The sequence below is a fragment of the Trematomus bernacchii genome, unplaced genomic scaffold (genome assembly GCF_902827165.1).
Source record: "Trematomus bernacchii unplaced genomic scaffold, fTreBer1.1, whole genome shotgun sequence".
In the NCBI taxonomy this organism is placed as follows: domain Eukaryota; kingdom Metazoa; phylum Chordata; class Actinopteri; order Perciformes; family Nototheniidae; genus Trematomus; species Trematomus bernacchii.
Genome location: NW_022987621.1, coordinates 1450771 through 1522859, shown reverse-complemented (window position 1 = coordinate 1522859; position 72089 = coordinate 1450771). Strand labels below are relative to the sequence as shown.

At 42.3% G+C, this 72089-nt stretch overlaps 3 protein-coding genes across 3 annotated transcripts; 1 reads left to right on the top strand and 2 right to left on the bottom strand.

Moving 5' to 3' along the window:
• The first annotated feature begins 52796 nt into the window (after positions 1-52796).
• On the top strand, positions 52797-56890 carry LOC117484294 (mRNA decay activator protein ZFP36L1). The gene is made up of 2 exons (XM_034132764.1): positions 52797-53180; positions 53718-56890. The coding sequence occupies exons 1-2, from the start codon at positions 53127-53129 to the stop codon at positions 54927-54929; spliced, it is 1266 nt and encodes a 421-aa protein (XP_033988655.1). The 5' UTR covers positions 52797-53126; the 3' UTR covers positions 54930-56890.
• A 5047-nt stretch (positions 56891-61937) lies between these two features.
• On the bottom strand, positions 61938-63689 carry LOC117484317 (general transcription factor II-I repeat domain-containing protein 2B-like). The gene has a single exon (XM_034132793.1). The coding sequence runs from the start codon at positions 63687-63689 to the stop codon at positions 61938-61940; it is 1752 nt and encodes a 583-aa protein (XP_033988684.1).
• Positions 63690-70399: 6710 nt separating this feature from the next.
• On the bottom strand, positions 70400-71624 carry LOC117484329. The gene is made up of 2 exons (XM_034132807.1): positions 71124-71624; positions 70400-70900 (listed from the first exon to the last, which is right to left on the bottom strand). Exons 1-2 carry the CDS (start codon positions 71562-71564, stop codon positions 70520-70522), a joined length of 822 nt encoding a protein of 273 aa, XP_033988698.1. The 5' UTR covers positions 71565-71624; the 3' UTR covers positions 70400-70519.
• Positions 71625-72089: the final 465 nt, after the last annotated feature.

The window sequence follows — 72089 nt, the reverse complement described above, 5'->3', positions numbered from 1 at the left end:
AGTTTAATGTGGTTCTAGTAACACAGTTACGTGGACCCCACAACAACAGCACCCCTGACATGTGTGTGTGAGAGTATTTTGCTAAAGGGTGAGACTACTCCTCTGAAGGCCCCCTGACTGGACCCCATTTAATCAGAAAAACCTGACTGTGTTCGGCAGCACACATTCAGAGATACACTGATCTACAGAAAAGCCAATTGAACCATCAAATGCCAATACCAAATATCAATAAAACAGGCAATTGTTAAATACTGAATTATTAGGGAAATTAAGTCAAGGGGAAAATCCATTGAAGAAGTACCTGTGTGTTGGAGATTGAAGATCTCTGAGGAGCTGGCTCACTCGTACTGGGGATCTCAGCCTCAGAAGACTCGGTGGCAGTAGCTTGCTCTCCAACCTGAAGAATAATTCAACAGTATTAATATATTGTTTCAATGCAACAACACTAAACATAAACAGAAAACCTACTCAAAATGTGTAAGGAGGTATAGTTTAAAGTTTCGGTTAGTCATACTTATTCTTATTTTAATATGTTAAGTTGTCTCTGATGTCTGCTATAAAGGTGTTGCCTCATGTAACTCAAACAGTTAAAAAGAGGTGTAGGTGAAGTCTGGGAGCATGAATTGACCTCTCACCAACAGTTGGTATGACTGGTACAAAGCAAACTGAGCTAACGTTAGAGCACACATGTCAAACATGATGTTTCCTTCAGTTTATGGTCAGAAAAACAGAAAGAAGTGTAGTTTAATGTGGTTCTTGTAACACAGTTACGTGGACCCCACAACAACAGTACCCCTGACATGTGTGTGTGAGAGTATTTTGCTAAAGGGTGAGACTACTCCTCTGAAGGCCCCCTGACTGGACCCCATTTAATCAGAAAAACCTGACTGTGTTCGGCAGCACACATTCAGAGATACACTGATCTACAGAAAAGCCAATTGAACCATCAAATGCCAATACCAAATATCAATAAAACAGGCAATTGTTAAATACTGAATTATTAGGGAAATTAAGTCAAGGGGAAAATCCATTGAAGAAGTACCTGTGTGTTGGAGATTGAAGATCTCTGAGGAGCTGGCTCACTAGTACTGGGGATCTCAGCCTCAGAAGACTCGGTGGCAGTAGCTTGCTCTCCAACCTGAAGAATAATTCAACAGTATTAATATATTGTTTCAATGCAACAACAATAAACAGAAACAGAAAACCTACTCAAAATGAGTAAGGAGGTATTGGATAATGTTTATATGACTCACAATCATTCTTTATTTTGATATGTGTAAGTTGGCTCTAATATCTGCTATAAATGTGTTGCCTCATGTAACTCAAACAGTTAAAAGAGGTGTAGGTGAAGTCTGGGAGCATGAATTGACCTCTCACCAACAGTTGGTATGACTGGTACAAAGCAAACTGAGCTAGCGTTAGAGCACACATGTCAAACATGATGTTTCCTTCAGTTTATGGTCAGAAAAACAGAAAGAAGTGTAGTTTAATGTGGTTCTAGTAACACAGTTACGTGGACCCCACAACAACAGCACCCCTGACATGTGTGTGTGAGAATATTCTGCTAAAGGCCCACTGACTGGACCCCATTTAATCAGAAAAACCTGACTGTGTTCAGCAGCACAAATTCAGAGATACACTGATCTACAGAAAAGCCAATTGAACCATCAATTGAACCATCAATACCAAATATCAATAAAACAGGCAATTGTTAAATACTGAATTATTAGGGAAATTAAGTCAAGGGGAAAATCCATTGAAGAAGTACCTGTGTGTTGGAGATTGAAGATCTCTGAGGAGCTGGCTCACTCGTACTGGGGATCTTAGCCTCAGAAGACTCGGTGGCAGTAGCTTGCTCTCCAACCTGAAGAATAATTCAACAGTATTAATATATTGTTTCAATGCAACAACACTAAACATAAACAGAAAACCTACTCAAAATGAGTAAGGAGGTATAGTTTAAAGTTTCGGTGAGTCATACTTATTCATATTTTAATATGTTAAGTTGTCTCTGATGTCTGCTATAAATGTGTTGCCTCATGTAACTCAAACAGTTAAAAAGAGGTGTAGGTGAAGTCTGGGAGCATGAATTGACCTCTCACGTACAGTTGGTATGACTGGTACAAAGCAAACTGAGCTAGCGTTAGAGCACACATGTCAAACATGATGTTTCCTTCAGTTTATGGACAGAAAAATAGAAAGAAGTGTAGTTTAATGTGGTTCTAGTAACACAGTTACGTGGACCCCACAACAACAGCACCCCTGACATGTGTGTGTGAGAGTATTCTGCTAAAGGCCCCCTGACTGGACCCCATTTAATCAGAAAAACCTGACTGTGTTCGGCAGCACAAATTCAGAGATACACTGATCTACAGAAAAGCCAATTGAACCATCAAATGCCAATACCAAATATCAATAAAACAGGCAATTGTTAAATACTGAATTATTAGGGAAATTATGTCAAGGGGAAAATCCATTGAAGAAGTACCTGTGTGTTGGAGATTGAAGATCTCTGAGGAGCTGGCTCACTCGTACTGGGGATCTCAGCCTCAGAAGACTCGGTGGCAGTAGCTTGCTCTCCAACCTGAAGAATAATTCAACAGTATTAATATATTGTTTCAATGCAACAACACTAAACAGAAACAGAAAACCTACTCAAAATGTGTAAGGAGGTATTGGATAATGTTTATATGACTCACAATCATTCTTTATTTTGATATGTGTAAGTTGGCTCTAATATCTGCTATAAATGTGTTGCCTCATGTAACTCAAACAGTTAAAAAGAGGTGTAGGTGAAGTCTGGGAGCATGAATTGACCTCTCACCAACAGTTAGACAACTACATCTAGGACACTGTGGGCAGGATGATGCTGCTGGGTTCCCTTTAGTACACTTGAGCCTTAATAGGTTCTAGCTCAGTTTTAAGCCTTAGTAAAATGAAATAGAAACCCATCCATGTCACTGAAACTAAACTGGGAAAAGAGGACAGCATGGCTGAACACTGCCCCGGAAAAAACTAAACAGTAACATATTGTAAATACATTTAGCAAAACGCTCTACCTTACTTAAGGTTCCAGTGTGATAACAAATGTTAACACTACTTGGATGTCAATAAGATAGATGGATAGAAAGATTGATCCAAACAGGGAAATCACAGTGTTGCAGTAGAAGTAGTTTTTTAAATATAAAGTTAAAACATTTAAAGGAAAAACCATTATTCTTTTATTGATTAACTCACTATTGACTAGTAGTTGAAAATCCCTGTGTCATTAAATGCTCTCTGGTCTAAAAATAACTTTCACTTCTAACTTCATGCACAATCTTTCCTACATGCTATTTTTGGATTCATGATACATTTGAAACAAAGTTTAGAGAAAAAAAAGAAAATCTTCCAGAGTCACATTTGTCACACAGCTGATAGATTGAAGCAGACTAAGCAGGTGTTTCAACGCTAGGTGCTGCTGCTGATGTTAGCAAATTAGCTACGTTAGCTAGCTAGCTAGCATAGACTTATAGCTAGTGTAGCACACTATAACAGTTTTTTACTGAGTTACTTCATGTTTATTGCTACATTTTAAAGCATGCAAACACAGTTTCATAGTCTGAATGTAAGCTATCTGGTTAATGTTTAGTAAAATATGTGCATTTAAAAGTAAAAATGTATAGTCATAACTTACCCTTTCATTAGCAACACTCTCACTGCCAGTGAAGTGCAAAATGAGATCCACATGGTTCTCTCCATTCTCTCCTCATATGGAGCGCTTGTTTTAAACAGTCAGCACATCCTGTAAGGGTGGTCATGCTATCACAATGAGAATTCCTCTCTCCGCCCATCAGGAATGTCCCAATATCTAAATCAAGGTGACCCAATCTGACCATATCATTAAGACAAGGCTATTTATTAAGAACATTTAGATTTGTATTATTTTATATATATATACAGGGATGCAAACTCATCAAGTATGAAACATGTGAAAAGTACAATATCTGAGTACTTCTATGTTTACTCAAGCACAAGATCTGAGTACTCTTAGAAGATAATTTATTAGCATTTTGCTAACTGTTAGCTTGTCTATGACGTTTTCAATGTTAAGTTAGCATTTATGCTAACGGTTAGCTTGTCTAAGCCGTTTTCAATGTAAAGTTAGCATGTATGCTAACGTTTAGCTTGTCTATGGCATTTTCAATGTTAAGTTAGCATTTATGCTAACAGCAGCTGTAGTCTGTATTGCACTGTAATCTCTCAAATCTTTTTATATTTATGTCATTTACCTAATTAATGATTAATGATTCATGGCTTGTTATTGTGACAACACGAGTCAAACTCACCAAAAATGTATACATTTGTGTTTTTCATTCTGTATTTCATTAAAGACACTAAGCTAAGGAGCTAAGTGCTACCAGCTAATCAAACAGCTAAAGATGTTGGAAGATGGCTGCTTGCACATGCGCAGTTCAGCAAAGTGTGTGTGGAGAATGGAATGTGTGTGTGGGATGCAGTACCTGCCTTGGCCAGTAGTGGCCGATACTGAGTTACCTCCCGTTAGCACACTTATACACACTAAGTCGGTAAAAGTGATTTTTGGGGACAACCCTGAAAACTTCACAGGGCATAGTTCTGACCTTCATTTTAAAGAATATGAGTTAAAATTTCTGGGGTCCAGGGTTTTGGACCCCACACAAAAATTGGACCCCACGGCGTGACTGGGCTGTCTGATGCATGGCCACACAATGTAATAATAACACACACACACACACACACACACACACACACACACACACACACACACACACACACACACACACACACACACACACACACACACACACACACACACACACACACACACACACACACACACACACACACACAGTATTATTGTATGAGAGAGGTTCCAGGTTGAATTGAGGCGAATATTTGTAATGTTCAGAGGTTGTTGTGTTTAATATTCATGAGAATATTTGTCATTGTTCAAATGATAATAAACAAACATATAAAGCATATTTGTCCACTCATATGTTGATAAGAGTATTAAAAACTTGAAAGATATCCCTCTAAGGTACATTTAGAACAGATAAAAAATGTGCGATTAATTTGCGATTAATCGCGATTAACTATGGACAATCATGCGATTAATCACGATTAAATATTTTAATCGACTGACAGCCCTAATTAAAATATGTATGCTTTTGTTTGTGTATTTCAGAAGTTACGTCGCCGCCTTAGACCATGTGTTTGGATGCTCGACCGAGCTACCGAGTGGTGGAATGTGATTGTTCCATCTTTCACAGACACTCAGTGGGTGGAGAACTTCAGGATGTCTGAGGAAACCTACGTCTACCAGGGGTAGCAGTGGCACAAGGTGCAGAGGAGGGCAGGGACATACGAGAGGGTCTGATGCGCTACCTAAATACCTAGAATGTATAATGTAATACCTAAATATTCATTGTATTGTATTGAACATAAATACATCTTTTCTTTTTCACATACATGTATTTGTCAAATTATTTAAACCAAAAAAATGTTATCAGAATTGACTATTTAGTAAATATTTGAATTTCAAGCACCAGTACTGCCCCCATAATAATAATAATCTAATAAATTAAGCAAATATCAAAGCAAACTATAAACATAAATACAAAAGTGTAAAACACAACAGAACTATATTCATAAATGCAAGTGTAAAAAATTGTTAACATGGATGGAGGCTAAACTATCCACAGCATAAAATAATATGATTATGATGGTTTGTCTGAAAGACACAGCCTCAAGGTTCAAGGTTTTTTATTTTGTCATACGAACATAGCTACAGTGTAGTTATGACAATGAACATCTTAGGTCACAGGCTCCTCCAACAGTGCAACACAATAACCCAGATCAACAGAAATATAGTGCAAGTAAATATTAAGCGCTGTGCACCGCTCTCTTTGTATAGGTGTTTTCTTTTGTTCTCTTCTCTTTGAAATATATAAGCAATGTGTTTGAGTCTAGCACAACGAGGGTATTACAATTGAGTAATTTTACTACATGTATTTATCATGTATTCTTAATACCATTACAAAATATGTAATGTTATGTTTTAGAGGAGGACCTCAAGCTAGCAAACTCAATTTCAAACAGTATGCAGAGTTGTCCTGCTAAAGAGTTAAAATGTATTATTTAACCAAGTATTTATTCTCTTATTTGCTTTAATTGCAACAGATGATAAAGGTTTCACTGTGATAAGTATTCTCTTAAATCCATAAACCCCTGTACAGTGCTTTGTGGACGATGGTGTTTATGATATTTCTGACTGCAGAGGGACGCCTAGATGATGCCATCTTTCTGTGTGATCGCTGGTGGGTGCAATTATTTATCAACAAGCAATAAGATAAGACATGGCATTGATTCTGCTGGGCCAGTTGCCGTTCCTGCAGGGCCAGATCCTCTCCTCCTCGGTTTGTGCTGTTGATGCAGAGGACGTTGTTCGGAACTGTTCCTCCTCGCTAGTCCCAATGTAATCATCTAGAACAGAAACATGACTTGTAAATTCCACAAACTACTGCAGCACAATACTATAAATAGCAACAACAACTATAGAAAAGACAAACTGAACGTAAACAATGGCACATATGGTGTTAGCAAACAATAGCTCTCGCTAATGCTATCTGCCTAGCTAGCCTTCGGGGCTCCATAAAAGCATGGGTTGTCGAACATAAATGTAAGGATATTATAGACTTATTTGTTAGAAGTGAGCTTTAGAACAGATAGGGACACAACGCTTTCAAGCAAATAACAGAGCGTTAGCAAAAACGTACCATGCAGGGACTCCAGTAACGCCGTTGGAGAGTCCAGTGTCTGTGTAGAGACCTCCTGAAAGACTTTGATATTGCGAGTTGTCCCGTCGAGCACCCGCTGGACCTTATCATCTGCAATATAATGGAGGAACGTCGTCACTTCCTCGACCGACCATGGTGTGCTTTTCTTTGCCATTGTTGTAGCTCCTCTGTTAACAAAAATGCTGTTTGTAAAAATGGATTATCTCGCACGCAGATTGTGACGATTCTCTCCGACCAATCAGCAGCCGAGAGCGTTGACGTCACAAACTCAGCCCGGTTGTCTTGGCCCTAGCCCCACGATTTTATGAGGCCAGAAAAACTGTGAATTAGGACCCGCCGGCCGGTACTAGGCCAAGTGGAAACGCAACCACAAACGGGCCGCTGACGTCACAGCCCTCTTAAACCGGGCTGCGCGCTGTAGTGGAAACGCGCCATTAACTCTCTGTTATAATTCCTCATTGCACCAGCAGCAGGACATTATCAGTTTTTTTGTTAAAGAGCAAAACTGCATACATTTTTTGCTTAAAACCCATTATTTGTGTCATGGCTAAATTATATTATGTTCTGTTCAATAAAGATTTGCCTAAAATCCCTTACTGTCACTTAAACCCTCACAAATGCCCCTTTCACACCGGCGCTTTTCCAGCTCCAGCTCCGGCTCGGAGCTGGAGCTGGAAAAGCGCCGGTTTTTCCTGTTCACACCGCAGCGGCGCTGCGTCATAGCTCCGAAATGCGGTTCACTTCCAGCTCCAAAAAATTGTCGGTCTAGAGGCAAGAGCTTCGGAGCTATGACGCGGCGTCGCTTACGTCTCTCTTACGTCGAGGCGTGCAGGAAACTAAACCCACCTCCCCTGAACATGGGTCGACTGAAGAGTCTCGTCATGCCTGCCTACAAGCAGTAGCGCTGAGCAAAGTGACTAGAAGGCAACCACACACTTATAAAACAAAACACACTTCATAAAGTCAGGCAACACTAACCAGGCTTCGTGTGATTCTGTTTATTTGTACCTTACTTTGACCATCCGTTCGCTGTTATTGATCATTGTGGAGAGCAGGCAGACGTTTAGTTTGTTATTATAGCTGCTATCGGATGGAATCAATACATGGGCTGCACAGGTTGTCATGTCCGACTATCACAAGTAGAATCATAATGAAAAATACGCCGGTAAAAAGTGCCTGTAGAAAACGGCTTAGCAAGTAGTCAGTTTAGCTTCGGTTGCTATGCTAACATCACCCATGTTATACCAGAGACACTTTCATAACAGCGTTGTGATGCCAAACAGCGTCAATTCAGACTGACACACATTCACTTAAGGGGAACTGGGGATATGTATCAGCTGCTTGTGTGACAGTCAGACAGTGAATACTTTAGAGCCGTGTGAGCTAACCCGGAGCTAACGGGAGAATAAACTCCCGTGGAAGAGCAGCCAGCACTGCAGCGGTCGGTAAATGCCGCTGAAACACATTAATAAACAATGAACCACGGCACTCTGGAGAAAAGTATAAGGTTGGAGAAGTCGTTATTTAATTTAATCTGGCTTCGTATGATTAAAAGCAACACGATCATCGACCCGACGCAGTCCCCCGTTGTTGTTGTTGTGAGCGCCGTTGGGGAGAAAATCAGTGATGTAAACGGTGACGTCATGACGCAGCAGCGGCAGCTCTGGGCGGTGTGAACAGAGCGGGAGCTGAAAAGGGAAACCGGAGCTGAACCAGAAAAGCTCTAGCTAGGAGCTAGAGAGGGAAAAGCGCTGGTGTGAAAGCCGCAAAAGAGAGTTGTTTGTTTTTCTTCCTCATCAGAAGACTTGTTGTCCAGCGAACACATGCGCACACACACAAACACATGCACACACGCACACGCACACGCACACACACACACACACACACACACACACACGCTGACAAACAATCACATATGCATGCAGAAGCCAGGGAGCGTGGTAAAATAAGGGTGAATCGGCCAGGGGTGTAGAGCTATTTGTTTAAGCACCAGATTGGCAAAAAAGGAGATGTAGTGCTTAGTGCTGTCGGAGTGCACCGGAACGAAAGACACTATCATAATATCTTCTGAAAACAAATGCCCACACACACACACACAAACATACACACATACACACACACACGCCCTGGCGACCGGACATCTTCTTCATAAAACTAATAATCGGGCAGTTCGATGTGTCTAACCATCTCGTGCGCACGAGAAAGTATATTGTGTGCACAAGATACTTTTTTTTTCCATGAACCTTTAGGGGCTCCGTACTTTCACACTCTGACATTAATAAAAAATATGAGGGTAAACACTGTCATTTACAGATAAAGACTGTCGGCATAAACTCATTTTACAGCAGATCTAACTTAAATATTGATGATGTTAGTTGAGGAAAGAATAGATAGAACACATTAATCTAACCTGGCCAAAGATACTAAGGCAGACACATTTCGGAATGCTCCACATAGTATGGTTTTCAATACTTCTACAAAAACTCCCCATAATGAGGAACATTGAAAATATTGGTTTCACAGCACATGTCATATGGTTGCAATACATGACATTCAAGATTCAGAGGTCTATTTTCATATATATACACTACGGTGTAATAAATAAAACGTGGCCTCGTTTTATTAAATTGAGGCCACGAATTACATCTCGTGCGCACAAATGAATAAAACGTGGCCTCGTTTTATTCATTTTTCTCTCTATGATCCCTCCAGGGCTCCGTACTCAACAGTGCAATTTATAAGACATAAAAATGACATATTCAAATAAAAAACAAATATAATGTGATTAGGTCTATATGTTATGCATTTTACTGCCGTCCTCATTTCCTTCCTCCCTTTGTTTCCTTTCCTCTCGTTCTTAATTATTTTCATCTTATCTCCCTGTTTCTTCTTTTGATTTAATTTCCTCTCTTCTTTTTTTCTCAATCTTTTCTGGACTTCTCTTCTCTTGCTACCTTTTATTCCATCTTTCTTTCATCTCCTTTCCTTCTTTTCTCTTTCTTTCCTTCATCTCCTTTCCTTTCATTGACTCTTATTCCTGTGTGTCTCCTTTACTCCTCTCTCCTACTTTCCTTTTTTTTTTTAAACTAGATGAAGGACAAAGAGAAAGCAATGCAATCATATTCTCTGCTGATTCCCGTGTGTGACCCCGTGGTCACGGGAGCGAGCTGGGAGCAGGGGATTGTGGGATATGCGATGGCTGAGCAGCTGTGATGGGGTCAGGGGTCGGCAGCCCTGGCGACGGCCTGTTGCCGGGGCAGAGGCGGCAGCGCGGTGGTTGCCAGGCAGGGCGGCTTTGTGGTGCTTCTGATGGAGCATGGAGGTGGGAAAACTGGGGGAAGGGACCGGGAGAAAGAAAAGAAATAAAGAAAAAGAGATGAACAAAGACAGAGGGTTAGAAAGCAAGAGGAAGGGTGGGAAAATGAGAAAAGAAAGAAAATGAAGCCATGTTCTAAAGCCATAGAGTTAGACTATGGGAGAAACGTGGAGGGAAGAGGGAGAATTACAAAATATGTTTACACATTTGAACTTTGCTGGCTGTGTTCCCAACATATCAGGGAAGGATGGAAGAAGAATAGAACCATAGGCCTCATTACATAAAACAGAAAACCTTCTCATCCTGTCTTAACTTAAACGAGTCATCCCATTAAGGATGCAATACCTCAACTCTCGCTGTGCCTTATCCTATCTCACCCCCACCCCCCCCCGTCTTCTCCTGACTTAAAGCCTCTAACTGTACCTGTAAAATGGTCCAAGAAACTAAAAGTGTCATCTTACAGGTCAGGTTACCTTTTAATCATTATATGTCAGTGTTCATGGTGTTCCCAATCTTCATCAGCATTGTCTTACAGACCTGAGAGCAGTGCTGCTGCTTTCTTTTGACCTGAGGAGGGTCTATGGCAGCCAGGGACTTGAAAAATCCCAAAGACAGTTCTGTAATAGCTCAATTATTTTTCTGAGGTAAGATTGGCTTTTTGGAATTACAATCCTTAAAGCCATCCTAAAACGAGATAGATAGAATTTAGACCTGGGAATCTTCTGTGACAACGCCTGAGGACCCTTAATGATCTGACCAATGAAACTGAATTAGTTTTAACCCACTAACACACAAAAGAGCACTGACTGACAGAAGTGGTCAACACGTACATTCAAAAAACAAAAAACACGCACATTCACACAGACTCAGGAAGTAATGATTGCATACTTCTTCAATACACTCTGTTCTTAAGGGACCAGAGAGTGTGTGTTACTGTGTGTGTGTGTGTGTGTGTGTGTGTGTGTGTGTGTGTGTGTGTGTGTGTGTGTGTGTGTGTGTGTGTGTGTGTGTGTGTGTGTGTGTGTGTGTGTGTGTGTGTGTGTGTGTGTGTGCCTTTCAAAGACGTAGTGTTGCCTCTGCGAGTGAGTTAGTTTATAACTTGAAATCATCCAAATAAATACTGATAATGGTACTTTTTGAAGTTAAAGTGTATTGAATTCCAGTCCAGATTAGATCCAAAAGCAAATATGATTAAATTAAATAAGATAAAAAAATTATAATTACAACAAAAATTGAAAAAAACTGTGAATAGCCAGTGAGAGCTACATTTGACTACATTTTCCGAAAAACTGAACCAAAAATGTACTGATAAAAAATTCAAAGCCCCAAATGGAATACACTTTTGCATGTCTGTGTGTGTATTGATCTCTGTGTGTGTGTTCCTCTCCAGCTATGCGTGTATGTGGGCACACTGTTGATCCTGGCTAAAGATTTATGTGGAGTCACTTCAACCCATTGCTCTTTTCCCAGTGTGTGTGTGTGTGAGTGTGTGTGTGTGTGTGTGTGTGTGTGTGTGTGTGTGTGTGTGTGTGTGTGTGTGTGTGTGTGTGTGTGAGAGTGTGCCCTGAGGCCAATTAGGAGACAGATAATTAACCTAATTGAGAATAGATTTTAGAATAGAGGCCTTATTGTAGAGAGAAAGGGGGGGGGGGGGTTGAAAGAACCACGGCTGAATATTTGTAAATGTAAACATTTTATACCAGTCTGACTGTTCTTAATAATTGTTTTAATCATAACAACTGGAATGTAACTGTGGGTTGATTTGCTGGTTTGATAAAGGAACAGTAATGATGTAATACTTTTATTTTTGATAAACTAATAAACAAAGGATGGATGTTCTGCTGCATTTCAAAAAGAGCTAAATGTGATTGTCCAACTTGGTGGTACCACTGAACTAAGCAACTCTATAAAGCTCATTTCAACCTATAGTGTTGTTGAGGTTCACACATCTCAGAGTTCAGTCTGCCTCTGATCTGGTGAGACTGCAACTATAATCACCACAAGCTCAACTTATTCTCTGAATGTGAAGCTGATGTGTTTCTGTTTGTTGGGAACGTTCTTCTTCTGTTTCCAGGTTGATCCTCATTGGGTGCCAGTGGATTGCTTCTTTATTTCCCCTGCCATCTTTCTGTTGTTTCCCTCCTCTCTGTGTCCATGTGTAAATCTGTCTCTGTGGATGTTTCTCTTTCTCTCTTTCTTCTTGCTGAATGTAACCCCACCCTCACACTCCCGCTTTTCTCTCTCTCCAGTGACAGCTGGCCTCTGCTTTCCCGCCAACAGACCAGCTGTCCCTCTAACCAGACGTATTTGAAAAGCATGTGTGTGTGTGTGTGTGTGTGTGTGTGTGTGTGTGTGTGTGTGTGTGTGTGTGTGTGTGTGTGTGTGTGTGTGTGTTTTCACATAACAGTTTCTTTTTGTCAGTTTCTATGCTTCTCTCTATCACACACACACTCAACATACAGGAAGCAACATGACACTCACATTAAAAGACCCCTTATTCTGCTACTGGAGGAAGGGGTAAATACACAATGAATTCACACTCACATGCGCACACACACACACGCGCGTACATCTAGTAGAAGGATGAGCCATGGGCCAAGGAAAAACATTATACTTTCATGTGTGTGCATATTCCATTGCATTACCATGTGGCCATTCCTATTTCATTCCATTTGGGATTATCTCAGTTTCTTGAAGTTTCATGCTGTTTTCCTGGTTTTGGTGATCTGAACTACCATTATTTGCCCATATTGCACAGTCGCAGGAAATGAAGGGTGTATCCCAACCATGGGCGTCGCAGCCATTATATGAGGGTGGGACAAGTCCCCCCCACTTTTTCAAATGATTAGTTTAGACCCCCCCACTTTTACTATGCGGAAAGTCCGTGAATCGGTCTATCCACTCGCCGCACTTTGTAGAGCGCTGTGTCAGTGCTTTACTATCAAATTAAATCCATTCCACTTGCTTATTGAGAGAATGCCCAAATCAATGAAACTCCGTACCATGTTTTCACTGCTACTTTGTACCAAGGCAGATTCTCACATAGCGCGCGCATGTTCAAGGAGTGTTGTCATAGTTGGACAGCTCAGATCTGTTGTATGAAGCGATGCCGGTAGCGGAGGTAAGGCACACACACCAAATGTTCGGGAAATGGTTAATACAGCGAAAATCAAAGCTGACGATCTCTTGGTTTGATATGTTTTCTCCCCCAGACAACATGGGCATAAGAACATTTTTTTCAAAGAAGAGGAAAGTAAGTCATCAGCTGGTAGCAGTTAACAGTGATGGCGGCGTCTCACTTCTGGAGAGGAGTTTCGTCTTTATGTCATGGTAGAGAGATACCTACTGCTTGGGACTTTGAGTCTTCAAAATGTCCAATGTCACAGACTGGGACTTACTTTAGAGTCAGTTGTATTTACATTCAGTATGACTTGTTATGATTCAATGTGAAAGAGTATACTGCTCAATAAATAATTATCACTTCACCACCTCTCTTGACATCTAGGCACTTGAGAGTGAGTCAGAGGCAGAATACAGGGACAGAGAGAGAGGTCCATTGCTGAGGTGAGTGATGAAAGGGAAATGACAGTTGAGAGTAAATTGTGATGTGGACTCTAATCCCAGGATTTTAAGGAAATCAGTGGGGATCTTGAACAGGAAACATTTCAGTCAAGGGGCATCATATGACCAATATAGACAGAAGAGCAACATTTATTTGAACTTAACATCTGTATGGAGTCAGATCAGTCTCAATATTAATAAATGCTCACAGAAGGATTCACAAATGTATTTTGCGATTTATATATAAATGACTCTCCACAACAATATCTCTCAATGCACTCAAATATTTATTGTTGTATATAAATGTACAAAAAATGGGCATTTAAACTGCTTTTTATTAATTCAAAGACAGCTCTGAATTAATAATCAAATATGTTTCCTTTCTTTACTACTGGATGAAATTACAAAATGTACCCATCATTTTCCTCATGCTAGTATAGCCACATACAAGTATCAAACCACCTGTTAAAATGCACCAGAATACAGGAAATCTATATATTTTTTCGCCCCCACACCCCCCGTTAAAAATGTCCCCCCCACATTCAGGATGCTTCCTACGCCCATGATCCCAACCCACAGTGTTTAGTTGAATCCGACTGTATTCATTTTCTCCCTTGGTGTGATTGAATTGAGCAGATCAATGAAATCATAGACTAGTTTAAACAAACACCACCAAGACTCTGACCTTGATCTGATCCGACCTGAGACATTATATATAAGAACCCACTGTGACGTCACCCATTGGTTGTGCAGTTTGGCGTTGTAGCCTTCCCATTATGGTTTTGTTGGTCCCAATATTGTTTTTTTGCAAACAGAAGAGACATTAGAAGATGGAGCTCAGTACAATCGCCTCTCAGACGGGAAAAACATTAAAGAAACCTCTGGGAGAGCAGCTGAGGAGGGATCCTTCTTCCAGGAGGAATATACATGCAATAGATGTTTTGTGTACAGAGTAAAAAACAGGATACAATTACAACATAGATATCCATATGACAAAAATTATAATGTAAACAAAGGGTGACCATGACTTATCATGAACTGAGAACATGCTGTCTAAGGGTTAAAGTTCTCAGACAACACTGTGGTAGCAGCCTGACAGCGCCTTTAAGCTGCTATATTTTCTAGTTTTCTCTTCATTGGATCATATTTTTTTTTAATGTACATCTGCTGTATTAGAGAAAACTTGGGAAATATTGATTGAGACCATCAGTGGCGTCGAAAGCCCCGAATGTTTTTTCTGCAGCCCCGGACAATTCAATAATATAATACATTAGGCGTGCTTTACCTGAACCTCATCATGACACTAGAGAGGACGGCAGGAATGTAATTTCCCGTGTTCAGTGAATGCAACAGAGGCAAGACACCAGACCAATCAGAGAGTTGCATGGAAATACAGTACAAGTACTTCTGGGTCTCTGTGTTTAATTCAAGCTCGGCTGTGTGTGTGTGTGGCAGTGGCGTAACTGTCGACGGTGCAGCGGGGCCCCAAGCCGGCAAGGGGCCCATGCAAAAAACAAAGAAATTTTTTTTTTTTTTTTTATATTCTTTTTTTATATATATTTTTTGGGGCCCCAATGGCATGGACCGGTTCACGCAGTCTTCAAAGTAACCAAGCAACCTACATTAATTTGTAATTTGTCTGTCCAATGACCTTGCTCCTTTTCATGACATGTGATACCTTGCGTGACAAGCGAACCGTTTAATCAACCTGTACTGTACTGTAGCTAGCAGCACCAAGTTCGGCAGCATTATAAAAAATGTAATAGCTTGCATTTATAATGTACAGCAAACCAAAGCACAAGAGCAGCGCTCAAAAGAGAAAGGACAAGAGAGAACAAGGAGATGTAACAGCTAAACTGACAAAATTAGATTATTTTGTCATACATCGTCCTCGAAATCGAGCGCTAACGTTAGCAATGTTGACGTGCAGCGGCAGCCGGAGGCTAACGATAGCTCACCTGCCTCACCACCATCATTGCCATCTAGCTCCACAAGTGAAGCTGTATCCGTGGCCGTGGCTGTGCAACCTTCTTCTCCATCCAGCCAGGAGGAGATTTGGCTGTGCTCGGCGGTGGTCCAACAGTTCCCCCAAGGGCCCCACCCGATAGGGGACTCTATGGCACTGTTGAGACCCCCGACGCCAAGATCAAAAGCTATATTATAGCAACCGGTCTATGTAGGCCAGCGACGTGGAGGCAGGGGAGGCAGAGCCTCACCTGTCATACTCCAATGTTTAAAGAAAAACTAAATAATAATAATAATAAAATGTCTCCACTGATCTTGTGTAAATGTGATTTCTGTATGATTCCAATCGCATTTTATAGTCAAAATCAGCAAATTTGCCGAACTCCGCTACGGGAGCGATGAGAAGTGAGGCAGGGACGAGCTCTGCCTCACGTAAGCCCACAGTAACTTGCTGGAGCGCGGGCACTAATTTAGCGCGGCCACTTATTTTGTGAGCACGCTCAAGCCATTTACTGTGGGGTGAGGTGAGGCACAGATGAGCTCTGCCTCACCTCAGAATGCGTCACCCCACAGAAACTGGCTGGAAAGCGGGCCCTAAGCGCATGCCTGTTCCCATCTCACTGTAGGTCACCAATGTAATGTTTGTAGATCCCTTTATTACATTCATCCTCGCCATCCATAGTCTCTAAATAACTTATTTCACGTATGATATTTAGGCTCGCTGGTCTCATCGTACAACGGCAATGAAAAAAGCACCAGGGGAGGCAGCCATAACCTCTGCCGCACTGAAGGGGGCGCACGTGAGCCCACAGGTTCTTGTTGCTACTGTTATTCTACCGCAAACAACAAACTAGACTTTTGAAACTACAGGAAGATAAGGAGGACTTTTACAGAACAGTAATAGAGATTGTTGTCCAGAAGGATAGCATGGACTTATATTCATCTTCAAGTCAAGGTAAGACCACAACTGTAATGAAAATGGGATCTTACTTAGAAAGAACAATCCAATATTTAGATTTTGGGTATCCTTTTGTTGATCAGTCTGTTTAAAATTAATCATAGCATCAGACTAAAAAAGCTTTTGAAAATAACAGAATATTTCGATTAAGGTCAAAATAGGCTATAATATTTGTAAATCTGACTCTGAAAGAGTCAGTGCCTCACCAGCCATGAACCTCACCGCACGTCACTGATGTAGGCCTACCGGCCCATTCACCAGAAACAGACATCAAGGAAACAGGTTTAATCCTCTTCTTAGTTCGCTGTGCCGTTGTCAGGCTGTGGTGGTCTGAGGCCAGGGCAGGCTGTTGTTGATAGCCTACATGTGGCGCTTCTGAGTGGTTGTGTATGTCAGTGTGTGTGTGAGCGCATCAGCGTACACTTATGTTTGGGGCGATGGGGGGGGGGGGGGCCCAAAACAATATTTGCACCGGGGCCAATCACAACCTTGTTACGCCACTGGTGTGTGGCAATAGCGCATTTAGTGTGATTGAGCGAACGAGAGAGAGAGAGGGCGCACCGGTGCCAGCAGGGACCGTGTTGTTAGCATCTGGTTAGCTAGCTGCACTAATGGACATAAGGAGCTGTTTCCTGGGTCTCAAACGGTTTGGTCACAAATTATTCAAAAGATTATTTCCGAGGCACACCTTCATATGATCATTATAGTTATAAAAAATGAAAAACAGTTATGAAATACCATATGACAGTAAAACAAGAATACAGTTTAAAAGGGGAGTGATTTGTAAAATATCCATAAAGAAAAAGAAAATCTGTTTACAGTTCTGTTTCATATGGGTGTTGAGAGATGTATCCATAGATCTCTTAATTTTGCTCTCAATGTGCACCAGATTGATGCTTTTAACTTCAATATTTAAAAAAAAATCTTCCCGGGGGAGCATGCACCCGGACCCCCCATAGAGGAGGTTAGGTCCGCCCCCACTTGTAAAAAATAGCACTTTACCCCTGCTTACACCTATATGCCGTGAGCTGATTATCGAGCCTTCATTGTAACAGTCGCGGATATACTGTGCGTGTGGGGAGTGTTGCAGTAGAACATTCCACTGTAGCGCCCAGTACCTTAATGGGAAACCCATGTTACATGTTTGAGCAACCTCTATGAAACGTCAAACTACCCCACAGCACCCCCAAAAGAAAATCTCTGGCGCTACCACTGTGGGCTAAGCCCCTAATGTTTCCAGGTCCAGGAAACGCCCCTGGAGACCATAAACGTGTCAGGAAAATGTCCTGTAGTACTGGATACTCAATCAAGTGAAAAGTAGCATAATTTCTTCGTAGTCTTCGATACAACCGGAATTCACTTCAACCAGTGTAGTCTCCCCCTACTGGGTATTAGTGAGAATGCAAGTTGAAGGCACTCTTTTCAGAACCAAATGTCGCTGCTTGGATCACACTACAAGACATCCTCTTCAAGGTGGACCAGAGGCCTGTACTACGAAGCTGGATTTTCGCTAAATTCAGGGAAATCTCGGGCTTTCCGGTCCTACGACGCTGGTTCTCTTTTTAGCAGGCTAGATTTCCATGGTAACTTATGCTGAGCGGCAAACCTGCTCCGGAGCAGGTTAGGTGGCAGGCTAAGAGATCAACTCAGTGAAAGCACTGCCTGCTGACCAATCAGAGCTCCGTGTGCGGAGTTTAAAGCGATCAATTCATATGACAGGAGGAGAAAGGAAATACAGTTTAAACTGCCGTTGCAGGAAAGACGACCGGCCAAAATCAACTGACTGTGTGAACGTGAAAATTAATAGAATATCCCTTCCCATCTTCAGAGCAATCTGACTATTATAACATTAGCGTTAAGAAAGCTTACTTAAATATCTGCCACGACATAAGTAACCGGATCAGAGTAACATTAAGTACAGTCCGCGGCACTGTGAGTGCAGACGTAGATGTGTCCCATTATCATTCATATCATATCACATCATAATGTATCATATATTTCCTTATTTGAGTCAGCTTCTTGAGCCGTATCTGGCCGTGCAACACTCACAGTGTCACATACTGTATGCAGAAGTATTATTTTAAGCAACACATTAAATTGACGAAACACTCGAGTCAAATTCTCCTAATTAAAGTCAGATCCACTCGTGTCTTGGACGGGGCAGTGATATCATAAACCTGTTAATGTACGCATTCAAACACTTTTTCTTTTACCAGCTGTATTCACCTTGCAGGTGCAGCTATGTGGCTTTTATCCTGGGTAAAGTGTTTAAGTCATGGATGTTTAAAGTTTAACTTCCTCATATTTGACTAATATTAAAGTTCACTTTTCATTCAGGAAGTATGACGCTGCGCTGTCAGTACGCTTCTCCGTGTTTGAGATTGGTCGAATGCTCCAAATACCACCCCTTTCATGTGAACGCGCACCTAACTAGATAGGACACGGCGGCTTGAGCGATCCACTTGATATCCAGCGTCGTAGTACAGTTTAGCGCCAGCGCGTATGTTTTGGATTACGCCAACCGGCTAACTCCAACATATCCAGGTTAAGTTGAACCAGCTTCGTAGTACAGGCCTCTGCTCCCGTAGACACTTTGCATTCTGGGATAAAAAGTTTCAAAACAAATAAGACATGCAGGAAACTCTGACCATAACTCAACAGACATCATTGATTATGTCAAATGTGACACCAACTAAACTAGAACAAACGGTTTTAACGCTTTAAGTGTCCTTACTTAAAAAATAATCCTGATGCTTACAGGAACACACACACACACACACACACACACACACACACACTCTAACTGACGGTAGCTGTGTTCGTTAACCCCTCGTCGCTCAAACATTACCACACAGCTTACCACACGTACACACACACTGCACACATACATGCAGAGGAAGCCTTGTAACACCCGTTTTGTCTCGTTAACTGCTCAGATTATAAATGTGAGGCAATGGATGTGGTCAAAGCGGCTGCTCGCTTATCAACACCACGGGTTTAACATTGACACACACACACACACACACACACACACACACACACACACACACACACACACACACATACACACATTCGGCTCATTTATTTGAGCTGGTTTATGTCAGTGTCAGACACAAAAACACAGACAGCGTACAAGGTCAGGTGTGTGTGTGTGTGTGTGTACCCATGTGTTTGTTTTTATGTCTGCCATCTAGATTTGTAGGTGAACCAGACCTTTGCTGAAGCAAACATATGCACACACATAAGTGCACACACACATAAACACAACACACACACACACACACACACACACACACACGCACACACCTCTGTTTCTCTTCCTGTAGTAATTATGTCACGGTGTGTTTGGTCTGCAGACCTGTTGACAGATGAAATGTGTAATTGTGAACACAGACACACACAAATGCACTGCTGCTTGTGTGGTGTTCTATTTTCCCTGTGTGTGTTGTGTAAAAGCAAAAGAAAACAGTTAAAAAATGTTTCAGTGCTGTTTCACAACACTTAAACCTACAATGCATCACGCAAAAAAAATGGAACAATATCTCAATCAGTGGTGGTCTGTAAAAGTTGAAAGGAATAATAAAGTTTGCTGCTGTTTCAGACTGCAGAGCCCAGCTGTTACTGTTGTATAGCCCTAACATGTAGATGCAACACAATCTCACTCCCTGATCGTCCAAGAGCGACGCTTGGTCAGGGTCCTTTGGCGTGCAGTTGTGACGCACCGAGGCTCCTTCAGCTTCATAAACGGATGCAAAGAGCTTTCAACTGATTGCAATGTATTCCCATCGGCGGCGGTATTTGACGCTCATGGAAGCACCGCATCCGTCCATGTCGGCAGCAGTTAAAGGCAATGTGAGCGTCCATTCCCATTGGATAACGGAGGATTTTACACCCGGATGTAAGTATTCTCCTTACTGTCGATTTATTTTACAGTGATATCTGCACTACTCATCAACTCAAAAACACCAGATTATACCTGTTAGTTACACAACATTGATTGGTTTAAATTGCGTACAATGCTTTTGTGTTTTTCCCCTTCGATTCAGAGAAACAAATAGTTTTTTCGGAGTTTAGGATGGCCAAAGACACTACACTACCCATAATCCTCAGCTATCGTTTGGGACTACACCATCCGCTTTGGTCGACAAATCCCGTGATTAGTCCTCAAGCTCTGTGATTGGATGCTGGAGTGGCAGTGCGCCAAGGTTGCGCCAAGCGACAAACAGCACGTGAAATGGAATGAAACCCAACGACAGCACACTATCAAGCTCCCAGGAAGTGCGCCGGACTCTGTGCCCAATATTCTTTGTGTCCAAACGGTGGTACTACAATTTCCGTATCAGTCCGTGACGTCACTGGGCCCAGAAAGACTTTTTCCCATTGACTAACATGGGGAAAGAGACGTCTGTAAATCAGCGGATAATTTTTTTAAACTAAATGAACTACCCCTTATTAGAATCATTAAGTCCTTAAAGTTGTAAAATGCACTAAAAGCTAAATCTGACCAGCAAAACAGAAAGATATGGACACAAGATGTGTGCAAATGTATTTAGTGTCCCATCCATGTGAACATGATTTATGTGGGGGGGACCTAACCTCCTCTAGGGGGGTCCGGGGGCATGCTCCCCCTGCAAAGTCACAAACCCTCAAAGTACACCCTGTAGCGAGTAAAACTCTAACACAGAAAAGACCTGTCTATGCTGCCCCAAAACGCCTCGTTGGACCAATCCGCGGAGCACCTCACACACCAGGACAGTGTTAATTTCGTCAACGAAAACTATGACGAAAAATGTTCGTCAACGACTTTTTTTACATGACTAAGACGAGACGATGACGAGCTAAAAATAGATTCTTGATAACGAAAACTTTGACGAAATGTATATTTAGTTTTCGTTGACGAGACGAGACGGGACTAAGGTGTTAAAGCTCCCATGTCATGCTTTTCCGGTTATTACCCGTCCCCTTGTGTGTTATGAAGGTTTTTATGCATGTAAACGGTGTGCAGAGTCAAAACCCTCAAAGTACACCCTGTAGCGAGTAAAACTCTAACACAGAAAATACCTCCCCAAAATGCCTCGTTGGAGATACGTCACTGCCCATTTGATTCTTCCGGGTACCGCATGATGTCATGCGGTACCCGGAACGAAATGGACCAATCCCGAAGAGCTATGGCCACACCCAGCGGCGCTGGCCGCACCCTCTGCTGCCAAGGACCTGTTTCCTGAAATGTGAGGAGAAATCTGAGCTGTTTGTCCTACCGACGGAAGAACCACGACGAAGTCAGTGGTTGAAATTTCTTTTTAACACTGTTCCTTCAGAGGTTCGAAGAACTGGCATTTCACAGACGAAAGCTTCCAAAACATTGCCCAGTTTGAGGCCGGATATGCACAGCATTTGAAACTGAAGGACGATGCTATTCCTAGTTTGTTTGGACCGTTTGGAGCAGGGGAAGATTCGGGTACACAACCTGTAAGTTTGCATTGTTATTTGTGTATTTATCAAACAAGACTGTTTAAATGTGTAAACTGTGTCGGACTGCTAAGCCATTGATACAGTGCTAACTGTGCTAACTAAGTTGCTAGCGTTTCCATATATCAACTCTAATATCAGCATATGGCCTTGCATACATGTATCTCATAGCAGGAGAATGTCTGCATTCACACACAAAATACCTATTGACAGTATACTCCGGGTGATTTGCCGTGCGGTCAGTCGCGAAACGTAATTACATTATAGCTGGCGTAGCGTGTATGCTACCGATCTAACCGACGGAGCTAGACATGGGTTTGCTCGGAAAAACATTTGTGTTATGCTACGTTGCTAGCGTTTAAATATATCAACTACAATGTCAGCAGATGGCCTTACATGTTTGTCATGGCAGGAGAATGTCTGCAGTCACACACACGGAATACTCATACAGTATACTCCGGGTGATTTACCGTACATTGTGACAGTACATGTACATACTGCATGTATAGCTAACGAGGCTAGCTATACATGCTAGCGCAAAACAATGTATTCATGCAAGTTACAATGTATGACCGAACGTAGCAGAATACCCGTATAAGATTGCAATTATAAACACGTTATTGCTAGCCTAATATGAACCACTAGCTTTTGTTCATAGTAGTTTTATTACACTACATTATAGTTGCCGTTCCTCAGAGCTAGCGTTCATATCGTGTTAGCTACCAAAGTAAACAAGAAAGCTAGGTTAGCATATTAGCTGGCAAGCTGTTAATTAGATGGATTAGATAGATCCACACTCCTACCACAACTACTACTAACGAATCTAAAACAACTAAGTTTCTCTAATATTTTGTGATTTGCATTTGATTTCGTCCAGCCAGATCCTGGCGGACAATACATGACGGGGACGGGACTACCACACTGAGGCCTCGTCCTAAAAAGCACCGGCTGCGCCCAGGCAAGATGCGGGGAGGAATGGATGATATACCGTGTATATATGTATATTTATGTTCATTTTGTACATTTCTAAAAATAAAGTTTAATGGAAATACTTAGTAGGCCTATCCTTTCTTCCCTGAATTATTTGCTCCTATAACATATCATTCATATATAGCAAACCATGATTTGATTTCTCATCAAACAGTAGTAGTTTATTACAGGTAAAAATAACTTACTCTTTGTTATGACCGGCTCGTAGGCCACAACGGAAAGACCAGGAGACATACACGAGTTTACAAAACCACGGCACATTTATTGTGGTAAATGCAGGTGGTCGAGGGGAGAGGATCGCCGAGCCGCTTTGGAGAGAGACGGGCCGCCGTGTGACTCCGGGCAGCTAGTTTGAATGACTTTGTATACTGCAGGGTAGCTTGTGAATTTACTCCAGGTGGAACTAAAGTCTGATTTAACACTTGATTATATTTCACATCATTCATCCACATCTGTAAAGTAACTAAAGGTATTAAATACATGTAGTGGAGTAAAAGTACACCATGTACCTCTGAACTGTAGTGGAGTAGAAGTACACAGTAGCAACACATTCAAATACTCCAGTAAAGTACAAGTACCTCAACATTTTACTCAAGTACAGTACAATATTTTAATATAATTATATATATTTCACATTTAAATAAAGCAATTAATTCGGTTAACAATTTGTTAGTTTTTCCCTTTAAAAAATAACAAAAAGTAAATACAAGAATACCGTTAAAGTACCGGATCGACAAGCAGTTTCGATAAGAGTAGTAGTACTACTGTAAAAAACCTTAACGATACCCATCCCTAGATATTACACAAGAGAGTGAAATGTTGCTTTACGAATTTCAACACTTGATGCTGTCACCTTGATTACAATGTCAGAAACCTGTATTTGCCTAACTGAATTGGTTTAAAGAGAGAAAACATTTTGACTAAAATGTAATTTTTCATCGACTAAAACTAGACTAAAACGTTTTGAGTTTTCGTCGACTAAAACTAGACTAAAACTATGAAGGATAGAAATGACTAAAATGTGACTAAAACTAATAACCATTTTCGTCTAAAGACTAAGACTAACCCCTAGATTCCACCGGGTCCGTCTGCGGCGCGTTACGGACGCGCCGCGGTGCTCAAGGTGCTCAAGGTGATCGCGGCCACTCTAGTCAATGGGTGCTATTCCACCACACGCGGCGCGTTACGGCTCAGACGCGTCCCAGAAGCGTCCCAGAAGCGGCTCGGCGCAGGGCTTTTCTAAAATTAGGATCGAATCCTATTTTTGTCGCGGCGCAGCCGTAACGTAAGGTCGGGCAGGCAGGAAGTGGAACGTTCAGAGCTATATAGACCTATATATATACACACACACAAACTAATTTTGCAGACCCTATCCCTCCGTAGTCTTTCAAGTAGGAGGAGAAATGCCAGCGTTCTCCTCCGGTTTACAGGCACTGTGTAAATTATATATATAGAATAATTATGATGATTTTACCACTAAAATACAGCAACACATCTTTGATTCATGTCGTTTATAACTGGAATATTACAGTTATTATTAACTTTGTCTGTACAAAGTAGCCTGTCCAGGAAATATGCCCAAATCAACAAAAACTGCGAGCCGGCAGGCAAGACGCTCCGCTTCTGAAATGCTTCTGAAACGCGCCTGGTAGGGTATGACGCCGGAGGAGGCCGGACCAAAACCGCGGCGCAGCCGTAACGCGGCGCAGACGGACCCGGTGGAATCTAGGGGTAAGACTAAATCAAAAACAGCTGCCAAAATGAACACTGCACCAGGATCCCTTGGCTAACTAACAGGGAGTCCCCATTGACTTGCACAGAGCTGTATGTATAACTATAATGATCATATAAAGATGTGCCTCTACCTCACTGGTTGTAGAAAAAGCTTCTTATATTCGTTAGCATAGCTAGCTAACCAGATGCTAATAACAACAAAGTTATTGACTGTATGATCAGTATGACAGATGAACAGATTGCCACTGGGCTTTCAACTAAAGACACAGCCACGCACAAACTGCGGCATGTGTACGGCTCCTTATGGGTACTGACATTTGTGAAGGGGCAGAGCGGTGTTCCGGTGCTCTCCTTCAGCATGTGTCATCAGACGAGACATATACCACGTGATGACACGTTAGCTCGTGTTGTGTTCAAGGACCCTGACCTTGGCCAGGAAAAACAGGCACTCGCTTGTTTAATTACTTTGCGGTCTAGATTTCTTTAATTTTTTTTTTTTGCGTGTGTTTATAAATTACCTCGAGGGCCGTATCAAATGGTCTCGCGGTCCGTATACGGCCCATAGGCCGGAGGTTCCCCACCCCTGGTTTAAGGAATAGGCGTACATGAGTCGGGTCATTTCATGCAACGTTCAGATGGAAACTTGGCTTATGATGTATAATATGTGGACAGTTTAAAAAAGAAGCCTGACTGCCCACTGTAAACCCTGATTTACAGTAACCAGGTTACTACAGTGCGCTCCTGTTTGTTGAGCATGTGTAATTGTGATGATAGAAACATCAGATCCGGAGGCTTCGGGTAAACCTGCTCCACCAACAAGTCTCTTCTTCTTCTTTCCTCTGTCCAAAATCAAGACACTTTTCGAATAACAATAAAACATGGAAACATTGACTGCACTTGTTGGATAAATGGGGTCGGTGGAGGCCCGGCGTGGAACACAGACGGGGAACAATAGCAGCAGAAAGGGAACAGTTCACTGCACTCACTCTATTGGTTTGTATTGTACAAAAAGAGGGCAAGAATTCCAAAGGGAATTATTGTTTGTTATGTTAATGACTCTGTTAGATATGGCTGGATGGCTGCATCCATAAACACACCCTTGTTTCTCGGGCATGTAGCTGATGACGCTACACTGTAAATTCAAAAGCACAGTGAGTTGTTTCCTTAATGTTCAAGCAAAGAGGCAAGCAGTCTCTCATGTGCAATGGTTTGCTAGACTTTACTTGGTCGTCACACTAGATGGGACAAAGCTGTCCTTTCTGGATTTGTATTTTGAATGCACAATCTGAAATGGCTCGCACACTTTTTACAATTGGTCAGATGTGTTTGTTACACTTTGCACATTACTGAAACTACATGAAAAGAACCATTTTTAAAATCCACCCTGCTTTTTACTTGCACAATTTTGTCATTGCACTATTTGGTGGGACTGTTCTGCTTCTCTATTTATTTTTAAGTCTTAAGTATATTGTATATGAAGGAGCCTGTAACTGTTGTGCATACGGGAAAAAGGTATTTGAATATTCGAATGAACCAGCTGACACTAGAGCTGCAGAATAAGATAAGATGTGCTTTATTGATCCCAAATTGGGCACATTTTTTTGTTGAATGGCTCAAGGGACAAAACTAAAGCTGATCTGTTGTACTTGTGAGTGTACCTGTGTTATAGAATGGTAGTTAAGTGCCATAAAGATTGATTCCTAACAAAACCAGACTATTTTGGATGTAAAAGAACCCATAAGTCACCTGAGTGGATGTCTAATGACCTTCAAACACTACCCACAGTCCTTTGCTGCATGTAATCCTCTTCTTCTGTACTATCAGTAAGAGACAAATAATAACTATTAAAGAAGAAATCCCGGTTGAGTCACAGCCAGGTTCCAGTGGGAGAAGAAGCTGAATGCATAAAGATATATTCTTTCATTCCTTTTAATGTATTATTGTTATAATCCTCTAACTTAGGACTGAGGTAGTATTTTGCAGTCCTTCCGCCTGTATAATAAACTGTTTATAAGGTTAATAACGCAACAACCACCTCTACACATTTTTCAGATCATTATTGTTTCTTTTAATAAGCTTTTAACAATTATATGACATGCTGTTAATCATAGGTGAGCTGCAACGAGACAATGGTGATGTAGTCAATGCAGTGACTTTAAAGCCACAGTAGACATGTATCACACATGGAATACCAACAGGGCATCTGAATGGGAAACGGAAAGCAACAAGATACAGAGAGACCTTTAACCTCACACTGTCCTGGTCAACAGCCACCTTCAATAGCAGTGTAAGATCCCATGATGCACGGCGGGAAAAACTGAATCAAGTTCTGCTTCATGAGTTCTTTCTGTACATTTACATAACTTCTCTTTTGTGTAAAAGAATTGGAGAAATCGTTAAAACTATTTATCTACCAAACGTCGTGTTCCTGTTTTTGGATCTTTTTGATCACAGGAACCTTTAAGGAGATCCCATCAGGACTCATCCCTGGCCAAACTAGCAAAATAACCATCATGTTGTGGTGGTCTAAAACAAACCTATAAATGTTTGTTTTAATTGAGTTTAGCATGTTAAACCCCTTGTGTAGTTATGTCGTTTCTCATTCTGAAGAGGAAGTCTCAGTGTTGGACTTCCCAAAGTCTGTCTGAACAGCACATTCTGTCAGTTTCTGACAAATACATGAATACGTATAACAACTCATGTTTGATATTGGGTCAGGCTACACACCTGAAGTCAGTATTTCAATATTGAACTTTGACCAACTTGTATTAGTAGTGTTTATTCTGTTACTAACTATACAGACCCCCCTCGTCTCTCAGAATCAGAATTCATTCATCGGTCCCACAGCGGGAACATTAACAGTGTTACAGCAGAAAGTGGCATCGCAGGTGAAAAAAAAGGCATGCAATAATAAAGAATCAGGTAACATTGTACACATCTTGTACTATCTGATATGACATCATTTAGAAATAAAAGAGAGTAGGCCACTAACAGCTGAGGGAAAAAAGTGTACACTCACAAACACACACACACACACACACACACACACACACACACACACACACACACACACACACACACACGCACACACACACACACACACACAGCAGTTAAAAAAACATAGCAGCAGCTGCTGAGGAGACTGGTCTCATTTAGCACCAAACTGCACCACTCAGACTCACACCCTGACCCAATGAGAGAGTGTGTGTCTGTCTGTGTGCGTGTGCATGTGTGTTTTACTTCACACTGTATCGGCAGACTGGGGCCGTCTGAAGTGAACAAGGTCCTGTCTGTTTTACACACACACCTTTGCAACAGTTGAGGCAGTTAACATTTTGGCATGGGAGGTTTGTGTTTATTCCTGTGTGTGTGTGTGTGTGTGTGTGTGTGTGTGTGTGTGTGTGTGTGTGTGTGTGTGTGTGTGTGTGTGTGTGTGTGTGTGTGTGTTGGCATTTGTGGTGAACATTTGAGTGTCTGCGCAGCATCCTCTGCACGCTCATACATCTGTACAGTAAAAGCTGCATAATGATGAACATTTTAAATTGAATGACTAAAGTAAGAAATGCATAAATTACATTTGAATGTCCAATCATGCTTCTTTTTTTATGCAAGACTGCAGCTATGGCTGGGACTGCACGTTGTTGAAAGGTTGAATTTGACTAAAGCCCATTTTTGGTGCAGTCTGTTAACCCAGAAGCACTGGTCATTCTGTATAATAATTAGGCATATGTGCTTCTGTTTGTTGCAGGGAGGAAGTGTTTCTTCAGCACAATTCCCTTTCGAAGCAGTCTGTTTGTTTTGGGGGAAATGGGTTCTCAGACAAATTGACTTTTGGCCCAGTTGGGGTGTCGAAATAATGGGCTAATCTGACTGGTTAAGGTTTAGATACAAGGGGAAATACATGGGCTCCAGACAGCACATTCAGTGCTCTGGCTGTCAGCAGGAAGTGAAGATATTCTCTACACCAGGGGTGGGGAACCTCCGGCCTCCGGGCCGTATACGGACCGCGAGACCATTTGGTATGGCCCTCGAGGTAATTTATAAACACACGCAAAAATTAAAAAAATAAAGAAATCTAGACCGCAAAAGAATTAAACAAGCGAGTGTCTGTTTTTCCTGGCCAAGGTCAGGGTCCTTGAACACAACACAAGTCTAACGTGTCATCACGTGGTATATGTCTCGTCTGACAGGGGTGGAGTTCTGCAGGAGAGCACCAGAACGCCACTCCAGCACTTCACAAATTGCAGTACCCATAAGGAGCCGTACACATGCCGCAGTTTTTGCGAGGCTGTGTCTTTAGTTGAAAGTAGTGATGGCAAAATGAAGCTTTAAATGAAGCATCGAACCACTTGGACAATTGTGTCGGAAATAGGTTCATTTCTCGAAGCTTCAGTTACAGCGACCTCTCCTGGCGAAGTGCAAGGCTGCAGTGGGTTTAACGTATCTTTGCCTTGAAAAATATTCGATGCACACACACACTAAGACTGAATATCATGTTCTATTTGCAATTAAAGATTGATAATTGTGTGTATTGGGTTATTGAGAAGAGACTAGAGAGTGCTGGAATTATTTTGGGCGGAGAGGGCCATCAGTTAATAAAGTATTAAAGTTGAAAAGCAATGATTCAAAGTTCATCCGTTTCGGGCTTTGAACCAGCTGCACGGAGGACATCGCCGCTTCGGGCCACCGGCTCTATCCATTGGGCTATCTATACCTTAAGCTATTCACATATTTTTTATATTGGTGTTAATTCTCTTTTTGTTCACAACTTCTTCACATTTCGAAGTGTTTCCCGAGCCACAACGACCTATCTTTCTTCCTGGCTTGCTCTATAATGATCCAATTCAAATGCAATACCAACAACAACTCAACAGCAACAACGCAAACTACGACAACAACCCACACATTGCTCATTGTTTAGAGCGGTTATAAGTGTTGAAGCGCTCAAATTTGAAACTGTTTCAACCTGTCACCTGTCAGAATAGAGACGAGGCAGTGCATTGAATCGCGTGATTGGACGGCGAACCAGTCAAGTGATTCATTCAGAAAATGAAGCAGTTGGTGCTTCGGACGTCACATGTCACGTGATTTGAAGCAGTTGCTGCTTCTGACGTCATATGTCAGGTGATTTGAAGCAGTTGCTGCTTCTGACGTCATATGTCACGTGATTTGAAGCAGTTGCTGGTTCGGACGTCATATGTCACGTGATTTGAAGCAGTTGCTGGTTCGGACGTCATATGTCACGTGATTTGAAGCAGTTGCTGCTTCTGACGTCATATGTCACGTGATTTGAAGCAAGCTTCGAATCACTGCTTCTATGGAATAGGAAGTCCAGGGTTGAAGCTCCGTTCAAAGCTTCAGTGTCAAACTGCCATCACTAGTTGAAAGCCCAGTGGCGATCTGTTCATCTGTCATACTGATCATACAGTCAATAATTTGTTGTTATTAGCAGGGGTGCACTGGTACGCAGGTACGCATGCGCGGCAACAATCTGAAATGCGTACCGTCACTTGTGACACAAAGCGCATTTGCGTACCGACGTACTTGTGAAGCTTTTCCAGAAGGCGGTTAGATCACCGGACGACAGAGTCGGTCTCCGTGTGCACAGACAGGGCTGCTGTTAACGTCGGTCTGTACCAGCAGCACTGCGCTAAAACAGCTGCTCTGTGGTCACGAAGCTCTGTACTCCACTACCACCCCCCCCCCCCCCCCCGGTGCAGACCGACGTTAACAGACAGGGTTAACGTCGGTCTGTTTTAGCGCAGGGCTGCTGTTAACGTCGGTCTGTACAGCAGCACTGCGCTAAAACAGCTGATCACAACGTTCACACGCTCTGCGGTCACGAAGCTCTGTACTCCACTACCCCCCCCGTTGACAATCGCGATACAGAGGGCTTCATGGGAACTTTGAGGACAGCCAGAGGTTGGAGTACCAAACACTGACTCCAGGTACTCATCTGAGTACCTCACTGAGAAAGTTATGTGCACCCCTGGTTATTAGCATCTGGTTAGCTAGCTATGCTAACGAATATAAGAAGCTTTTTCTACAACCAGTGAGGTAAAGGCACATATTTATATGATCATTATAGTTACAAAAAAAAAATTCAACATTTAAAAAAAATATCTTCCCGGGGAGCATGCCCCCCGGACCCTCCTAGAGGAGGTTAGGTCATGTTCACCCCCCACTTAAATCATGTTCACATGGATAGGATACTAAACACATTTGCACACATCTTGTGTCCATATCTTTCTGTTTTGGGGGTCATGCCACAACCGTGCACGTGCATGCATACGCGAGTCACGGTAAGATATCTGGATTAAGAGGTTGCTTTTTCTTTGCACAGCATGAAAGAAAGGCAAAATGAATGGGCTGTGATTTTAGTATTTTTAAGCAGAGGTCAATAATTTGTACGGGCCCTCGGAGGATGTTGAAAAAATTGAAATGGCCCTTGAGAGGAAAAAGGTTCCCCACCCCTGCTCTATACCATACACTCAACCTCACAGCATCTCATTTCAACATTTTGTTAACAGGATTTAGTATCTTCAGTATTTCTTTTGGTTAATTTAGACCTATAATCGGCTATCAAAAATAATAAATCTAGATCTGATTACTTTGTTAAACAGAAAATAACTACATCTAGTTTTGTATATTATATATGTTTTATACCCAACTGTGCCAACTATTGAAAGAATAAACCATGTGTTGAACATGTTGTAAGAATAAAAACACTGAGTCAGCTTCACTGTGGAAGATAATCTTTTTATTGTTGTCACAACATGAAAAGGATTCTGCAGAATCTCCGTCCCACGGGTTTATAAGGCGATTTCTAAGCGATGTGATAAAATAGTGTGCGGATTATGTCCAAGGGATTTGATGAAAGGAAGTCTTTATTAACCAGATGCCCTGAAGGCTTGCTGCTCACTATGCTGTTGCATCATAGTGAGCAGCTGGCACCAAATGGTGTGTGTGTGTGTGTGTGTGTGTGTGTGTGTGTGTGTGTGTGTGTGTGTGTGTGTGTGTGTGTGTGTGTGTGTGTGTGTGTGTGTGTGTGTGTGTGTGTGTGCGCGCGCATGTGCGTGTGCGTGTGCGTGTGTGTGTGTGTGTGTGTGTGTGTGTGTGTGTGTGTGTGACACGTTGCCAGTTTCCAGGAAACAGGAAAATTACAGCAACAGGGGGTCCAGTCTTTTGTCAAAACATAATTCACTGGACGCTCTTAACACCCTGTTGAACTCCCCCCACAACCCACCCCCCACCCCATATACACACACTCATACAATCGTCCTCCAGGAAGCAGAGCCGGCTGCTTCTCCCCTCCTCAGAGTGAACTGCAGAGTCAGGGAGTCCTTATGGTGGAGAAAGAGAGAGTGATGAAACGGTTAGCTGTGTGTGTGAGGGGGGGGGGGGGTTAAGTCCAGTTGGTCAGTTAGATGGATTTAAGGAGCCATTTTGCCGGATAGAGGATCAAAGTGAGAGAATGAGACTGGCTGTATACTCTAAAAAAAAATACGTTGAACCAACTTAATTTTAATCGTAAAGATGGAGTGATATTAAGTTGCATTTTGTTTAATTTAAGCTATATATATTAGGGCTGTCAGTCGATTAAAATATTTAATCGCGATTAATCGCATGATTGTCCATAGTTAATCGCGATTAATCGCAAATTTTGTATCTGTTCTAAATGTACCTTAGAGGGATATTTTTCAAGTTTGTAAGACTCTTATCAACATATGAGTGGACAAATATGCTTTATATGTTTGTTTATTATCATTTGAACAATGACAAACATTCTCATGAATATTAAACACAACAACCTGAACATTACAAATATTCGCCTCAATTCAACCTGGAACCTCTCTCATACAATAATACTGTGTGTGTGTGTGTGTGTGTGTGTGTGTGTGTGTGTGTGTGTGTGTGTGTGTGTGTGTGTGTGTGTGTGTGTGTGTGTGTGTGTGTGTGTGTGTGTGTGTGTGTGTGTGTGTGTGTGTGTGTGTGTGTGTGTGTGTGTGTGTGTGTGTGCTCGAACGGGAGCTGCCTGGACGCTGCAATCATGTTGCGCGCACTATCCGTGCTGAGTGTGCTGACTTTTCGTACAATGTCCCACTGTCTGGCTACCTGCATAAAGTCAAGTGCTCGGCGCAGTTGTCGGCGAAATGTCGCTCCTCTGTTTTCATTGAAACAGCTCCTTATATCCGTTAGCGCAGCTAGCTAGCACCAGATGCTAACAACAACAACAACACGTAAGGTGTGCCTCGCTCGCGCCACACATACACACACCCTCCCGGTCCTCCCGATGGCCAGTCCGGGCCTGCCGGGGAGCGTGGAAGTGTGGTCTGCCACAAGCGGGCGGCAGGAGCGGGGCTGTCAGCATCAGCTTGTAGATGGTATTTTAAACTCGATGCGCTCTGAAACTACGGGGCGGCCGAGGACAAAAAATACACATGCGTTAATCGCGTTAAAATAATTAGTGGCCTTCATTTTTTTTTAAGCTTATTTAAGTCCATACTACTCAAAAATGTCCATGCAAATTGTTACCTTAATTTGTTTAAGCGGCGCACCTTCAGTGTAAGCGCGCCACAGTTTCGTCGCGCTGCGAGGCTCCACTATCACCCCCCCCCCCCCCCCCCCCCCCCCCCCCCCCCCCAGCGCGTCACATTTTTGCCGCTAAAAGAGTGTGTGTGTGTGAGGAGCTCCACGGATTGGTCCATTTGGACCAATGGGTCCATTTGGGTCGTCGTTACGTCACTTCTGGCGCATTTCCATTGCGGGGCCTCGCTCGGCTTAGTACGGTATAGTTAGGCCTTGTTAGGCCTTGTTAGGCCAGGCTCACTTTATGCTGCGTTTCCATTACAGTTTAGTAGCTGGGGCAGTAACTATAGTAACGCAGTGTAGGCGGAGCCGTGACGTCATCTTCAATGTGAACCACAGAAAAACAACATCAGCCGTTAGCTGTGAGCACTCAGAGCTCACAGCTCCTTATATATGTTCAGAAACTAGACAAAAGTTAAACAGGTACAAACCACAGACTGCCTGTGTCATGGTGAATACAGTCGCTGCTTTATTTATGTCTGTAGGCCGTTGTTGTGAGTGTGGACGGTCGGAGCATATACTGCATTAGCTTAGCCGATCTCCATTTAGAAAACACGCATTTTAAAAGGTTTTTCGCCTGCCGTCTGTCTGCAGACTTGTCAAAGCATTAATTCATGGTTTTTACTAACCATGAACAGGAAGGTGTGAGACTTCCTGTTCGTCTTTGCAGCGGTTCTTCAGCAGTTGGACACCAGAGATGGCAAATCCGGATCCTTTTACGGACTCAGGGTCTTCTGAGTCAGTCATTGAAGAGATCCGGATCATACGAGTCATTTGAGTCATATGAGTCAGCATCACCAAGACCGTAGAAATCCTATCGGTGAAACCGAAAAGTTGTTGCATTTCACGAGCATATTAAACTGACGTTATATTAACCTCCGCTACACAGTGTTTTTTGCTTTAATAAAAAATGTTGATCACAAAAAAAGGGTTATTTTGCGATTTGGCAAATCTGAGTCTGCTGTTGACTCGTGCATGAGGACGAGTCTGCTGGATCTCTGGATCTGCTGCTATATGGTTTACGGCTCTGAGTCCGCACGAGTCTGCTGTGTGTTGTACAGCGAGTCAGGATTTGCGAATCTGAGTCTGCTGTTGACTCGTGCATGACGACGAGTCTGCTGGATCTCTGGATCTGCTGCTATATGGTTACGGCTCTGAGTCCGCACGAGTCTGCTGTGTTTTGCACAGTGAGTCAGGATTTGAGAATCTGAGTCTGTGAAGTTCCGCTGACTAACTCGTAGGCTACTGGTCTCTCTCGATCATTGACCTGGATTCACGGATCCCGCGATTTTGATTAAGTCCATTATGTTTCCGGCTCTAAATGAAGTTTCAGTGTAGACTTCTAACAAAATTGTCATGTTGTGCAACAGTCTCCTGCGTGTAATAGCTGCATTTCCAATAAGGATCTTACTTGGCAAAACGTTTATTTTGAACATAGCACACAAAAAGAAACAAACAATGACAAATGATTGCAAAACAGTTAGAATATATAAAATGTCTTAATTATACAATTATTATTATTAAACATATAATTATATCTAATCATATGCCCCCCATATTTTCTCATGGACTGCGTAATCATTGCAATACTGGTGTTTGTATGTGTTAAATGTGTGTAAAGTGGTGTCTTTTGCTTTAATAAAACATATTGATCACAAGAAAAAGGTCATTTTGCGATTTAGCGAATCTGAGTCTGCTGTTGAATCGTGCATGATGACGAGTCTGCTGGATCTCTGGATCTGCTGCTATACGGTTACGGCTCTGAGTCTGCACGAGTCTGCTATGTTTTGCACAGTGAGTCAGGATTTGCGAATCTCTGAGTCTGCTGTTGACTCGTGCATAATATAGCCGCGGGAGCCGGGTGCTGGAGGAGGGGCTATGCTCGTGCACATGACGAGTATGGATCTCTGGATCTGCTATGCTATTACGGTTAGGAGCCGTCGGCTCCTCTGAGTCCCCACGAGTCTGCAGGAAGTTTCACTGATCCGCGTCCCCTCCCCTGAGCCAAACGATCACTTCTGGCAGCTATCCTACTTGTTAAAGGGTAGATGGACTGGGGTACGTTGTAATGTGATTTTACATGTTATAAAGAGAGTAGCGAGTGACGCAATTTATAGTTTTAATTTGTACGTCACACCAAGTGTGGGACTCAAAGGACTCGGGTTAATGGAGAGGGGAGACTCGTCACGACCAGCTCATTTCTAGGATCCGGGTTAATGATCCGGATGAATCAGGACTCGCCCATCTCTATTGGACACGTGTTTGCGTTGGATCCTCCTCAAACCATCGTAAAACAAGTAAGCATGCCACCTGAGTTATTAATTACTGCTTTTTAACTAGCAAGTGTTATTTACTTTTCTTGTATTCACTGTTTTGAACGAAACATCGACATTTGAATGCATGCCAGCGCCATTACTGCTGTTAAAGTTAGACTCAGCCCTGTCGTGCCCATGTAGTCTATTTCTTCGCGCAAAGTTGTTGGGCAAAGTTTGCATCAAGTGCTTACCGACGCAATTCTGTTAAAAGTGGTTAAGTTAAGAGTACGTATTAAGAATCAACTCCGCAAACTGTTCCCCTATGCCGCTCTAAGCGTTGGCCCGGGCACCGTGATGCGGCCGCAGGGCTCAGAGGCTCTCCTGCCGTGCATGTTGTGCGGTAAAATACCTCCGTTAAAACTATTCCCTACTACTTTATAACCCAGCGGTTATGTAAGAGTAAGTTACTAATGCGCCTATTTGATATTGATTCCTCTGTATGTATTTGCAACGCTATAGATGCACATCCATGTTGGAATCTGCAGGAGTTTACGTTAGCTCTCAGTAGCCAGTGACGAAGGTGACTTCAGTTAAGGTCTTAAGCGAGAAATATCAATTAATACAGTTTTATTAAGGAGATGTTTTACTACAACATGAAGTAGATATTAGACAGTATGCAAACGAGATAAAGGAGTGTATATTGAAGTAATTAGGATCTGCTGTGTAGAGAATCATGGAATTGTACTGGTATCTAACAATACCATCCTTATAAATGTATATAAATACAATACCGTTTTAAATGATACTTGTGTTTTAATGTTTGATTCCATTAATTTAATTAAATATGTTTTAATGAATTCTACTGAAATGATTGTTACATTGTCATCATGTAACTATTTTGTTCTTTTATTTGCCTCACCAGAAAACAGTCCCACCTCCTCTTGAAGACATTTTGCCTCCTGCTATGGACTTCAGGTTCACATTAGGTAAGCCCTTGAGTGTGTCAGACTAGTTGTTGTTTCAGAGGTTAATTCAAGACGTGTTATGTTTACATACTAATATAATGAGCATCAGGTAAACGTACCCATTTCTATGTTTTGAATCACAGATGGGATGGAGATGTAAACTATGCAGCACTAGTGTCACCACTCAAAGTGATACTTTAAAACATTATCGACTCCATCATGGAACCTTTGGACAGAAACGTGCCTTGCCCTGCATTCATGTAGACTGGCCTGCGCTCTCACTTATAAAAGTTGAAATAATCGTCTGTTCTTTTTATTCTAGGACCCATGTGCCACTTTATATACATCTCTGAGCATGAGGTGGGGTTAAAAAGAAGTAGTTGGACATGTTATGAACTATATCAATATCATGACTATTTGGTTCATTTTCTTGCAAACCAGCCTTTTTGTTGATGGCTTAAACCCCTTTTTATGCATGTGAATAGCACCTCTGTTACCGTCTGTTAACAGCTAATGTAAACTGGCTCGTTATGTTTTCAAGACGGATTTGATTTTTGTTTTGAGGAAAACACATGGTGTGTCCTGATTTGTAATCAATGTAGTGTTTTATTTGTATTTACAGGGAACAGCAGAGGTCGAAGTGCAACAGGCTCGTGATGCACAGCATGAAGTGATACGTTGCCTACGAGCCAGATGCAGTTATAACCATCAAGTAATAACCATGTGTCTCCATGTATGTTAATGTGTTGTGCTTTTAAACAAACTTGTTACTCTTTTATGACAACTGTTTTGAAATAATCAAATTTTAATAAAATGTATTAACGTGTCCATAACGTTCCCTTTTTGTTAAATCTATTTGTTTAATCTGCAATGTTTCAATGCTATCAAATATTTAAAGGGTTGGATTGAAATCAGGAAGAGTTTGTCGTATATAGGTTCCGGCAACTCAATTGTGTTTTATAATTTACTTTATTCTCGTGTGGTTCTTAGCAGATTGTTATTTACATTGGTTACACTTTAATATCTGGGCTTTTAATTGTAGGCTCATCTCATCTTTTCATATGCAGAGAAAATCACATTAGTGAGTTTACCCAACTCCTATAATTACTTGGAACCAGTGGCGGCCGGCCCATAGGGGCGCTAGGGGCGCCGCCCCCCCTCTTCCCACATTAAAAATAAAAAAAATAAAAAAATATATATTTAAAAAATATATTTTTAATTTTTATTTTTATTTTTAATAAACAAGGTAAATATTATATAATTGGTATCAGTAAAATGTATAATCTACAATAAAATCTCGTTTAAAATTGTGTTACGATGTCTAAAGTTACTGATAAGTCACATGTTTCCTGCCTGGCCTTGCCCGTGTATCATTACTCCCTCTCGTGTGGGCGCTATGCACAGCGCCCAGACGAGAGGGCAGCAAGTGCAGCAGAAGCCAACTGTTGCTATCTTTAAACTATGCCGCCGAAACATCATCATTTCAGCCAATCAGCGTCGTCAAATCTGATGGTCACAGGGCTCCTACGTGAGCGCCCGGTGCAGTCTGTGAGTTGTTTGGACTGTATCGAAGGAGACAAAACAGGAAGCTGTCATACACTCTGGAGGCTACCATTAGCAGCTAATGAAAACTCAGTTTTTGACATAAAAATTGAATTATGGATCATCAATCATTTTTTCAAAGTGACAGACACATTGGATTAACCTATGGATTAACCTTCAGAATCAGAATTGTTATTCTGCAAAAGGTGAGCATATCTCCGTGTTTTGCTACCTAAAGCTACGTCGTGTGATGTCTGTATTTGCGTTCTGATCGCTCAGTGATGATACTTATATTTCTAGAATCTGTGGAATCTCAGCTTGTTAGCACAGTTTATGCTGTAGAAACTATGTCCAGGACAAGGTTTTTGGAAGTTTTGGAAGATTCATAGCTAACCACACTGAAGTTATGGAGGTATTGATCAGTCTTCTCATATTTTTAAGCCTCAAATTGTCCTTCCCCCCCCCCTCTAACATAATCAGAAGTCATCATTTAGGGGGTCTTTTCTCAAAAAAATGCCCCCTAGTATTGTTTGATCACCATTTCCACAGTCCCACCTAAAATATTTTCCACCAGCCGCCACTGCTTGGAACCACTTGACACATATTTTTTAAGTTTTAGCAAAGTAACACTTTCTTGAGTAGAGGAAAACTAAAAAAAGTACATTTCACCAACTCAAAAATTGCAAAAGTTGACTACACTCTTAAAATTGCTTGGAATCACTTGACACATATGTTTTAAGTTTTACCAAAGCAACAGTTTTTACAGTCGTTTATGTCGTTTTTTACCTCAACTTATTTTAGTTAGTTTACAACTCATTTTAATAAATCGGTCAAACTGAAAAAGAACAAAAAAAATGTTACTTACAAATGTAATGATTTTGAAAAAATATTTCTGCGTTCACTCAACTATAGGTATATATTAAGTTAGAGTAACTCATATCTATTGAGTTTCAACAGTATAGTTTCAAAACTGAACACACGATTGGACAGGGTTGCCAACTCTCACGCATCTGGCGTGTGACACACGCTTTCACTCTCAATCTCACGCTCTCACGCTACCCAAACTATTCTCACGCCAAAAACAAGATGAACCGGCGATCGTTTTTGGTTGGTTATTTACAATGTTGAGTTGACAGCATTATTTGTAGTACTTCCATTTACTGACGATGGGGGAGCTGCATAACTACGTAGCCTCGATTAATGCAAACAGAAGAAGACGACATGTATCAACAAACCACCGCAGCCCGGACTTGTACCGGAGCAGCGGAGGAGTGATGAGGTATCTAGAGATCTGAGTCCAGCGGGCTGCTTGTGTTTCTGTTCATTAGGACATCATATGACCAGCAGATCCTGTGTGAACGCTCTACGTTAGTCAGTGGACGTCCGACAACATGCACACTAACTTATATTGCAGCTATAGGCTATACTTTGGTTTAAATTGCGTGAATAAACTAGCTAGAGAGCTAAAGTTAATTACATTCATCCAATGTCAGAAGGATTACCTTTTAACAAACGCATTGGCGATATCTCGCTAAAGCAAGCAGGAAACCACACCAGTAAGCCAGCTCACACTGTCAGCTCCTCGAAGCAGCGAGCCAGTGGGCGAACTGACCAATCAGAGCACACTGGGCTCACAGGGAGGGAGGGGCAGGAGCTCCAACAAGGCGTTTAGGACAGAGAGTGATATTCAGTGAATACACATACTATACAGAGATGCTGTATGAGAAAACCAATGTCCTGCTCGGGAGCCAGGCTCAGAGTTATACCTCATTCACACCAACGGTGTTTCAGGGCCGGTTCGGAGCTGGAGCTTGAAAAGCACCGGGTTTTCCTGTTCACACCGCAGCGGAGCAGCCTCTTAGCTCCGGAATCCGGTTCGTTTCAAGCACCAAAAAATTGTCCGGCTAGAGCAAAAGCACACGTCACGCTTACGTCGAGGCGGGGGCAGGGGCAGGGGCGGGATCAACTCCTGAACAACAACAAAAAGCCCACGTTTTATCCAGTTTGTACACAACGATGGAGAAACTTAACAAGCAGCAGTGGTCCACTGAAGAGACCAGCTACCTACTGGGAATCTGGTCTTCCGAAGAGGTACAGAGGAAGCTGGAGCACAATCGGCCATTGTTGTTGTTGTCGGTGTGAGCTGTGAGGGGTTTCCGCGCGGTTTGGCTTTATGAAGCAGGCACGCAAACGGTTACGTCATGACGCAAACGATGACGCAGCACCAGTCGGACTCTGAGCGGTGTGAAAAGAGCCGGAGCTAAACCGAAGAACCGGTTCTGAACCTGAAAAGCTCTAGCACGGAGCTTGAACCGGAGTTGCGTTGGTGTGAATGAGGTATAAGTGGCAGTGGGTGCGGTGCACCTGCCTTTTACAGCAGGAGCACACGCTCGCCTCGGGGAGGGAGAAAAAGAGAAACAGAGGCCGCCGAAACAGCCAGAGCACTGCCTCTCCCCACCTCTGCTGCTCACCCCCGCGTCAAATCTACAGCTCCTCTACCACAACCATCAGCTACAAGTGGACATGGAGAACTACATAAACTACATGTTGCTAAATCCACCTCAGAGAATAAACAGAAGGGCAACCATGGCAACCATGCTCGGGAGGTCTTATTCACTGCTTTTGGTGTATTCTGTGGCGGAAGTACAGCGCCACTTACAGGCCCGGCATATGTACTACAGCGTCTCCAGCGGGTTGAGCGGTCTCGTGTGGACCAGCCCTGACAACAGAGAACTACCTGTGTCCTTATAAAACATCCTGATGGCAACTGCATAACCATGGCAGCACCCCAATTCCAATGTTGCAAGGTGTGGATGTAGGGGGCACAGATAGTGATAGATAATCACAACATCTTGAACACAGCTTGATTTGTTTGTATTATGTAGCAAGGGTATATGTGCAATTCAACACTAAAGAGTCCAGTATAAGGTGAAACAAGGCTGTGAACATCTAGTGATTATGGCCCTCATTTACAATAGCCACTTTCACACCAAGTACTTTGCCGTACTTAGTTCCCAGTACTTAGTCCCGCCGAACTCTTTAGTCCCGTAACTGTCCTAGTAAATCGCGTTCACACCGGAATAAGTCCCTGAGGGAGGATTAGGCAAATGAAGCCGCTGACGTCACTTCTTCTTCTTCTGCTTTAGGTTTACTGGCAGGCCGCAAACAACTTCACGCGTATACTGCCACCCGAAGTCCCGGAGTCCCCCGGAGTCCGGGACTTCGGGTGGCAGTAAATCGCCACCCGAAGCCCCGGGTAAATCACCAGAAGCGCCGACACCTCCTCATCACTCCACCGATCCCACGTTTTATTTTGTGTTGCCATAAGTTAGTCTCTCTCCGTTGGTGCGCTGGGCTAATGCTAATGCTAATAATGCTAATGCAAGGAAATAAAATGGCGGCTTCACAAAAGCTTTTCAGAGTTTTACGGGGCGTGGTTTGCAATTCGCCCAGCCAATCAGAAATTGGAACCTTTTTCTCCCCAGGAAAGTCCCTGCTCTCTAGCAAGGACTAAAAAGGGGTGAAAAGGTTCTAGTTCCAGATCTTTTTTGTGTGAACGCAAAATCCCAGGAACTATCGGAACTATTCCTGGGAAAAGTACTCCGGTGTGAAAGCGCCTAATAATGCAGGGAGGAAGGCACTACAAACAAGCACTAGGGTTAACACAATAGACTGTAGCTTTACAAACAGGCCACTTGACGACCATTCAGATCTACCCTGAAATGGAAATGGCCCCGAAGAGCCAACATCCATGACAATGGGCTGGCCAGGAGGAGATGATGATGAATATTAAAAGCATGATTTATTTTTATTTAGGAAGTAAACAGCTCACAGCTTCATGTGGAACTGCAGCAATTGAGGGTTGCATTTAAAATACTCACTAGCAACACAAGCCTTTCTAGGAACAATCGTCCTGCTGGCTCATTGATAACCAAAGGACGTACATCAAAGAACTTTAATGAGTCTGAATGAATGCACTGGAGATATCAAATCCTCAGATGATGAAAACATAGCTCTATGCAGAGATACCACTTTCTGAAGCCCCAAAACTATCATTTATTTGATGTTATTGTTGGCTGTAAAGCTAGCCGCCAACCCAACACATCCAGGAGTATGTCCAGGGTTAGGCTGCATTCACAACATGTATGGTGTTGCACTTCCCACATTCAAACAAATGGGAGGACTCAATGCGGCCTTAAGCTGTTTAAATGCGATTTTCGCTTTGCTCCCCGTGAGGTTCGAGCAAAGCCTTGCGGTGAAAACTGCAGTTATTTTTTGTTTCTATGGTTATGTCCCCTGCAAGCTTGCAGTTGAAATAATTGGAACTTTGAGCGCAGCGCTTGGCATCAGTCTGCAGCTGTGTGAGTGTATCGCTCCCCCTAGTCGCTCAATCATAGAAACACAACGCCAGCGCAGAGCCGCTTTGCCACCTGTCAGGTGAATGCAGCTTTAGGCATGATATGACGATTCAATTGATAAGCTAACTACTTTTTGTCTCTCTGTGCCTTGTCAAGATATTTCTGGGATCCACTGTTCCAGAAGTAATGGACCATGAACCTTTCTATAGGGAATCTTTCCCTTCCACACATGTGGCACACAACAGGAGATTGTCCATGTCAGATATATTCTCACCTTCTGAACACTTTTTTGGTTAGGAATGTCTGGGTAGAACATGGATGGACATGGCGCAGATTACACCATTGTCATACCTGATTGGTAATTGGTCACAAACATCCAGGTCTCTGGCTGTTCCTTGAATTGCTCTGACAATTTGAGCTCAAGCCCTCAGGGACAGAAGGTCTGTTTGTGACTTTATTCCGGCTGTAAATGATACGGCTCAATTCACAAACAGGGTCAATCAGACATTACATAGAGTTCTTACTTGAGAACTTGCAGAGTAAATCTGTTTAATTTTCGGTCCAAATGATTCTCCACTTTGAGTTCTCACATACTGCTTCTTCATGTCCATATGTTCAGGGTTGCAATGCATGTGTGCATGGAGCTATATACAACTAGGTTGCATGCACAATGACTTGAAGATTATACCTTGAAGAAAAAAAGAAAAAAAAAACTACATGTGCTGTTTATGAGCCATCATTAATACCAAAAAGAATGAAAATATAATGTCTAACAAACAAAGTTAAAATAATTAAACCCATGGTGTAATCCTATAGTATCTTTAAATAATCACATTCAATTAATAAAACTGGTTATGCGGAGGGATGCTGTAGCAACTCTACAAGGAAACACTTCCCCATGCAGTCCTCTGCAGCTCAGACTCGTGAGCGAGGGTCCCTGATAGAGAGGACAGTCAGATCAGAGTGTGTGTGCTGGTATTGTCCATAGAGCTTCACTGTGCTTTACATGGAAACATATGGAGAAGCCTCTGGACAATGGAGCTCTTGTCATGCTGGCCCCAACAAAGAGGCCAAGACAGGCTCAGACAGGGGGCCGAAAAGCATGCTTTGTGTGTGTGTGTGTGTGTGTGTGTGTGTGTGTGTGTGTGTGTGTGTGTGTGTGTGTGTGTGTGTGTGTGTGTGTGTGTGTGGGTGTGTGTGTGTGTGTGTGTGTGTGTGTGTGTGTGTGTGTGGGTGTGTGTGTGTGACAAACCAAAAACAATTAAGTCTACAGTATATTACACAGTAATTCAATATTTAGTGTTTTCTTATTTGAAGTTTGGTTATGTTTCCATTTCCCTTCTAGGCCTTTCTGTTCAAACTGATTTACATGGGGATTGCTAGGTTGGGAGTGTACGTCAGCAAAGTGGACCATTCTTATCATTTGCATAATTAAGGAAAAGCCAAATACTGCTATATCTCTTACAATTCAAACTCACTTGGTCTTTTTAGATCATGTGTGTGTCGTCTGTTTAATATCAAATGTAATATTCAGTTTGTCAGCCGTATGAACTGACAGCATCACATCTGTCTACGTTGTCAACAAATGGCAAGCCTCTGTGAAGCTGCTCCTCCCGCGCCTCCACCCAAACCTCTGCTAACTGACACGGCACGTGACATTTGTCAGCCAAAGTTAAAGTAAACCTCCATCTTGGTATTTATGGCAGTGATGTAGACATAAAGCTGTGGTGCTGGTGAAATGTTTCCATCAGACCTGATCAGAGCTCTGCTTGAAATGCCTTCCTCCAACAGGTGATACGGCACTCTGTGATCCAGTTATGGGCAGAGCTAAGGTGTATGTTTTTGATCCTGGAGCTAATGAAATGTTACAAGGTGTTGCACAAGGAAAATAAAATACTTCTATGTCTATTTGTTTGAAAATAGACATGAAAAGAGTTGGTCGTGTTCCTTATTTTCTTCTCAGACCTAACTTAATTTTGCTATTTAAGGCGAGACACCCCAGGCAAAAACATCATTATTCATGCACTGGTCAATTTTGAGATTTTGTGCTATTTTGATTCCATAACATGTTTTCTTTCAGGCTTTTGGAAGGAAAACGTACAAAATACACATTTAAGTGTTTATTTTACTATAGTTTGTCTATTTGTGTCTGTAGATTTCTCCTAAATTTACCAAAAGTTAGCATTCTAACGTATCATAAAGTACTGCGACCGCTGTTTGCACCATGTCATCAGAGATATCGTTGGAAAGCTCCGTCTCTCCTGCACAATCTCATCGGATCCAAATATGGTCATTTCCTTTGTATCAGCAACCAATCGTGAAAGTACAAAGGGGTCTTAAACCAAGAAACGAAATCTCATTGGCTGGTGTCAATTTCTGACAACGTGATTCGTTCAGATGCGTCACGTGGTGTGCTAAAACACTTCCTGGTTAGCTTTCCGCTAGAAATTTAAATCTCAAAATGGCAAAAGAACGGCGAAAAAACGTTCACAGAGAAGACGACAACAATTGTCACTTGCACGAAGCAAGGTTATACAGAAAACAAATGACCCCGAACATGAAATACCTTCACGGAGTGCGTCAAGGCTGAGCAATCTGGTGCCACTCTGAGCAATCTGGTGCCACTAAATGTTTTTAAAGCTCGGTTGGATGCTACTCAATCGGAAGCTGTTGGTACCTGTTCATGTGGATAGTTATGTACATTGTAATCCCTGTAATTAGAGTTGGGTGTAACGCGTTACAAAGTAACGCGTTACTGTAATAATATTACTTTTGTCGGTAACGGAGTAGTGTAACGCGTTACTTTTATAATTCAGTAATCACACTACAGTTACTAACATTGCCCCGACACGCGTTACTTCGTTACTTTTATAAAATCAGTCATAATCACACTGACAGACAAGAGGGGTTTCCGCCGCAGGTTTATATGTACGTAATCTGCGCGACTTGCGCGTCCACATCTCCACGCGCAGTGCTGCATAAACATGGCAGAGTCAGCGATAACTTTCGAGGGGTGGAGGTATGCCCATTATTTTGAGTTTGTCCGAAGAATAGACAGGAATGTGACGGTGAGGTGCAAACTGTGTCCAGGCCAGAAGCTGTTATTCACTGCTGTAAACACCACGTCAAACCTCAACAAACACCTGCAAAGAACACATGCTAAGGTGAAGCTAATAGCTAAGGACCGGACCCCCGAACCCAGAGTGAGGATGTTGTGAGTGCGCCGCCGCCGACTCCGAAGCGGCACAAATTAGAATTTGGAGGACCGGTAACCAAAGCAGAGATGGACAGGCTTGTAGCATCCTTCATAGTAGAGGTAATGTTGCCCATTTGCACAGTGGAATCACCATCGCATCGTTCAGAGATATACTGCGCAAAATACAGATAGCAGGAGACAGAGGACAGCCATAGTCAGAGCTATCTGGATCAGTCTTATGCGACAATGGAAACTGAACTAAAGAGAACATTTGAAACTTTAGCAGTCTGCGTGATCTGCCTGTAGGGAGGGGCGGGCCGGCCCTGCGAGTAAAGTAACGAGTAAAGTAACGAGTAAAGTAACGAGTTACTTTATGTAGAGAGTAACAAAGTAGTGTAATATATTACTTTTTTTTAAAGTAATATGTAATATGTAATATATTACTTTTTTTTAGTAACGACCCCATCTCTGCCTGTAATGATGCTGTACGATGTCCTTTTTGTTGTTCTGTTTATGTTTTTAATGTTTCATGTGGAACCTACTTGAGCAGGTCTCCCTTGAAAAAGAGATCAATGATCTCAATGGGATACAACCTGGATAAATAAAGGTTTGAAATTAAATGAAGGCGCAGGCTGTCATCCAAAAAACAGGAGAGTTTAGCTAGCGCCACACTGCAATCTTTAAAGGTCGTTTTCTCAAAATGAGTTTTTTCTCCTCTTCTGAGTCCGAAATGTCCACTTCAGTAGCACGTACATACACCAAACCTTCCAGTTATATTCCTATCAATATTATGAAGGCTTTTACAGAAGGGTTTGTTCATATATCATTCATAGCCTGAATTGTATAACATTTTATACCTAGAAACATGGCGAAAATTGATATTTTAGGGCTGTTGACAGTATTTTCTGATTTATGGAGTGATACAAAGAGATATCCAAAATCCCTTCTGTAAAAGCCTTAGATACTAATATGACTACAAAATGAAACAAGAATTTTGAACCTGGCTTTATTCAAAGTTCAGATTTCGGTTCCTGAAATGTGTTAAAATATGCGCATATTTAATGAGATAATGGTCATTTGCATATTTAAACATGCTATTTCAGAATACTTGTAATACAACAAACAATTGCCTTATTGTAAGTAATTAACTGGAGAAATTACTAGCTGATATCTTTAAGTTAAAAAAAATTACCCTATTCACCTGGGGTGTCTCGCCTTAAAACCATATTTGATAAAAAAAAAAAAAAAACACAGATTAAAGTAAGGTATCAAAAAGTGTGCAAGTAACCAATATTTCTGGCAATTCTTTTTTAATTTCTTAAACCAGTTAAGCCCCATGCCCCCGGTACCGGGGGCAAAACGCAACATCTTGCAAGAAACAGCGTCTGAGGGCTTCTTAACATTTAATAAACTATGAATGTGTCATATCCACTTAACGGGAAGAAACTCAGCTATCAGACAATATTAACAATTTTTAGCTAAACGAAACACAAGGGTAATAACAAAGCCTCTGAATTAGCCCTGAGCGAAAAAATGCTAACACACTTAGCACAGAACTCACGTTAAAATAGCCTTATTACTTATCGTATCTGCACAAACAAGATATTAGCAAGCTGAGATTCCACAGATTCCAGATATATAAGGATCATCACTGAGCGATCAGAACTCGCGGCGAAATGACAACAAACAACAACAACAAAATTAGCTTTATGGGACCAAATTGGAAAATAAGTCTTAGCGTTGCTGTGTTCTGATCAAAAATTGTGTTCAATGGCATTAAAACGATAAAAACGCTGCTGAAGGTTAATCCACAGGTTAATCCAATGTGTCTGTGTCACTTTGAAATGATTACTGATAATCCATCATTCCATTTTATGTCAATAACAGAGTTTTCATATCGAGCTGCTACGATCCGGGGCATTCTGGCTATGCATCACTCATTCACCAATGGGTAATGTTTAGATGGATTTTAGGAACTTCCCCTCGATTGTATTGGCTCTAACGGTTAAAAAGAGATGTCAATCATCAAAATCGACCAATGGGTTCCAGACATATGGAAAATCCACCCAAATGACCCCAGAAGTGTTTTTTTTCTTTCTAAATCTCTCTAAAAATGTCAAATGTCACTTATTTTTGCATCAATCTTGATACAAGGTACTTATTATATGTTATAGTGTGGATTCCTAAAGCTTTTAGTCTACCATCCCATCATTCAAGGGTGGTTTTCACTATAAGTAATGTTTTTTGTTTTGGACGGACACTATAATTTAAATTGTTTTACTATGTTCAATCTGAATTTACTTTAAAATAAAATATTCTATATTGATTCTGACTTTTCTACATCCAACTCACAGGTTTATCATTGCTTTAAGAAAAAAGATCATTAATTTACCCCTTTTAGAAGTGAAAATATAGTCATTTGTTCTGGGCATGTCATTTTCGAGCCTCAGGCCTGAAAGACAGGCTCAGGGCTTAACTGGTTTAACGCATTACAGCACTGTCCCTCACCAACTCACCTGTCCCTGTGCCAGCAGACCAACAAGAAGAGAGGTCACTGTTTCCAGAAGCACATACAATACACCATACAGGTAGAGGCTGACGCACAAATGTGTCTTTCATTACTCGACTATGTCAACCCTTTTTGCTACAAATTAGCAAGGTGATTCAAGAAGACTATGACTAGAAAGGAAGAAAGGAAGAAAGAAAGTGTTTAAGTGTAGACACGAGGAAAGTTAGGAGAGAGACATAACGACAGTCAGTCTGTTACCAAACAAACCCACCGCAGGGAGGAAACCACAATGGATTACAGTTATTTAACCCTAAACGCACACACTCACACACCGCTGTAATGGGTGGGTGAGGCGTTGTGATAAGAAATGTCTGTTATGTGTTTTACAGTTTGTCTTAGCCTCTTTGAAATAAACTGTCACTCAGTTATTTTGCTGTAGATCTCAGAAGTCAGAAATCAAATTAAGAACGACGTCAGACTGTTCGACTGTTCACTTCAACAACCATTATTTGCAATACCTGTTGATAAAAGTGCATTAGCATTTCCACTAATAGAAATGTTGTTTTTTTGTTAATTTGTTTTATCGTTTTATGTCTTATATATTATGTTGCATTGTTGGAGGAGCCTGGGACTTCAGATTCTCATTGCCATATCTACACTGTAGCTACTGTGCATCTGACAATAAAGCCTTTGAATCTTTGAAAAGTTGGACAAAAGCGTGTGTATTAATGATGACATTACACACAAATGAGACAAAAGTGCCAATAAACTCTGTCTCAGATCTGGAGGATGAGGGTTGGTGGGGTTCTCTCGACTTTCGAGCTGGAAATCCAAATCCAGTTTAAGTTTTAGACTGGGGACGGGGGAATTCAAAACTCCAAGTGGAAAGCATCAGTCCAGCCACAAAGTATCTGAACATGTGGCGGCTCGGGTCACTTATACATGGAGGACAAATATATGTTTGCCTCAGTAGCACTTTCTCTTTTTGTTTACAAATCAGTACACCAGCTACATTTAAAAATGCGATATTAATGCATATACACTCAAATATGTCATTCATTTTCTTATTGTATAATTTCAAAGTATATTTCAGTATTACAAGCTCCCACAATACAATAAACTGCAGAGTTTCCACTTCCTCTGTGAAGCTCCTGGACTTCTCAATGGGCCACGCCACCCGACGACAACATTAACACGTCGGAAACGTCCTGTCAGGTCCACACAGAGACACAATGCTCTGCACTAACATCAGATAGTCAACACGTTTGAAATGCATGGTGCTCTCACACTGCATACACACAACAACCACTTCACACTTGTTGTGTACTCAGTGTGAGTACTCTGAGTTTTAGGCCCCGGCTCCACGAGGACAAATACGGCAAAACGCATCGGAGTAACGCAAATGCAACCGCAAAAAACCTTCCGTCCCCACGCAATATACACCGGATTGTGTCAAGCTCCACGAGACGGCTCCGTTTACATCCAAACGCTGGAAAAGCTGCAGTACATATGCCGAACCTGTACGTGGCGCTGTAACTTCCTCCACAAAAGCAGCAACTTCCTCCACAAAAGCAGCGAAGAAGAATGGTTGTCATGGCTGCACTTCTGTGTATTCTCCGCGGTGGGGGCCGACAGAACCGGGCAGAGTTTTTCGCCGGTCAGCGTGTGTTAAAGTTTAAATCTTCCGGACAAAATTATAAAAGTGCCGGTCAAAGGTCTTCATTGTTATTTATTGAGCTTTAAAACAAATGAATAACGACGATATAATGATATATAATCATCAAATACACGGAGCCTCTCTTTTTCCTCTCTTCTCACAGCGTCAGTGTCTGTCTCATGCAGCAGCTGATCCTGTAATGAGTGACCCGACAGTAAAAATGAACATATTTATAACTAGTTTAGGTAGTTTGAGAGGTAATTAAAATAGCTAAGGGTGATGATCTGACTTGAAGTGTGTGTTTTGCTCCCGCTGCATCACAGCGTGAGGAGCTGCGTGTCTCCGTCCTGTCAGATTAGACTTCACTCGCGTTTATGTCCATATCGAGATAAAGATAAATAATCTGAATTCAAGGAGGAGCTCCTGTAGATGTTGCACAAAGAACTGTAGCATGGTCAGTAGCGACTGGAGCACGATAGCAACCCTGCGGGGGAGAGGCGGGGCTATGAAAACGAATGACCGTATCGGCGACCACACGGCCCCGTTGGACCCCCCAGAGCGCTCCGTTCCCAGATCTATCCACCTTTGGACCCGTTGTCGTTTGCGGGGTCTGTTTCTACGTTTCCCTTACGGCGTCGTCGAGCTTAGAGGGCTATACGCATGAGAAATATGCGGATTCAACCCGTTTTCGTCCTCGTGGAGCCGGGGCCTCAGTGAGAGTTGGGACCTAAACTAAATATTGTTCTAACAAACAAGTTACACACTCTTAACTCTGTGGACAGGCCGGCCGTTTTCAAGAAAATACACGTCCTGGTTTATTAAAAATGTTAAAGCAAACATGTTCAATTACCATACCTCCACCAGGGCTGCTCAATGCTCAAAGGGATAGTCCGGACGTTAATGATTTTGGGTGGTTTATCCATAAATGAATAATTAACTCAATACTGCATGCACTCTACTCACAGTAGATGGTTGTCGATATATGTACCTTTAGAAAAAAAAATGTATTTGTATATTTCAATGCTAAACTACGTTTTTGCATTTAAGCATAAGAGACTGTTTGAGAGTGGACATTCAACATGGCAGAATTGAGATGATCAGGTGTTTAATAATAAATCAATAAATACCGTGTCTATTTCAGAACAGTGGGGGCTCCTCGTGCTGTTATTGCTGACTTTTTGAGACTAACGTCAGTGGCACAATCATGGAAGTTGGAACTCTCTTGTTGACCCATTCAAACCACAGCGTTCTTTGTCTGTCCCATGTGTTACTGTGGAACAATCAAAAAAATGTCCACCCTGCTAGCTTTGAACCCTCCTTACTGACCTCAATTTGCATTTGAACACAACAATAAGCTTTGTAATGACAAACCGTGACGATGAAAACATCAGTGCTGAAGGACTGGATCACGACTTACCCACAAGTCAGGACGTGTTCTTATCTCTCATAACTGTGAAGCCATGAATATAATACACATTGAGATAACAGTGAAATATAACGTTTTTAAATACTTTGAGGCTGTATTGTGCTTGGAAGGTCAGACATTGTAGCTAATGTAACTATTTGTGTGGGTACAATTAATTTAACAAACCCAATACATAAAACACCTTGTCATTGTATACCCTTTACATTTTCTTTATATCAACCAATATCATCTCTTAGCCTAAGGCCTCTCTGACCCAGAGCTAACACTGGAATCACTAACCTGGGTGTGGTACGTTGAACACATTCACACTTCATTTACACCTGTGGGAATTTGGTTTCCAATCGACATGTGTTGGAGGAAAAGTAGAGAACTACTGACAGACATGTTGAAGACGTACAAACTCCCCACAAAAGGTTTTCCAGAGGATTCTGACCCAGGCTGAATCACCAACTCACCTTTGTTAGAAAGCTAGTTTAGACTAGTAGAAACAATTGAATCTAAGTTATATTAAAGACCTAAATGATTTGAGATCCCTCCATGGATTAGGAGAAACAATGTCACATTAGAGACCATAACTCTTTTTAATATCCCAGTTTGTGCGTACTTGAAGTACTAGGCAAGGCAAGTTTATTTATATAGCACCTTTCAACACAAGGCAATTCAAAGTGCTTTACAAAAATGAAAGACATTAAGAAAATGGATATCAAGTACAAACCCAATCCAGTGGGAATCAAGTCTGAAACAAGTTATTGCTCTTACATGTTCTGGAGTGGGATTGCTTAAACTGTTGTTACACTAAGTACTAGAAATAAATCCAGTTTTAGAATATTATGTTGGCTAAAACAGAAACCATTGCAAAGTTGAAAAGATATGTGGGTCTTTTTTATTTAAAGTTTATTGTCATTTTCTTACAGCAGTCATGTAATTCAAATGAGCTTCTTTTATCAAAAATATCTACGAAAGAGTAAAAACCAGGATGCATTTATCTTCTCCCATGCAGCATGTTTATCCCTTTTCTGTCAACTTTGATGCCTTTAATCGAGGTTCATGCAGTGTTGTTTAAAACATTTGACCGAGTAGTACAAGCACACTTTTATATAAATTAAGAAACAATGCTGCATTTTAACCAGGACATTCTGACTAAGATAATGACAGTACATGTATTTGTTGTGTTTGCAACACGTGTAATTATCTCCTTAGCTGTATCGATCGTCACAAAGTGAGGGGGGGCGGTTAGAGAGAGAAGAATGCATCTTTAAGGATTTGGTAATGAATGGGTAGAAAAGTAGCTTCATTCAGCTCCCCCTCTTCTTTCTGTGCCCACCCTGCCCCCCAGCACACTATTACAATGCAGGACCCCATCCCCCCAACACACACACTTTAACACACATTAACACACACACTCCCTGCCCTGCCCCCTGAAGAACACAGGGAGGGGGTGGGTGTGTATGGGGGGGGGGGTTTCCCCAACTATTTAAGCAGATTCCAACAGATGGTGGAGGAACTTTCTTCCAAAGGGTCACGTTGCTCTCTCTCCCCCCTCACTGACTCCCTCTCAACGGACCGGACCACTTCTTCACTTCTCTCCCCTTCCCTACAAACACCTCTTTCCGCTCTGGGAGAGCAGTTTCTCCTGACCGCCAAATAACGACCTTCAAAGGACGGAACTCTCCGAGGCTCTCCGGGCCCTGAAACCCTTTCTGTGCCGGCTCAGCTCCTTAGAGGCCAGGCTCTGTATTCTTTCTCTCCCCCCCAGCCTTCCTGCACTGAGGGACCAGACCCCAGCCCCTTCACTCAGCGAGGACATTGGAGCGAACCATGCCCTCCGACTTTCTAACGCCTTTCCTGGAACTGGATGAAGAGTTCTTCAAGGTGAGAGCAACAAATCACAATTCACACTATTTACAAGTATTGACTAACTTTCTGCATCCAACTGTGATGAGCTCTGGCTTGGCAGACACAACTAGGGAAAAGTCATGTAACATATTATTCAGTAGAATAATAATAAAAAGTAGTAGAAGTAATTTACATATAGATGAAGTGGTTTTTGGATGTATCTAAACTGTAGGAATACGGCTCATAGGAATAAGTCCTTTCAGTTTTGGGGTGAATCTAGATTGGAGTGAGACTGTCTTAAAACATTGTGAACTTGTGAAAACTGGAAATGTAGAGTGGGCAGCTTGTTTTAACAGAAAATCTGACACCAAATCTTAAACTGCAAGAACAGTTTTGTGGTTTCATATATTTTTCTCAAGTTAAAAAACAATCGTACTTCTTAATAAAATGTTCTCAGTTGCTTTAGCTGCAGCTTTGCAATCTCCCTTCAGCTCGGCTTGGCCCTGCCTCGCTCCAGTGCTCCAGGAATGCATAAAGCTCACATCTATTCTTCTCCTCTCTTTTGTGTGACAGAACTTCCGCGGCATGGAGGCGACAGATGGCCCTCTACCCAGCTCCCTGCCACCACAGAACCAGAACCAGAGGGTCCTGGGCTTCCAGCGCCGCCACTCCCTGTGCCCGGTGACCCTCCCCAACTCCAAGTTCAACAGCAGCAGCAGCAGCAGCAGCTCTGAGGTGGCTGACTCAGCCGGGTGGGGGTTCAACATGGCCCCCCCCCAGCAGTGGAGCCAGGACGGTCAGCTCCCCCGCTCCTCGCTCAGCCACATCCCCTTCAGAGTGGACCGCTCGGTCAGCATGATCGAGGGCCACAGCCTGGCAGCCAGAGAGGACAAACTGGCTAACTTGACCCCCAAGGTGCTGCTCCCCCCACCAGGCTTCTGCCTCAGCAACACCTCTCTCTCTTCCATTGCCTCCCCCTCTGACACCATATCCCCAGTATCCCCCCCTCACATCTCCACCCGGTACAAGACCGAACTCTGCCGCACCTACGAAGAAAACGGGACCTGCAAGTACGGGGCCAAATGTCAGTTTGCCCACGGCATGGACGAGATGAGGGGCCTGAGCCGGCACCCCAAGTACAAGACGGAGCCGTGCCGCACCTTCCACACCATCGGCTTCTGCCCGTACGGCGCCCGCTGCCACTTCATCCACAACGCAGACGAGATGCTGGACGGCGGGGGCCCTTCACAGAAACCCAGGATGAGGCCCCCCCTGCTGCGTCACAGCGTCAGCTTCGCAGGCTTCTCCTCCTCTCCACAGACTTTCCAACCGGTGGAGGAGTCGCAGCCTTCCTCCTTCCTCTTCACCCGGGCCTCCTCAGTCTCCCCCCCTCCCTCCTCCACAGGGAGCCCAGAGCTCCTCTCCCCCCTCTTCCCTCAGCCGGGGTCCCTGAAGCAGTGTCCCTACCCCTTCTCTGGGGTCCCAGAGCTGGGTGGGGACAGCGGGGACTCGTCTCTGCGGTTCTACGCGGTGACCGACTCTATCAGCTCCAAGTTTGCCGCCTCCACTTTCACCTCCAAGAACCCAAACCTCCCCTACCTCCTCCCCCAGCAGCTGCCCGTCTCCCTGCACAGTCTGCAGCGCTGCTCCTCGGCGGAGTCCCTCTCCGAGGAGGGCTACACCTCCTCCTGCTCCCTCAGCTCGGCCTCCAGTGGCACAGAGTCTCCGAGCTTCGAGGGCCGGCGCCTTCCCATCTTCAGCCGGCTGTCCGTCACAGACGAGTAGGGATGGTTTACTGCAGGGCTGAGTTTAATGGGGGACGGATGGTCTTATTGTTCAAATCTATGTGACGAGGATCAGATTTTTTCTCTCCAGTCCAAAAACAACAAACACACAATATGTGTTGTAAATCAAGCAGAAACTCCATTATCACAACTAGACTTTTTAAACAGTTGAGATACAAGTCGCTTTCGATTCAAACATAGTGTTCCAGTTCCTCCCTGAACCCAGCCGGGTAAGAGTACCCAACTTTGTGCATATTGCATTTCTCATCCAAGCAGTTGTAGCGCTGCTCAGTGTTCGTCCAGTTTTAGCTGACTCCTTTTTTGTTTTATTGTTATTTTTAAAAAGTTTTTTATTTGTTGCCATTGTTACTGCTGTATACTGTTGTATACCAATTCCCTGTACCCTGATGACATCTTAAGATTAATGTTGTATGCCCTGTGCATGACTGGAGTGCTTTTTTAGGATAGCAAAGTTGTTTTTTCACAACTGGCTTATTTTTGTTCCTTGCAACAGTTTAGAGTGATGCCAGTCATAGCAGGGCCCTCCACCTGTGTAAGCAGCCTCTTTTCCAAGAGTAAGAGGCTGAGTACTGTATGCTGTCACTGATTGATTACTTGATTGGTTGCATGGCTGTGGCCACCTGATTGTATTTGTCAGCCATATTAACTGTGGCTCAGATATAGCTAAACTAAACATCAGCAACAAAAAGTTTAGGCACCCCACTGACTCTCTAGTTACCAAAATTGGTGTTAGAGTTACCCTAACCTAGTATTGCTAACACCTAGCCTTTTACCAACAGGTAATATACAGTTTTATGATATTGATATTATAGCTAAAACATTTCTAGATGTTTCTAGATATTTATTGTTTTTGTATAGGTTGCTATGTGTGATTTGTGTCTGTGTTCATGCTGTGTTATAATGCTAGAGAAACGTTGCTTTACTTTCATGATGGCCATCTGCTCGGTTGATGCTATCCAGTAGCTTTAATGAGGCTAGCGGAGAGGAGACAAAGGGAGGGAGAGAAACATTTTTGGCATTCTATAAGTACGTATGTTGCCTTATTGGCTAAATGGCCAGCAGAAATCAAGTCTCACTGAGTTAACACCATGAGCAGCTCGATTAGTAAGTTAGTGGTTATCTTCCACTAGAGGAGCCTTCTGATGGTACTGCCTCTGAAACATCTGGGATCAGTAGCATTAGCCATGCTAACTGCTGATGGTGTCAGCACACAGTGAGTCTACTCCTCTCCACTAAGCCTCTGACTGTAATAACCTTTTTTCAGTTTGTTTAGTGATGTTATCTCTATACAAAGCAAAATGGTGTTGAAAGAGTGGTTCATGACCTCAGAGTCAGCAGTTATAAATTAAAATATGTTTACACTAAGATCATTAGTTTAGGAGCAGCACAGCTATCAAATGATAAGGAAATTATTTAGAAAAGAGTGTTAATATGTCATTGTGCATGTTTGCCTGATCCGAGACTGCTGAACTGCATTTGGTCGTGGTGTATGGACATTCCTACACTCTTTAAATCCTGTGTGACTGTCCTATTGTGATGTAAACGGAGAGGTGAAAAGGTTACCTTTGATTACTGTTTCATTTTATCTATCAGAGTTGCCTTGATGACAATGTGTTTGTAGGTCGACCTTGCACGCCAGCTGACTGAGCGGCAGGGGGAATCAAGACTTTTATGGTGTGTGTTTGTGGAGAAATGGTCCAGAGACGCTCTGTTGCTGCAGACCTGGCAGCAAGCAGCTTTTGTAACTTTTGTTAACTTAAAGTCTTATTTATTTTGTTTTTCAACACAAAACCTATATTGTGGTGTTGAAATTGTGTTTCTTGTTTTGCATAATTTAAGTGCATTTATTGTTTACATTCCATGGGTTATGTTCACATGCTGGCTCTTTATCTTAATATATTTGTCCCATTTCATTTCAAAATAAAAGTCTTTGAAAAATGATTGCTCAGCTGTCTGCATCTCATCACACCTAAGTGTTGTTTTGTCATGTTGTCTAAAGTAACATCCAGGATGTTTCAGGATTATAGATATTCTCCTATGAATCAGATCATTTGCAATCTTGAGTAATTTATGAGTTAAATAAACAATAAAAACGTGTTCTAAATATAATGCAACATAAATATAGAAAAAATGAAATCCAACACTCAGCTCTTTAAATGGTCTCTCTAATTCTGATCCACATGGACTGAACAGAGTATAATCACATCACACCCTCTCTCTCTCAAAAACCATATCTTTTGATCCAGTTTTCTGCACAGATTGTCTCATGACACGTAACGTGATCCCTCTGACTCAGGTTAGCTCAGCTGGATGAGCAGGCAGACTCTGCAGAGAACAACTGTGGACCACATCTTTATATGACATTAAAGAATATGGATAATATGAGGAGATGCAGAAACAAAGGAGGTGTAGATGTATGATAACTGTACACTTAATATAATTGATTTCTTTGGGAAACTCAATTTGTATTTGGACTTGCTTTATTCCAACTTATATAAACACATACTGAAATGATTGGCCTTCATCTATTTGTTTAGTTTTTTAGTGCAACATGAGTCAAAAAGCTTTTTAAGAAATATTTAGTGGTTAACATTATGGTCTTACAGAAATGTTCACTTTAGGAAAAGCCTTCCCACCAGCATCCCTATCAAATGCTGCCACTACTTCCTGGTTCTAAACCATCATGGAGACAAAAGAACAAACTTAACTCTTTCGTGTTCACCTTCCCCTCTGTGTGTGTTGTGTGTTGTGTGTTGTGTGTGTGTGGTGTGGGAAGAGGAGTGAGTTTGGTTACAACTCGTCTCAACAGACCAATTTAGAGTGAGTGGCACTGAGGAGAATGTTTGGGCAACAGATGCTCGAACAAAGACTTCCCAGAACACAATGGGGCACAGAGATACTTGTGACTGATTTCCATCTATTCACACAAAGTGGAGCAGAAGTTGACGTTCTCCCCTGTGTGTGTGTGTGTGTGTGTGTGTGTGTGTGTGTGTGTGTGTGTGTGTGTGTGTGTTGAAAAATAAGTACCATTTATGTGTTGGTGGAGGCGGAGCTCATTTGATAGACTGTTAGCTAGTTTAATCTTTTACAATACACTGTATTTAAGAATCCAATAATGTTTTTTGATGTCAAATCTAAATATGTTCTAACATCAGCTGTACTGTGTTATTTATTGGTAAGATGTAGTGTTATAAAAGTTAACATAAAAAGTTATGAAGTACACTTACGACCAAGAAATAAACACTCAACTGAAACATGCTGTCACACCCAAAATCACCCATCAATACAATATCTTACAACAAACACATAGATCATTAAAACGTGGAATAAAGTTTTTACATAATGACGTCAAAATAAACATAAACAGCAAATATCTACAGTAGAAAAGACATATATCACACAGAATACACAATATCAAATATTCTGGATAGATTAGAATTCTCTCTAAAAGACCAATATACTACAGCAGCAGAAATGTAGACATAACATACAGTATATAACATATATACATAGGATGGTATACAGAAATGGTAAATAACAGTTGTGCAAGGTAATCATATGTATTCAAGTATTATTGTTGCTGTTAAAATGTTTATATTTTCTATGTTTCTAACTCTTATTAGTCATTTACATTGTAGACCAAACAGTGACCTGAGGGACATACTGGAACCTCGGACTGAGCGTGTTACTATTACAGTGAGATGAAAAAAGGTTTTAAGAGGCTAGCTCACAAAACATGTTCCTGTGTGAGCATTTGTTAGAGCACACAGGCAAAAAAGGCAGTGTGTGTGTGTGTGTGTGTGTGTGTGTGTGTGTGTGTGTGTGTGTGTGTGTGTGTGTGTGTGTGTGTATGTGTATGTGTGTGTGTTGGCATTCAGCTGTGGGCCTGCTAGGGTTTCCCTCTGGTGAATGAATAACAGTGGTGTGAAGCAGGAGCAGACTCCCACAACCCCCATGGCTACTTACCATTCAATACCCGTGGTAGTGTTTGTGTGTCTGTGGGTGTGCATGAATGTGTGTGTGTGTCTGTAAGACCTTAAAAAGGCCAAGGGCCATCCCTGTGCAGCCCCTCGACCCCTCCCTCCCCTCCTGGTCATGCAGGCCCCTTTGTGTTTCCCTGCTTTCCCTTTTCACTCGAACATCTGTATGCTAATGCTGCTCAATGGGAATGGACTAGAATCATCCTGGGAGAGAGGGTGAGGGGCAGCTTGTGTGTGTGTGTGTGTGTGTGTGTGTGTGTGTGTGTGTGTGTGTGTGTGTGTGTGTGTGTGTGTGTGTGTGTGTGTGTGTGTGTGTGTGTGTGTGTGTGTGTGTGTGTGTGTGTGTGTGTGTGTGTGTGTATGGATAGGGATGGGGGAATAAAGTGATTTGGCAGAATTCAGCAGCAGGGAAGGGTTTGTGGCGGGTTTAGAGAGAGGGGAGAAGCATTATTGATTCAGGGCGAGCTCAGGGAACAGATGGGTTTGGGGAAAGGGGCTGTGTGTTTCTGATTTACAATTGTCTTGAATTACCCCCCAAATTAAAACACAGAGATGTGCTAAAGTTAAAGTTGAGGTACGATACAATCAATTTGTGGCCTTCCCCATGTAAGCCTCCAGGTCAGGTACAGTCCTACATAGGATGACAGCGTGGGAGGACAGATTAATATAGATCAGATAGGCTGGATTATTAGACAGGGTTATTGGTACAATGGTGACTACTTGTTTTTTTATACCTGTTACTTATTCAGTGTCTCGTTCAAACCCTCAAAGAAGAGTTGATGATGCTTCTTAAGCCTTTTCTGTTTTTAAATAAATACAAATTATGTTTGTATGGTATTGGCTTTAGGATTGATCCTCAAATGTCCAGAGGTGTTTGAGGTGTATTTCACTCTGGATCCAAAGTATTTGGCCAACATAGCAAATGACTACAGCTTAAAATATGAGAGATTGAATAATGTGTTGCTGTAAAAAGCCAAGCCCATGAAGGTGCCTGGATTAGAAACCCCCAAAAAAATCTAATATTTTTTATTCAAGGGTTTTATTTTCATATGCACAGTGGCTACAGTGTAGTTATGGCAATTAGCTTAGGTCCCAAGCTCCTCCAACAATGCAACATATTATATAGGTCATAAGACGGGGCTCTGGTGTTGAGGATCAGGGTGGAGGATGTGATGTTTCCCACCCGCACTGCCTGGGGTCTGCCCGTCAGGAAGTTCAGGATCCAATCACAGAGGGCGCTGTTGAGCCCGAGGTCTCTGAGCTTGATGACCAGCTTGGAGGCACGTGTTGAAGGCTGAACTGTAGTCAATGAACAGCATTCTCATATATGTGTTTCTCTGGTCCAGGTGTGAGAGGGCAGTGTGGAGGGGGGGGGGCTATGATGAGCACTTGATTTTGGTTTGAATATTGATTTTTTTTAAAGCTTAAAGGGCCCATGTCATGGCCATTTCCACTGATCATAATTCCATTGTTGAGGTATACTAAAATAGATTTATATTGTGCATTTTTCCAAACTCACATTGGTTTCTCATACAGCATCTCTGTAAACTACGTGTATTCACTGAATTTCACTCTCTGCCTTTAACGGCTCGTTGTAGCTCCAAAAGCTCCAGCCCCCACCCTCCCTGTGAGCACAGTGTGCTCTGATTGGTCGGTACGTTGTGAATCGCGCTGAGCTCCGTGGAGGTGTTGTTTCCTTGTTTAGCATACATAGCGAAACACAGCCAAACTCATCCTCAGCACACACAAAGTCACAGTCGAAGTAAAAACAATAAGTGTGGCTTGATATTGAGTAAGAAAAAGGTTGATAAACGCAGTGAGAATGGGTCTGCAGAGAGAATTTCGCCGCGATCCCAACTCTCTGTTATCAGCCTGCAGCCAGGGAGGAGAAATCAGCTGAGCTGCCTGCTTCCTGCACACAGATGTGTGTGTGAGGAAGTCCGTGGATTGGTCAATTTGGACCAATCAGCGGGGGCTTAACGTAACGGCTCCGCGGACGTAATGTAGCGGCTCCACGGATTGGTCCATTTCGTTCCGGGTACGGCTTGACATCATGCCGTACCCGGAACGAAATGGAAGAATCAAATGGACAATGACGTATCTCCAACGAGGCGTTTTGGGGAGGTATTTTCTGTGTTAGAGTTTTACTCCCTACAGCAGGGGTGTCAAACTCATTTTCACCGAGGGCCACATCAGCATAATCGTTGCCCTCAAAGGGCCAGATGTAACTTATAAATGTAACTAAATGCAATGTAACTAAATGCAATGTAAAATAAATGTAACTACTCCTTAATGTTAAATAACTCTGAATGTATTACTTATTCAAGTTACAAATATTACATATATATTTGCATAGATGTAAAAAATATGTTTGCTTGTTGCTCTGTTATTATAACATAAATCCTTTTAATTTGTCCGGTTATGAAACCCACATTACTCCATCAATCAACGATCAAACTATCCAAGTGAATAAAGAAAAATAACATAAAACACAAGTTATGACATTAACTTTGTTCAAAACTTGAAATAACAAATAACTGTAAAACCAACAATTGTGAGCTGCGAAGAACATGTGTGACAGATGTAGCATTTTACAAAAACAAATGGCTGCACACAGCCTTGCAGGGGGCATACATCCAACTAATGAGAGATGGTTTGATTACAGTAAACATGTGTCTGCATAAACACATAAAACCTGCAAACACTAAATACATTGCTACACATATAAAGTAGTATATGTAATAAACTCAAAATAACAAAATAATGGTTGTCTCAGTCCACAACTATATTGGTCAAGTTTTTAGGTTAGTTTTTGATGAGGAGATGCTGCCTGTCCTTGAACACACCATGTGGATCCCCTCTCCACCATCCTCATCCATTGATCATGTTCTGAAAATAACAAACACAAAACAAAATGCAAGCACAATCATTACATTGCACATAGTTTAACTATTCTTCTTCTTGGTTGAATTGCATTTTATTATATTTTATTAGGTTTTTTCAAATGCTTACCAATGTGTTTTCTGACCAGATGTCTGACACCGTTTTTCCGTGGCCAGTGTGTCAATGTCTGGTTTTAGGTCCTGTGCTGTAGCAATCCGTAGAACAGCGTGGAGGTTGTCGTCAGTGATGCGTGATCTGTGCTTGTTTTTGTTTAGATTCATTATTGAAAACATCTGTTCGCACAGATAGGTGCTCCCAAACATAGACAGAACACGGGCAGCATGAAGTCGAAGCTGTGGCATGAAAGCAGGGGGCAGTAGACGGTAAAAGTCCTGGATTGTAGCATCCTGGAACTTTGCTCTCAGGCCACTATCGCTTTGAAGCTCTATTAACTCCATCTGAAGGTGTTGGGGTGCAGTGCACACGTCGGTGGTGAAAGGACTAGCAAAGATGGCAAATCCAGAGTGCTGTGCTCTGAAGTCAGAGAAGCGCCGATCAAACTCATTCATCAACAGGCTCAGTTTGGTAGCTAACTGAGCACATGAGAAAGTACCGGGACATGAGGCTGAGATGCTCTGACAAACAGGAAAGTGGGCAAGATTGTCCTGTTTCACTTGGCACATCCATAGGTCAAGTTTACGCTGGAAAGCCGTGATCGTGTCGGACATCTGCGTGATGACTTGTTTGCGTCCCTGCAGCTTCTGATTCAGTTGGGCGAGATGCTCGGTTATGTCACACAACATAGCAAAGTCGCACAGCCAGTTTGGATCTGACAGTTCAGACAAGGGTTTTCCTTTACTCTGCATGAAAAGAGCAATGTCTTCCCTAAGCTCAAAAAATCGTTTGAGGACTTTGCTCCTACTCAGCCACCTTACTTCTGTATGGTACGGCACGTCTCCGTGCTCCGAGCCCATCTCCTGCAAGAACAGCTGGAACTGACGATGATTCAGGCCACGCGCCCGAATGAAGTTCACTGTCTTCATGACCGTGGTCACTATATCATCCATCCCCAGTACCTTCCCGCACAAAGCTTCTTGATGGATAATGCAATGATACGTTATCAGAGGCGTGTGACAGTTACTTTCTTGCATTTTCTCCTTCATTAGTCCAACCAAGCCCACTTTTCTTCCACACATTGCAGGTGCACCGTCTGTAGTTAATCCCACCAAGTTTTCCCAGGGCAATGCGGTTTTACTGACGGACTTCTCCACCGCATCAAAAATGTCCCGTCCCGTTGTGGTCCCATGCATGGCAGCCACATCCAACAGCTCCTCAGTGACAGAGAGGTCCGACTTCACGCCTCTAATAAAAATAGATAGCTGCGCTGTATCCGTGTTGTCTGTGCTTTCATCAACAGCTAATGAAAAAGCTATGTAGCTGCGTGTCTCTTCGGCCAGCTGTGTTGCCAGGTTTCCTGCTAGTTCCTTAACTCGGTCCGCGATAGTGTTTCTTGATAAACTGACATTTTTAAAAGTCTGTATCTGGTCGGGACACACCTGCTCACAGACCTTCAGCATGCACTGTTTCAAAAACGCTCCCTCTGAAAAAGACTTTGAAGCGCGGGCGATTTCTTCAGCCACAACAAAGCTAGCTTTCACTGCCGCGTTGTTTTTGGTTGTGGCTTTCGCGAACACATTCTGCTGCGATCGCAGTTTGCCTTTTAATTCTTGGGCAATTTGTTGTTTTTCTTGATGGCTAATTTTGGCATACTTAGCTCCGTGTTTGGTCTCAAAATGCCGACGTAGATTGTACTCTTTGACAACCGCCACCGCCTCATAACACAAAAGACATACCGTTTTTTGTGTTCGCCTTCCCATCTTTCTTGAAACACCCTTCCATCTGCATCAATTTTTCTCTTCCTGGACATTTTGGGATCATTATTTGTATTTCTCAATTCCACTTGTTGGGAAAATCGCATCGATGTGGAAACACTGCAGTCTCGTGGCGAGATGCCGTCACATCTATGTAACATAATCGGCATGTATTGTGGGAAATGTCGTTTTTGGTCACTGCACGCATTTGACTTATTTATTTTTAGACAATCAGACCTTTTAAGCTCTCGCGGGCCACATAAAATGACGTGGCGGGCCACATTTGGCCTTGAGTTTGACACGTCTGCCCTACAGGGTGTACTTTCAGGGTTTTTGACTCTGCACACCGTTTACATGCATAAAAACCTTCATAACACACAAGGGGACGGGTAATAACCGGAAAAGCATGACATGGGACCTTTAATTTAATATTTCCCGTGAAAAAACTGTCTTTTTTTCTTGTGCTAAAAGCTCTATAAAGCTTTGAGATGTGCCAGAGGTGACAGTGCTGGCTACGTCTTCCATTTTCATAATGAGATCAGAGAAACCCCACTGGATGTTTGGTGGCCTTTTGCTGAGAGTTGAAATATATTTTTAATTTCTAACAAAACATGCTGAGGTGCTGTGGGGAGTACACAAATGTGTGTGTGTCCTCTCCATTGATAATAGCAAGGAAATGAAGTATGTGCATTATCACGCAGGCAGCATCACAACCCCCAAAGAGTCAACAAGAGTTTCACAGTGAAAGTTTCTAATTTCTCTAATTCCTCGAATCACCTCCTCGACTCCTATCCTCGACTCCTATCCTCGTGACTTAGTCCCGCCCACAGGAGATGCGAGCGGAGGACTGAGGAGGGGAACCGAGGAGAGAGGAGGGGAAGCAGCAGGCGGTTAGAGAAATGAGAACTCCTCTCCTCTGAGCGGTCATTTTAAAGAGACGTCCATTAATGATGACAGGAGGCACAGCAGCCCTCTGTCTGATGGACAGATGTGTTCATGATGACTTATATATTTACTTTGATTCATTCACAGTGCGGTATAATGAGACAATAACAGGCTACAGATGCGGACACACACACACAAATATATTTATATAAATATATACAATTTCAGAATCAAACAAGTATGAGAGCACTCTCATAATAACGTAACACTATCAGAGACTGGATATATCCCCCCCCTCTCTCTGGTCGCTGAAATGGGAATTGAAATTACGGGCCAAAAGTTTTATTTACAATTTCAATACTTAAGTATTAAAAGTAAGCATAGGACACCAAACCAACTGTCCGCCGCATCTACGCACTGTACAACACACACCTACACACTGTACAACACACACCTACACACTGTACAACACGCACCTACACACTGTACAACACACACCTACACACTGTACAACACACACCTACACACTGTACAACACACACCTACACACTGTACAACACGCACCTACACACTGTACAACACACACCTACACACTGTACAACACACACCTACACACTGTACAACATGCACCTACACACTGTACAACACACACCTACACACTGTACAACACACACCTACACACTGTACAACACACACCTACACACTGTACAACATGCACCTACACACTGTACAACATGCACCTACACACTGTACAACACACACCTACACACTGTACAACACGCACCTACACACTATACAACACACACCTACACACTGTACAACACACACCTACACACTGTACAACACACACCTACACACTGTACAACATGCACCTACACACTGTACAACACGCACCTACACACTGTACAACACGCACCTACACACTGTACAACACACACCTACGCACTGTACAACACACACCTACACACTGTACAACACACACCTAAACACTGTACAACACACACCTACACACTGTACCACACACACCTACACACTGTACAACACACACCTACACACTGTACAACATGCACCTACACACTGTACAACACACACCTACACACTGTACAACACACACCTAAACACTGTACAACACACACCTACACACTGTACAACACGCACCTACACACTGTACAACACGCACCTACACACTGTACAACACGCACCTACACACTGTACAACACACACCTACACACTGTACCACACACACCTACACACTGTACAACACACACCTACACACTGTACAACACACACCTACACACTGTACCACACGCACCTACACACTGTACCACACACACACCTACACACTGTACCACACACACCTACACACTGTACCACACACACCTACACACTGTACAACACACACCTACACACTGTACAACACGCACCTACACACTGTACCACACACACACCTAGACACTGTACAACACGCACCTACACACTGTACAACACGCACCTACACACTGTACAACACGCACCTACACACTGTACAACACGCACCTACACACTGTACCACACACACCTACGCACTGTACAACACACACCTACACACTGTACAACACGCACCTACACACTGTACAACACGCACCTACACACTGTACCACACACACCTACACACTGTACAACACGCACCTACACACTGTACCACACACACCTACACACTGTACCACACACACCTACGCACTGTACAACACACACCTACACACTGTACAACACGCACCTACACACTGTACAACACACACCTACACACTGTACCACACACACCTACACACTGTACAACACGCACCTACACACTGTACCACACACACCTACACACTGTACAACACACACACCTACACACTGTACCACACACACCTACAGCTCCTAAAGCATAATCAGGCTACAGCAGTTGTGTATTTTATTATGTGAAGCACTAAATGGTTTTAGAAAAATATCGACTCTTTGTTTGTAGATATCTACTAAACTACAGCATACAAATACAGAGAGTAATGTAGGCCTGTTATACTGAGTGATATATATTATACACACTGCTCTGCTTTCTGCTCGGACCTCACAGCTGTTCTCTCTGTAAACATTGCGTCGCGATGAAAGCAGTTACTAAAATAATATCCAGGGGATGCATGCAGAGCTGTCATTGGCTGAGATAAGTCCGGCCGTGCGTCTCGACTCTTTGAAACATCACTGTTGCCGGAAAATACATCCGCTGAGGACCCATCAGTGTATCCTCGGTTATAGCTCCTCCAGAGAGCCTCCTCGATGCTCGATCCTCGGTCCTTGATGTGCATTTCGAGAAATTAGACGTCCTTCAACATGGCGCGCTGAAATCCATTTCTGGGTCACTACCGGAGGACCGAGGATTCGAGGAGTCGAGAAAGGGAAATTAGATAAATGAGAAACCTTCAGTGTATTCTCAGACTGCGCCATGAGGCGGTGCAGTGTGCGTTGCTTAAACTGTTGCTTTGGTAAAACTTAAAACAAATGTGTCAACTGTTTCCAAGCACTTTTAAGAGTTTAGTCAACTTTTGGATGTTTTTGAGTTGGTGAAACGTACTTTTTTAGTTTTCCTCTATTCAAGAAAGTGTTACTTTGCTAACACTTAAAGAAAATGTGTCAACAGTTTCCAAGCAATTATAGGAGTTGGGTAAACTCACTAATGTGATTTTTTTCTGCATGTGAAAAGATGAGTTGAGCCTACAATTAAAAGCCAAGATATTAAGTGTAACCAATGCAAATAACAATCTGCTAAGAACCACATAAGACAAGAATAAATAAAGTAAATAATAAATATATATATAATATAATAATAAAAGTAACACAATTGAGTTGCCGGAACCTATATACGACAAACTCTTCCTGATTTCAATCCAACCCTTTAAATATTTGATAGCATTGAAACATTGCAGATTAAACAAATAGATTTAACAAAAAGGGAACGTTATGGACACGTTAATACATTTGATTAAAATTTGATTATTTCAAAACAGTTGTCATAAAAGAGTAACAAGTTTGTTTAAAAGCACAACACATTAACATACATGGAGACACATGGTTATTACTTGATGGTTATAACTGCATCTGGCTCGTAGGCAACGTATCACTTCATGCTGTGCATCACGAGCCTGTTGCACTTCGACCTCTGCTGTTCCCTGTAAATACAAATAAAACACTACATTGATTACAAATCAGGACACACCATGTGTTTTCCTCAAAACAAAAATCAAATCCGTCTTGAAAACATAACGAGCCAGTTTACATTAGCTGTTAACAGACGGTAACAGAGGTGCTATTCACATGCATAAAAAGGGGTTTAAGCCATCAACAAAAAGGCTGGTTTGCAAGAAAATGAACCAAATAGTCATGAAGCGCAGGCCAGTCTACATGAATGCAGGGCAAGGCACGTTTCTGTCCAAAGGTTCCATGATGGAGTCGATAATGTTTTAAAGTATCACTTTGAGTGGTGACACTAGTGCTGCATAGTTTACATCTCCATCCCATCTGTGATTCAAAACATAGAAATGGGTACGTTTACCTGATGCTCATTATATTAGTATGTAAACATAACACGTCTTGAATTAACCTCTGAGGCGCCGTTTACACGAGGAGAAAACGGCTTGTATCTGCATAGTTTCGCGTGCGTATAGCCCTATTATTTAGACGAGGCCGATAGAAACTGACCACACAAACGATAACGGGTCCCAAGGTGGATAGATTTGCAAACTAAACGCTCTGGGGGGTCAACCGAGTCCGTTTAATCGCCTCTATACGAATATTGCCTGAAAAAATAACGACAGCCCCGTCTCTTCGCACCTCTTCCCACCTCTCCCCCGCCTCATTGCTGATTTGTTTCTACAACAACAACAACAAGAATGGCGGATCACAGGGTTGCTGTTGTGCTCCAGACGCTACTGACCATGATTAATATGTTAGTGCTACAACTACGGTGCTTCTACGACAACCACAAGCAACTAGTGGACATGAAGAACCACATACACGACATGTGGCTAAATCCACTGCGGAGAACAACCAGAAGGGCGACCAGGAGAAAGTTTTGGGTAAGACCGGGCAGAACTAGCAGTTGGTGGGACAATTTTGTCAATGGCGTTGTCGTGGACGATGAATGGAGGGAGAACTTCCGCATGTTCAAAGCCTCTGTCGTTGCCCTGACTGAAGAACTGCGCCCATATATCGAGAAGAAAACTACAAACATGAGGGCGCCAATTGATCCACTGAAAAGGGTTGCTGCGGTTCTTTATTACCTGAGCGACGAGGGAAGGCTACGGAAGACTGCTAACGCCTTCGGAGTTTCCCGCCCGTCTTTGTCCCTCATTATTAGGGAGACATGCAGAGCGATCACCATCCACCTGGGTCCAAAATACATCAAGCTGCCTTTTACTGAGCCCGAGACCGCGGATCTGGTTGAGGGGTTCCATTGTACACATGGCATGCCACAATGTTTAGGAGCAGTGGACGGAACCCACATCGAAATCAAGCAGCCATCTAACGACTCCACTAGTTACATCAACAGGAAAGGAAAATATTCCTTTAATGTACAGGCTGTCTGTGATTACAGGTACCGATTCATGGATGTCGTGGTAAAGTGGCCTGGGAGTGTGCATGATGCACGGGTCTTTGCTAATTCCAAGCTAAACATGTACTTAAAAACTGGAAAGATCCCTGCTCTGAAAAAACAGATTGTGGACGAAGAGGAGGCCATACCATGTATGTACATAGACTGTACATTTTTTTTAAAGGTGTTTATTAAGATGTGATAAACATTCTTTGTTACATTCCCTGTCCTCACTGTGCAGCTCCTTCAGCGACAGGCTGCTGTACAATATTCATATACCTGGCTAGGTATATGTACCTGGCTGCTAAATCTGAGGACTGTTACAGGATTTTTTGTATTATATCCTAACTGTTTTTAGTACTTTTTAATGCATGTCACATGTGTGAAACTAAGCAAATAACTATGTGATTCTCCAATGTCAAAAGTGTGAAACTAAAAATAAAATTGGCTGCAACCACTTCCAGACTTTCTTTGAACTTAATGTGCAACAAATGTCATCATCCTCATGAATGAAGTTATATGGCCCATTCTACCGAGTCAGGTTGTCCATATATATTTTGTACCATATCTTATTTACACATATAGTAAAAGAACCGTACATTTTGATATGGTATTTTCAGACTGTATTGGCCACTAGCGAAACATAGTACATACACTGTAGTAAAAAACTATTATAAGTAATATAAGCAAATGTTGAATCAAAGTTGAATTTATACAATTCATAAAAATCATAATGCAAACTTCCTTTGTGAAATGCATATTACTGATCATATTGATTCCAGAGATGAAATAGAAGGGAATGAGGCTATAATGGGTAATATTTTTGGTATTTTGAGCAAAACACTTCATAGACATGTTTTTTATATATCTGAGACTATAATATATGCCTAACAATAGTTTGGGCTTTACCATTAAGGCCCAATGTGACATATCACAGTTCAGATATTTGACACTAGGGGGGGGTTACTTTTCATAAATGTGGTGTATTTAGTCAAAATTAGGTTTACAAGGTGAAAAGGACTTACAGCCTCCCACACACTGATATAGATATCTCACTGACTGTAATGAGGGAGAAGGAAAGAGAGTGAGGAGAGTGCTTGCGGAGTACATTGACCCTTACATGAAAGACAAGACTGTTCTTTTATTTTAATAAGGTTTTTTATTAATAACATTATTTATAAATGTGTACACAGTAAAAGGGAAAAAAATACCTTTGCTAGCTAAAAAAAAAAGGCGTAAAAAAAAAGTGATTCTCCATTTGTACAAAGTCTGGTGGAGTTAAAAATAAAAATGTTTACAGACTTCCTTTGACCAAAAAGTGCTGTGAAAAAAAAAGAAGCTCACTGCTTTACTGCTCCTCCTCATCCAGTGACCGCCTGAATGAATATGGAGGAGATTGTTGCTGTGGGGTGTGTGGTACAGAGGGGTTTAATCTTGGTGTGGCCGTGTGTGGCCTTCGGGGTGGGTATGAGGGCACCTGGAAGTGTCCATATCCACTGTTGTTAGTATGAACTTGCATGAACTGGCTCATCAGGGAAAGGCCATTCTGTACAGTCACATTAATGTTGTCCATGGTGTTGTTCATACGATCCATGCTGGCTGCGCTGCGGCTGGTTGCTTCCTCCATTAAGTCCAACATCCGGCTTTTTAATCGCAGCTCTTCCTGCACCGCATGTTCAGCTGGAAGCTTCCTCTTCATGCGGTCACTTCTGTGGCCGTCCAGCCGTGCCTATAATAAACCAGAGAGTTTGAATTACTACACAATAGGACCATAGCCACCAGATAACAGAACACAAAAGGCATGTTGTGAAATAGCTCTCAATACATTTTACAAATAAAACAGCTCTAAATACTTTCTAATTTTACCAAGCTTAAACCGGTTCAGTTTTTCAGTGGAAGGTACTGCATCATAGTATATAGCAAGCCCTTTAAGATTGAAATCATGAACATACCTGGAGCAGATCCCTGCGATGACTCACAACCGCAGCAGTTGGCAGAGTTCCGTTGGATCTACTCGACTCTGGCAAATCCGTGGAATGCTCCAAACTCGGGGATGAACTTGGTCCGGGCGACGACTCTTCCATGTCGAACAAGTCCCCTTGTACCTGTTTTAGTTTCGCTGTAAGCTGGCCCTGTGAAATTGTGTTCTTCTCGTGAGGGAAATCTTTTTCAGTCGGGGTCCTCGGATATTGCGCCTGAAATAAGTCGGCTATCTCCGTATATTTAGGCTTGCAGGACTCCCAGTCTACATTATCCTGTATTTTTGTCGTCTTATACTCAAGTGTTACACTTAAAAGAAGTTCCACCTCGTCGTCGGACCACGAAAATAGCTCCTTTCTTGCGCGAATAACAGCCATCTTCGTTTGTTTGTTTTGTTTGTGCCTCACACACATCCGGGGGGGATCTTATACTCGCTGCTTTTGGTGTATTTTGTGGCGGAAGTTACAGCGCCACTTACAGTCCCGCCATATGTACTACAGCTTTCGAGCGGTCTCGTGTGGAAGTACAGCGCCACTTACAGTCCCAGCATATGTACTACAGAGTTTCCAGCGGCCTCGTTTGAACAGACACGTTAAATGAAACAAATGCATGTGAACGGAAGACTTTTTTGAATACGAATACTGTGCATAAAACGCAAACGGCCTCGTGTGAGCGGGGCCTGAAACAACTACTCTGACACACTCAAGGGCTTACCTGATGTGAACCTGAAGTCCATAGCAGGAGGCAAAATGTCTTCAAGAGGAGGTGTGACTGTTTTCTGGTGAGGCAAATGAAAGAACAAAATAGTTACATGATGACAATGTAACAATCATTTCAGTAGAATTCATTAAAACATATTTAATTCAATTAATGGAATCAAACATAATTAAAACATAAGTATCATTTAAAACGGTATTGTATTTATATACATTTATAAG

Bases quoted from the DNA above. Each gene is read 5' to 3' on its own strand.
- LOC117484317 (XM_034132793.1), bottom strand. From the start codon at position 63,689: ATGGGAAGGCGAACACAAAAAACGGTATGTCTTTTGTGTTATGAGGCG.
- LOC117484329 (XM_034132807.1), bottom strand. From the start codon at position 71,564: ATGTGTGTGAGGCACAAACAAAACAAACAAACGAAGATGGCTGTTATT. The intron at 70,901-71,123 runs GTATGTTCATGA...GGTTTATTATAG, and splicing joins ATCGCAGGGATCTGCTCCAG to GCACGGCTGGACGGCCACAG.
- LOC117484294 (XM_034132764.1), top strand. From the start codon at position 53,127: ATGCCCTCCGACTTTCTAACGCCTTTCCTGGAACTGGATGAAGAGTTC. The intron at 53,181-53,717 runs GTGAGAGCAACA...TTTGTGTGACAG, and splicing joins TGGATGAAGAGTTCTTCAAG to AACTTCCGCGGCATGGAGGC.